The following is a 72,089-nucleotide window of genomic DNA, read 5'->3' on the forward strand; positions in this document are numbered from 1 at the left end:
TTCAGAACCACTGAGGTAGATAGTGGGTTAACCCCCTAATCTAAAAACAAAGGAGTTAGTGAGACCCAAAATGTATAAAGCATCCTGTGAAAATGAAAGGGAAGGAACTGTTTAAAAAGAAAAGGAAGGCAGAGGACATTGTTAATAGTGTATCAGAATTTAAGTTCCACATTATTCTTATCACTCTGTTTAGTTTGACTTTATTCTGTTTCAGTCTGTCTACTTGCGCTAGATTTGAGGGCACAGACAGCTATCCAAAAATAGAAGGTATGTATTATGGTAACTATCCTTAATTTCCTGTTAACTTAATCTGAAGCCCTATATTATTTACACTGTCTTACTATGACTGATCTTATTTAAATCTGATTTGTTAGATCACTGTTTTGTCTTGACTGATTTTATCCAAATCTGGTATGTTTGATAATATCAAGTATGAGAGTAGAGGCAACTACTCTGAAGACGACAAGATTCAATAGGATACCCATTCCAGATTGATTATTAACTGCTTTTGAAGTCCTATAATGTCTCTAATGTTTTATTTTTATTAATATTTCTATGTACTGCTATGTTCAATTATACTATGCCTGATGATATAGACAATTCTATTGAAAATAACAAGAGAGATCATAGTAACTACTGTAGATATCTAGTATTGTGGCTTTGTGTTTCTTTTTCATTTGGTATTTTTCTGGGAATTTGTTTTGTTTTGTCTTGTTTTGATTTGTTTTCCCCTCTAATACAGACAGGATAGGTGTACATGTAGAGACTCATGCGTGGGTAGAACTTCTAAACAGTTTATAAGAATTGATTATATAATGCACAGTGAAATGAGCAGATACTTTGAAGAAGGGGAGACATTAAGGTACCCAGTGCTAATTCTGTAGCATGATGACATAAAATCTAGCAATGTTATTTTTCTTTATTGAGAGTGATGTTGTTCTGGTTTTTTTTGTTTGTTTAATTTCAACATACGTGAAGGTCTTGACAGCTGTTTTGAAGAGAACAGGAGACATTACGGCAGCCATTGTTGACTTCCATATTGTCTTTAGGAAGACCTAAAATGCCTTCATCACCCTGTTGCAATCAGTTTAATACTATTTTTTTGGTATGAATTCACTGTGTGTGAACATATGGGCAACTGTTTGGAAGAGAACAGGAGACAATATGATAGACAGTGAGGATCTTTGGTGGTCTTGCTTTGAAATCTGTGTTTCTTAAATTGTTTTCTTGTGATCTGTTTTGTTTTGTTGTGTTGTGTTTAATTTTACCCTCTTTAAAGTAAAAAAAAATTTAAATGTACAAAAAACAAAACAAAACAGATCTAGACCCAAGGAAAACACCTTGTTAGTGCCAGAAAACTAAACAAGTTTGAGAAAGGAAGAACTTGGTAGTTTCTATGTGCTGAAGGTAGAATACTTTTTAAAATACACCATTCACCCAAAACAAGAATTATAAGTTCTCATAACCCCCAGAAATCCAATCAATATTTGCACAGACAAAAGAACAAAATCCTAAATCAATGACAGATATAAGTCTGAGTCTTTAGAAAGCCATTTCTTGTCTCCTTTTTATCCTTATCACTAAAATTTACAGTCTGTATGACCTTATTTTTTGGGAGTTTTTTTTATTTGTTTTGTTTATTTGTTGGTCTTTTGAGACAGAGTCTTGCTGTGTAGTTCAGGCTGGTCTTGAACTCATGACTATCCTCCTGCCTCGGTCTCTCAAGTGCTGGGATTACAGGAATATACCATCATGCCCAGCTCAGTCTAGGTGATCTTGGTGACATACCCACTATTGTACTTTGATTCCTAAGTGAGTCTCTTTGACTAATCCTTATCTGATCTGTCTCTGAGTGGTTTTTATGCCACTCTTCAAACATTAAGCTTTCTACATTCAGTCTCTGCTTCTACTTTATTTGGACCTTTATATTGTAAACAGCTAAATTAGATGGAAATCAATATGTAATCAAAGCAGGATTGGATTCTCCAGGAAATCATCTCTGAAGATGAGACACATAAACATATGATTGGAGGCAAATATGAATAGCCAGGTCTCAAGATGGAGATACAATAGCTAGACTTTCAAGACTTTCTAGAGATGAACAGCAACATAAAACTAGTGTGATTAGCACTGCTTGGTTCAGTGATCCCAGATAGGAATCAGATACACTAGTGAGTGACCAGAACATCCAGACCCATGCTCCATCCTTTTTCAAGAATGCCTTTGTTCTTTCCACATAGCCTTGCTATATGATGGTTTGACTCATTTTCCTATAGGTTATTATAGTTTGACCCACACTGTACTCATGTTCTGATTTGTCTACATAAACTACTCCTGACAAAGAATATTGGTGCTTATCCACTGAAGAACTCTACTGGAAACACAGGAGATATTCTTCTCCTTCCACATGTTGTGACCATAAACTCAGCAAATCTGATATCTAATAGGTTGGGAGTCACTTTCCCCATAAGACTTGGACTTTGATCTCTGTTTTCATTGCCTCTTCTACACTGTCTTGTATTTATCTTAACCTATTCTCTGATGCCTTTTTAGCCGGAGGAAAGACATAGGCACACAGATTACTTCCTTGTCTCCTGGGCTGTAATATTGCTGGGAAAAACACCTACTACATAGCTACATTCTGCTGTGTCGATCTTGCTCATAGAGCTAACAGGATTTGGCGAGACATCAAGCTCAGTTCCTTTATCTGTCTTTCTGTCTTCTTTAATGTTGTCTCTTAGTGACCTGAACCCAGCTGAGGTTGCCATAAAAAATATTACAGCATAAGTCACATGTATCTGAGAGAAACATTTTTGCTAATTTGTCCTGACATGCAAAAAAATTTAAATGAAATTTTCTATGTTTTATATTTATATGATAAAATACAAGATTTTTACATTTATTTTTCATTGCTACTTAAAGCCATTAAACAAAGAAATCCAAAGACATAAAAAATAGATACTTTTCTTTTCAAATACCAGAAACATGGATTAAAAATATACAACCAAAAATGTGTTTAACTTTAATCAGAATTTTTAATAGCTGACTTTGTAGAATATTTGTAACTGTCATTGTAAATGACATTGCTATCCTTGAGGAACAAATCCTGTTTACAAGAATATTTTGGTAAGCTATTTTTTGAGGTGCATGATGTCTAACACATCTTTTTTCATTTTCTGCTTGTCACAGGAGCCATCTCTAGGTCTTTGCTAAAATTTCTTTCAATTTGTGTTTGAGATTGATGAAGGTGTAAAGTTTTATGCACACTAATCAAGATTTCTGAATGTTTATTTGTTCTAATAATAACTGCATTATAAGGTTTCTAAATCACTCTCATTTTTCACATTCATCCGTATCATCCTCATCAGCAGCCTCCATTAAGAGTTCGGTCCTTCAACACTTCTTGGGTCATTAAATCAGTACATTTTTCCACTCATTTTCAATGGTAAATTTAACAAAGCTAACAAACAAAAAGCAACACTGACTTCGGATTTCATAATACCTTTCAGATATAACCATTATGAAGCACATATTACAATCAAACTGGTACATACATTATGTGACAGTATTTGAGAAAAGCATGTGTATGTCTCTGATCAGCTACAGCCTCCAAAGGGTTAAACAGGTCAGACAAATGTTCTCCATATTCCTCAGAGGCTGATGAAAAACTGAAAGTGTTCCAATAATAAAAGTCCCTGAAGTGTTTGGAGAACCTGCCTGGAGATCTCGACTGGAGGGCTGTGTTTTATAAACATGACAGCTCTTAGCAAACTTTCCTATCAGGACTTTGGAATAACTTTTTCAAAACAGAATTAGATTATAACTTTAGTACAACCAGCCATCACTTGCAGGCAGTCATGGTGCATGAAGCCATCGCTACTATATTTCTTTTGTGTTCAAAATGCTTCAAAACCAAAATTTTCTATATTCTCATTTCCTCTGTTAGGAGACCCAAGAGTTAATATATTCAAGAGTGAGCAGTTGTTATGATGAAGAAAGTAAGCTATGAGAGAGGTTTGGGGGAAAAGTTGCTCCTTTCTTTTATGTGGCGGAATGAAACCACTTGGCTAATTTATATCTGCAAATACAACTGTGAAGAGAGAACAATCACTTTAAATCACGTTGTGTCATCCAAATGTGAGCGAGGCATACTAAAAGAAAGCCCATCAATGTGAGAGCAGTGTAACTATCTTATGCAGGAAAGAATAAGTATTCCAGGTCCTTCAACACTTTTTATAATTTGTCCTGCCATGCAAAAAAATCCGTGGAAGGAGAGTGAGACACTGTGTTAGGGTGGGAATCAGACAGGAGTCTAAGGAGCCAGGCATGGTGGCAAATGCACTTCTAAACCCATCTACTCAGGAGGGCAAGGCAGGAGGAGAGTTCAAGGCCACCCTGGGCAACTTAGTGGGATCCTGACATACATACATACATACATACATACATGCATACATACGGTTGGGAATGTGGCTCAGTGATAGAGCGCTCCCCTGTACCAGGCCCTGGGTTCAATCCTCCGTACTGCAAAAATATAGAGAAAAGAGTTCAAGAGGAAAAAAAAGAACAAGAGAAGAAAAAAAGCTATCCAGGGCATTCACAGGGCTGTGGATGACACCACTCTTAGCCCGCATCTTCCTCAAGAATGGTGTAGCAGGAAGTCGAGGTTGGGAAATCAGAGCTTAATCTGCTTCTATTCCCGTTTTGACTCTTTCCCATGCGATTTCACAGGGTCAGCCTAAAAAAGCAAATCTGTCTGTAACCTTGAGCAGGATGGATGTGATACTTTTTACAAGAAAAGATGGGAAAGAGGAAATTCAGAAATGTAAACAACAGTTAAATAAAGCTAGAGGCCACTAGGGTCATCTACCCCACAACAGGCTCCTCTATTGATTGTAACCTGATAAATCCTCAGAAGGAATAAAAAGGAGCACAATATCTTGGTACAGACCCCAAAGAAAAACTGCCTCCACTGTGTAAGCAACTTCTAAAAATCTGTTTTGATACTTGGTGTTTCTGTTGCTTTTTCTTTCTCCTTTCTGTGCTTAGTGTCCTGAACATGTAAGTAAAACCTAGAGAAGTCACAACTTTGTTTCACTCAATTGCATGTCACTCACTTCTATGATATTTCAGGAAAAAGTATTTTTCTTGGGCCTGACAGTGGCTCACTGGTGCCTTAAATTGCGTGTGGCAAACAGTCAGAGTCCTAGAACCCGGGCCCTTTGCAGAAGCAGGTTAGCATTCGAATCCAGGTCAAGCAGGGGTGGTTGTCAGCTGCACACAGCCTGAGGTGCCTGCATCAGAAGGCTGATGGGAGAAAGAAGCCAGTCAAAGTGAGAAGACTATTCCAGGGAAGGGTAAGTCTGAGGGGCTGGGCTAAGGTTAAATCCAGGCACAGAATCCACGGGACAAAATTGAATGTCAGCCACCAGAAGAAATTTAAAGCAGAAGATGGACTAAAGGACCTCACTTAAGTCCTGACCATGTGACTACGTTCTGTGTTATCTTGGCTGTGCACTTAACCTATATAAACCTGTTCTGAGGACATCAAAGCAGCTTTCACCTCGGGCTTTGGGAGGTTACAGTGTGTTGGTGCATGGACAGACTGGACAGAGTATGAGCAGGAAGCAGAAACTTCTTACATTTCACTTTTTAGAATGATTACTATTGACAACATTGCTATTTATCTTTGACAAAAGGGAGGATAGTATTTCCTTTTGTGGAATGTTCTTACACTTCATGTGGCACTCTGAGTGAATACAAAATAAGCAGTCTGAGTTGAAGCCTAACTGCTTTCCATTCAATATATTCCAGCCAATGAAGGCAAAAAAAAGTCAAATAATTTTTTAGGCTCACAGGAATAGGCAACAGAGTTCTTAAAGTCTGAGTAGTTTGCTACGTCTTCATAGCTGAGCATGTTCAACATATCAAACAGTATCAAACAGTATTTTACTAAAGAAACACATACAACACAAGATATACAGATGTGTAAGAAACTGCAAAATTGACTTATGATGGTCACCCACAGGATTGGATGACGAAGAGCTCAGAAGGTGTCACTAAATGTTTCTGTGTAAAGTCTGGAGTTCACAGCACTGTTCCATGCAAGCCCATATCAAAAGGCCGGTAGATCTGTGATGGAAGGCTGAACAGTCTATGTCAGAAGGCTGAAGGATACAAACTAGAAGCTGCAGATTTTGCTCTGGAAGCCAGGAGATGATATCCAAACTGAAGTCAAAGACTGTAGCTTTTCCGAAGAACAGAAGCAAGTCCATCCTTACTTTCCCTTTATACCATCCAGGCAGTGAGCTGTCCTAGGACTGGTCCTCTACACCATAGGGTATAGAATTGCTGCTCCAACTTAGTTAAACTTCTAAACATCTCAAGTTAACAGAATCAACCAACCATTTCAGCATGTCTCACAATTTCTTAGATTCATCAGAAACATCTCCAAAATTGCAATGTCTCCTTTTATAGCTCCTGTCTGGGGTGTTCCTTCTCTAGCAAACTTCTACTAAATTTGAAGTTACAGTTCCAATATTATCTGTTAAGTTTGAAGCTGCTGTCTGTTCCTCTTAATCTGATGTCAAGAGAAGGATATCTTTATGCAAACATGTTCATACACACATACCCACGTGTATCACACACATATAGACAAATCATACACAGAGGTAAAGATTTATTTGCATTTTCCAAGTCATCTTGGTGTGCACACTGATTCTAAGTTGGTAATAAGTTACCACCTGAGACACACACTGGGGACTCACCCATGCAGCCAACTGTGTCACAGCAGCTCCACACTGGTAGTGATTAGAGAATATGTGTCCTGACATTATGGTGTTGAGCATCTGTTTCCCCTTACTTCAGGACTGGTTTCACTTAGAAACCAATAGAGTAGAAATATTAGATATATTTTAGCTTTCCTTTCTACTGTGTGTGTGATACAACACCAAAGCTCAAGAGTTTTTGTATGACATTCTTGCCAGTGGAAAGCCAAAAATGATGAAGTGGCATTGTGCACTTTTTAAGCCAAAAATATATCAGAGCTAATATTTTTCTAGAAAGGAAGGCTGGTGTCAGATAGGCAAAATTTTATGGAAATATGATCTCGGTGCAAGTGCCTAGTCTGAAACTATAGACAGGGTAACTGGTGGAAAAAGTTCAGCAGCCAGAAGTGACCAAGGTAAGATGTCTTTTGGAGTAGACAAAGAAGGTTAAATTGGTGCACCTATAAAATTAAATTACCTATTCCATGATTCCTTATAGAATTAATATTTTGGGACATGACACTTTTTAATGCAACCAGTGGGATGGTGAAAGATGAACTCCTATTTAACAAGTCCTTTATGAAATTTCAAATCCTTCAACGTGCTTGGAATTCTCAACAGTTTCTTCAGCAAACAACCTCATTAGGCACTTTGTGAACACCTGCAACTCTCACTGCTGGCTCTGAAGAGCTTCAGTGTTTTAAAAGAGGAAGTATCTTTATGCAGTAAGGTGTGGTCCACTGCTTTCAGTGGTCATGCTTGTCTATCGTGAGACATCAACTAATACTGTGGCCTATTTAATATGTTTTCTTATACAATGAAAGAAGAATGTAAACTTTTTTACCAATCTGTGGTCCAGAAATACATAGACAACTTGAAACTCAGGTCGACTCCTTAACAGTATTGCTCAGAAAACCTTAAAATTGAAATGTGTATTCTTAATCCTCTCTTTGCTGACATCAACAGCCTCCCCTTGCCCAGGCTGAAGTTTAGTGATGTGAAGCCAGTGGAAATTAAAGACCATAAATTGGAAAGAGTCTTGAAACACCTCTGTGCTTCCGCATCAGAAACCCATCCTGTCCTTCACAAATATGGACTGATACTGTTTGAGCTCAGCTTTTTCCAGGGTATGTTTCCATAAGAACAGAAAGTCTAAAGGAAAATGCATCATAGCCCTGTAAAATACTGTTTTGTAATTTCATCCTCTCATTTGAGCCAATGAGTAGTTCCTTGTCTTTGAAATTTGTTAATTTCATGTTGGGGCTTACACTTATGGCCTAACAGATGCTAAGTATACATTATACGACTGAACCACATCCTCGGCCCCCAATTTTATTTCCTAACAAGACTGAAGTTCATCCATAAGTTTTACTTACATACCCTGGATATTTTTCCTCTTTTTTTAAAGAATATTGGCTGAAACCAGTCTTTGCACACAAAACCTGATGAGAATCCATAATTCTTTGTAAAAAGTGTTCAAGTCAATATAGCAAAGGAAGCTGAATATTTTGCTTCATTTATGATCTTACATGGATGTCTTTGGGAAGAGAAGCTATAGCTTTCACAAATATATAAAGCTTGTACAATGTCAAAAATGTTCAGAACAATAGCATAAAGATATAACAGTCTTTGAGAGGGCCATCTTTGTAATCTACCTCCTTCCTATAGCACCAAGGAATGACAAAACTTAATACACAAGGATAGTGGTCATACTAGACATAGTTTTCTCATTCCCCAAAGGAGAATGATCACTAGTGAGGAAACTGACTGGATAAACTGAAATATTTTTGAATTTTAATTATAATAATTTTTACCAGTCAAGAGAAGGAAGAGAGTTTGTCTGTTAGGTGTTTTATCAACTGGAAAAAGGAGGCTGTGACTTGAAAGATGTAACATGAAAATTTATTCCCTTTGGTTGATATCATAAAACAATGGGGCAGAATATGTTGTTTATATGCATATCAGTTTTATGTTGAACTCATCAAAGTCTTTAACAATTAAAATGAATATATTAGGGTATTGACACTGTTCTAGTCTGGATTATTTCTCTTCAAAAATCATTCTGAGGTCTTAAACTCCAGAAGGCATCTTTATTCTTTTCAAGAGTAGTTAAGTCCAACTGGGATATTCATGGGAGGAACTGATATGGAGATACTGATATGACGATGAATCTTATAAAAGGAAGGCAGTTGGACAAAAGTGGGATCATGTGGAAAACCCAAAGAAAGGACACTCATATCTACAAGCCAGAGAGAAAGGCTGAAACAGACTGGTTCCTCACAGCCCTCAGAAGAAACCAATTTTGCACCACCTTGGCCTCAGACTTCCAGCCTCCAGAATGATATTTGAGAAAATAAATTTGTTTATCAACCCACCTAGTCTCTGATGCTTTGTCACAGAATCCTTACAAAACACATTCAAATCAATAGAATAGATCCCAAGGAACCCCCAGCCAAGGGAGTGAGTGATCCAGGCTAAGCCTGGCAGAAACCCTGAACTTCACACACAAGCAGAATGATGTATTAGTCCCTAGGACTCAAAAGAGATCAGCACTTGGAGGTTGTAAGTTTAGGTGCCTTAAATGTACGAGATAAATTGTACTAGATAAATTGACACCTCTGCCATAGGATTCAAGACTCATATGACTATCTGTTTATACATTTTTTGCATTCAGCAGTGAGGAAAAATACTTTTAAAAAGAGTGGAATCTCAACACTAGAGGTAAGGGATGAGAAAGGACTGTAAGAACAAATCAAAAGGAGCCATTATTTTACTGGGGCCACACATGCCTATAACTTTACGAAGCTGCTTCTTGGCCTGCCTTTCACACTGAAGTACTGAGCATTGAGAGTAGCTTTTCTGCCCTCATTCCCACACTGGGCAATGCCAGTGTTTCCTGGCCCCTCTACCTTTACACCCTGTCCTGGTTTCACACATTATCTACATGAACTCAGATTCCCAGTGTTCATCACACTTGGGCTTGCATCCCAGTTCTTCCTCTTGTTTCGCAGTGTGCATTTCTCTGAGAGTTGATCAGACTAAGGTCTCAGTTTCTTCAGATAATGGTGAATCACCACCATCAGTTACTGAGGAAATTCAATGAGAAATTGCCTGTAAATTCTTAGCATTGGCTTGGGCCAGGGCAAATACTCAATAAATGACGGTAAAGTTAAAGTAACAGTAATACACAAACAAGCATATGCTGTACGCTATGTAACAAGTGGTGATTTCAAAATACTAGGCACATCAACTTTTTAACTTTCACTATTGGTATGAAACTGAGGCAGAGAGGAGTTAGGTAACTTGCTCTAGACCCCACAGTCAGCAGATGATGTGTCTAGGACTGAAACTCAGGTAGCCTGGCTCTACAGACATTGTTCTTAAACTTTTAAACACAAAGTGAGTATGTACTGTTATTCATTGATCAGATACTGTTCGCAACTCTCTCTTCACCTGAATCACACAGCTTTTAAGACTCCTGCCAGAGAGTTTGATCCCCAGTACAAAAAAACAAAACAAAACAAAGAAACTAACAAAAAACCCTGCGAGGACACTGCTCTAGCACCTTAAATATGATGCTTTTAAAACAAAGGCCTCCTTGCCTTTGCTCCTTCCTTGGAAGTGCAGCCCTGGCAAGGAACCTGGTGTCAGATTAAGCTCCTTGCTTTGCTTTGACCCTATCAGAGCACAGCCACTTACAGATTCCTAATTCTGTCCTCACGCTTCCATCTCCTATGCACCTCCGCTCAGAGCTTCTTCCTCTCTGCCCAGTGTAATAGCAATGGGCTTCTACTGATCCTCCTGCCTCAGTTTATCTTTAATATATCTTCTCTGCAGGTTTAAAACCCAAATCTAACATTCCAGCTCTGTATAAATGATCGATTGCAGGTTCTTTAACATTACCCAGGAGACCATATCTGACACTTGTCCGTCTTTCCAGCCTTAACCTCTTCTTTCAAGCTTTGCTCCCTCTCACACTTCAGCAATTCCAGAAACCCCTTCCTTCTGTTTCTCCTTCTCCCTTTGCCTCTCTTTTCTCTCCGTTCTTCCCTTCTTTACTCTTTTCTTCTCTGTCCCACACATGTGTGTACATATGCACACACACATACAGCCTACATTTAAAAATCTTATTCAAAGCCGGGCATGGTGGCTCACACTTGTAATCCCAGCACTCGGGAGGCTGAGGCAGGAGGATCCTTGCGAGCTCGAGATCAGCCTGGGCTACAAAGCAAGCTCAAGGCCAGCCTGAACTGCATAGCAAGACCCTGTCTCAAAAAGACAAAAAAAAAAAAAAAATCTTATTCAGCATATTACTAAGAATACATAAAACAATACAAGGGAATTATGATCACTGAATTTCCTACCTTACCCAATTCTCTCACTGCTAAAATAGTCAGAAAGTAAAATTTTAGCTTCCAAATATAAAATCATTTTTAAATCAGTTTTGTAAGAAAAAAAAATTTTTAAACCTCTCTCAATGATAGAACTTCCAAAACAATCAAATCAGCAACATTAGTCATATAGTCAGTCTTTAGGATCATGATATGTGATGTTTTTATTTGAAAAGTAAGCTGATTTTTGATCATTTCTGTTTGCTGAAATCAAAAGGCTTTAGGGACACAGAAACATTACTGTTGAAGAAGCTCAGGGGGATTGACACTGGCAGGCTACTAGTGCTCCCTGCTGCTCCCAATGCATACTTTATTGTTTTGCATCAAATGTGGCCCAGGAAATTTTAAGATGATGCAAACTTACTATTAATTGAATTTCCTTGCTTCACTGTCAGTTTCTCTTTTAATTCACAAAAGCTGAACTAAGTTCAGCTTTTAGTTCATATATAACCTAAGTATCCCTTGATCACCTTTTCTCTATGATCTAGCAGTCAGAAGATCTCTAATTAGTGGGCAGTGCTGTTGTGGAGCCTGGAATTAGGAGGAATGAAAGCTAAATTCCTCTGCCCTCCTATGGTGTTATGCCACCTCATTGCCTCATGGGGGAAGTATGGTGTAACGGTCGAATGCACAGGCTTCAGACTCCAAACCACTCACCCAGATCTTTCAGGTTTCAGGCTGAATAGTACTAGCTCTGTGACCCAAGGACTTAATTACTTCATCTAAAACCTAGTTACTTCATCTCAAAAAAAATAATTAAATGAGAAGTTGCATGTACTGCGTATAATTAAAAGTTGAATAAGACACAGAAGATTTTCTTATTATCAAGGAATTACAGGGATTGAGACATCACTAATATTGGTCACTGAAGTTGACTCTTACCAGTTAGGAATTAAAGTCTTCTACAGGATATAAAAAGGATCTTGATTTTTGACTTCGGAATTCTTGAAACCATTCTGAGACTAAATATTACAGTTTTGATGAGTTTCCCTACTTTTGCACAATGATAAATACAGTACATTTATTCCAGAAAATGTTTTATTTCTCATCTTTAAAATTTGACCAAAAAAGTGAAATCATTTGTAATCATTTATACTCAGGATAGTACATAATTGCGTATTGATACAAGTCCATCCTTGTCCCTATATTTAGCATTAGTAAATGGAAAAGGAAATAATTTATTTCAAAACTTGCTTGCATCTACTACTTTGAAGTTTGTTCTTGGGTGTGCTACACTGGATTGATCAGAATGAGATCCAACATGGCAGACATGAGGAGATGCATTGAGTCAGAGATGATTAAGAAGACTGAAAACAGAAGTGTTCTGAAGTGGAGGAGGAGATTACACAGTGAAATTGAAACATTAGCAGGAAGCACGATATATGTAGATGAATCTAAATATCTGGATACTTGAAAAGAGGAAGCCCAGCTAACTATAGCTTGCCTACCCAGCTCCCACCATTCACTTCTCTGGGAAGGAGCCACCATGAGAGTGTCACGAATAGCCAGAGGGCATGATCTAGTGCACAACACCCAGACTCCTGGGAAAGACCTTGCATATGTTGGCCCTTACCAGTCATGGTCCCCCTCCAAATTTAAGGAAAGCTACATTCTTGTAGTGTCCTCTCCAGCACTCACCAACAATAAAACAAGCCATCCCCCACCCCACCCCAGACTCTGGCCAAAGAAAGGGTAAACAAATAAAGCTTTGCCCACTCTACTCAGAGGGTGTCCAGTTTATGCACCCACCCACCCCTGGAATCCACCCTGCGTGCCTGCCAGTGGAGTCTGAACGTGGCTGCCTGCAATCAGATTGCAATTGAGACAAGAGGGGAACGTTTAGACACACAGGCTGTGTGCTACAGAGCTCAGGAAAGAATTGTATATGTATGTATTCTGTTCCTGGAGTGCAGGATTCAGGTGCTCAATGAATTTGATTTTTCTTTGCTTTATTTTAGTTGTGTGTGTGTGTGTGTGTGTGTGTGTGTGTGCTGTGATTTTGTTTTTTAGTTTCTCACTCTCTTATTTTATTCAGTACTATTTTCTTGATCTTATTCTTCAACACTGTTTTCTTGATTTTTGCTTGTTTTGCCCACTTTTATTTATTTCAAATTTATTTCCCCTATATTCTGATTGCTTTCAGTCATTCTCATCTGTTGTGTTTACATCTAGATATTCCTCCAAAACCTCATGTGTGCCTAGCAGAAAAAAGAAAAAATATGTATGTAGTCTAAATTTTACTGATAGACTTTATTGTTTGCATTTTACTTTGAAATTTTTAACTACTCCTTAGTCAGATTGTTGTTGCCGTGAAAAAATACGTAACATAAATCAACTGTAAGGGGAAAAAATATTCTGTCTCTCAGTTTCAAAGGTTTTAGTCCATGATAATTTGACTCTGTTGTTTCTGGACTGTCATGGAGTAAATCATTGACTCATGAAGGACACTGCTCACCTTATGGTGTACAGGAGGCAGAGAGAAAGAGATAGAGACAAAAAGGGATCAGGGAGCAGATATAGCATCCAATGTCATAGCCACACAATCCGGTCTTTCCACTAGATTCCACATCCTAAATTTACATTACTTCTCAATGATGCCATCAAATGATTATCTTATCACTTAATCTGCTAGTCCACTAAAGAAGTTAGAGCCTCATGATTGCATCGTTTTGCCTAAGTCCTACATCTGAACCCACGAGACTTGGAGGAAGTGAATTTTAGATCATATCGTATATCAAATTGTAATTTCATCAAAATGTATCTTAATGATTGTGTTGAAACAATCCTTACAGTTTTACAAATGGAAAAATATGCATTTTATTTTGTTACTCTAAATTAGAGAATAACGATAAACTTTTGAGTTTTAGAATACTAATTTTGAACTCAAAATTTAGAATTCATGTGAAATTGAAGGCAATGTTTGCCAGTTTCAAAGGCTGTGATAGTCACTTCCTTATTGTTGTGACAGAATATCTGACACACACAACTTAAAGGTGTAGCAGTAGTTTATTTTGGCTCAGGTTGTCAGTCTTTAGTCTGCTGATTCCAAGGTAGGACAGCATGGCAGAGGGGAATAACAGGAAAAGTTGCTAAAGGTATGGGGTCCAGGAAGTAGAAAGAAAAGGGTGGGGCCAGGGAAGGCGGTACACCCTTCCAGGTCAAAGTCCCAGTGATCCCCTCCTGCAACCTGACCTACCTCCTAACAGCAAATTAGCTGTTTCTTCTCTACCGTCCAAAGAAGCTATTTTTACATGAGTGTCTTGGGGAACATCTATATATAAGGAATGGTCATAACAAAGGGATCTAATATTTACTAATGATTGTTGTACAAAAAGAACTTTCAAAAATAACCTTTAAGTGAGCTGTTCCTATCAGATAGTTTTAAAAACATGTTTTAAAACTAATTGTTGTTCATTTTAGCTAACATGTAGAATCACTACAGAACTCACAGAGAAATAAAATATTACAAATAATATACAAAACACTAACACAATAATGTTTTTTATGACTTGAATCCATCAACAAATATTTAGAAATATCATTCACATCATGTATCCAAAGAAACAGAGTGGTAGAGAATTCCAAAGATCTAAAGTAACTCCAAACTAAATGAAAGGTTTTTGGCGCAGACAGGACACTCAGCATCGGCCAGATTGATTTCAGGTGAGCACTCCCCGGGGAACTCTTGGCACTGGGCAGCCCCAGTCAACTGTTCTCCCTGTTCACGTGGATCTGTGCATTTTCATGTCCTTAGGACAGCCCAGGGCAGGGTTCTTTCTGGGCTAACCTGTGTCCACACTCTAAAATTTCTCACCCTCTTTGGGTTCAGATAGCCCAAAGCAGAGATTTTTGGACTGCCCACACTGAAAGGCCCTCATTTCCCTTAAAGCCTCGCGCTTTCACGGGCAAAACTGTTACTGACCCCACGTGGGCTCCACTCGTATATCTCTCAGTGACAACTAGAATATATGAGTTTTTGGAACCTTAGCCGCCGTGTGGTGCCACAAACAAGTGACGGCTTGTTCTGGACCATGGCTTATTTCTTGCCTGAATCAGTCATGGGAAATGTATTTTCTAACTCCCAAAAGATGCCTTTACCATGCCTAATTTCCAATTTACATACTCTAAAAATTAAAAGTACCGTAAAAACTAAACAATTAACTTTTTACTGCCAGGAGGTCTGGCCAACCTACCTGCTTATTGGCAATCGTTGGCCCAAGGAAGGAACATTTGACCCCTGCATTCTCAGGAATTTGTATGATTTGTGTCAGGCCAGCACAAGTTATTAGAACTCCCTTATATTCAGGCCTTTCTTATCCTGAAAACACACCCATCTCTCATTAAATCTTGTGCTCCCGCTCAGATACTTTTAACTAACTCTACTGCACCACAAACTTTTCTGTCCTGCCCTCTGATGTTTTTCCCGGCCACCGCCTCCCTACCCCCAAAATTGTTCCTCACCGTTATCTCCGGCTGTGCAATCATCTTCCTCTCCCTCTCCCAGGACCCCTAATTCTCCCAGCAGCTCTAATCTCTCTGTTAGTGCTTCCTCACAGTCTCTGACTCCTTATTCTCTTGAGAATTCTCTATCCCCTACAGCATTCTCACTGCCCGCCCACCATACTAGGTCTCGGTCACTATGTCCTTCCAGCAGGCCACGTGATTGTTCCAGCATGCACCAGGAACAGTCACCATGTTGCAACCCTCTGCCATGTGGCATGGCACCACCATGTTCAGGAGGGTCACATGGCAACAGGGCGCCACCATGTTTGGGGCCACGTGACAGGGCGCCGCCATGTTTGGGCCCACGTGACAGGGCGCCGCCATGTTCCCAGGACCCTCACTGTCAACGGGCACCCTCTTGTGGCTCCTCTTGTGAAATGCAACAGCTGCCCTGTTGCAGTGCACATGACACTTCATTGTGCTGCCAACAGCAATCCTCTTGCTGCAAGGCACACAGTGAGATGCCATCTGCCTGTGTTTCCCAGGGTGACCGGCAGCCACTCTGTAGCCGCTCTTCAGATAATTCCTCACACGCATCTACCAGACGGATGGCTGCCCAATGGCCCTCTGCTCTGGAATCTTCTCCTCAGGCTCTGCTACCATTTTGGGAGCAAGCCTGCCCCGAGGGACTTGTTAATATACATGTACCTTTTTCCTTTTCTAATCTATCCCAGATTGCCCATAAATTAGGTAGCTTCTCTGTTGACCCACAGAATTATATCAGCCAATTTGACTTTATTACTAATTGTTATGATCTGCATTTTAAGGATGTTTATGTGATTTTAAATACCACCCTTAGTTCACAAGAGCAAAATCAGCTGTGGCAAGCAGCTCGAGAAGAAGCTGATCACAGACATATGGTAAACACCGCTGATAATGACCCTGGGCCTATAGCTGTGCCAGAGCAGGGCAAACATACTAACTATAACAAACTTTTAAAACAGGTCCAGGAGGCTAATAAAAACCCAGCTGTGTTCCTAAATTGGCTTTCTAGTCCTCGAGCCTCAGGAGCAGGTCCAGCTTTGCGTGCTGCGTCATGCCGCCTCCCAGCCCCTCCCCCATGCGCCCTCCCAGCCCCTCCCTCCCCCGTGCGCCATAGTCACCGCCGCCTTACACATTTCTGGGGGCAGTCCCAGCCCACCCCTGCATACTACATCCCGACGCTCACCCCACCCCCACTCTCAGTGGCTCAGCAGCACCTCACCGGCTCAGCAGCTCAGCAGCTCAGCAGCTCTGCTCAGGCATGCTTTTTTTACAATTCAGCTCCACTCAAAAGATGCTAATTTTTTATTACAATTCTCAAACCATTTAATCAAGGTTACTGGCCACCTGATAATTTTACCAGCCTTGTTTATCAATCAAAGCCCTGACTAATCTCCTGTTTTAATGACTAAAATTAAGAGATATTTATCAATTCTTTTTGCTGTGGACCACCAGTAATGTTATATGTTAAACTTATTGCCTGTATTATGCTGTGTTGTCACCGATCTCCTGTTTAACAACTAAGGTTATAAATTCCTTTTTGCTGGAAACCAGTAGCTCTGTTCCAAGCCAAGAGTTTTGTTAAAATTTTATTTGTCTTGGTTCATACTACTGCAAATAACAGGTTTAAAAAAGTAAATGTGTTCAAAATTTGACAATATTAGATCAGTTTTGGTAAAAGTATTCATAAGATTGGTAAACCTTTACTGCAAAATGTTTCCATTAAGATTTTACTCCAAAAGGGGGAGGGCAAACTAAAGCCTTTTTTATTCATTCTATGCAACAAGCCTTTTTAATAATTCTATGGCCCATCCTGGCGTTCTTTGAGACCTTACTCCAGGGCTGCTGGACTGTCCTAGCCACCAGAGTGTGGGTAAGCCATCCTAACTTCTAGCCTTCACTAAATTCATCGAAACATCATGAGGTTAACACAAAATATTTTGGGCATCTACAATTACAAAGATGCTCAAAATGGGGACCATTAGCTTCCAAACATTAGGACAGCAAACTGCTGAAGTGTGTATACATTTTGGGGGGCAGACTCCTCTCCTCTCTCTCTCTCTGGAAAATATGTCTGTATATATCTATCTCTATATATCTTTATATATATATATATATATATATATATATATATATATCTGTGTATATACTTCTGTATATAATATATATGTCTCTATATAATAACTGTATATATCTGTATATTATATATGTATACAATATATATATATATATATATATATATATATATATATATCTGTATAAAATGTATGTGTATATATATATATGGGTTTGGGGACAGAAAAACAAGGGCAAGTATAAAGACTGAAAAACATCATAAGTTCACAATCCCCAATCATGAAGTATTACGTTCTTCCATGTCACTGTATATATACTTTCAATGGTCCATCTTTTGGAAATCCCTTGTCTCGTAGCACACAAAATCTTTATGGTAATTCACATATCTATTTCAGGAAACTTGACACTCCCAACTTTTTCTGAATGTCAGTACATGCTAAAGTTATCATAGCATTAAAGCACATTATGTTGTAATTTTCCACATTTCATTTGTCTCCTTCATAAAAATTCACTGATGGCAAGAGGCACACCACTTCACTTGAATCTGTGACTCTGAGTACCAAGCCAGGTAGAAAATGAGCTCTCAACACTCTACATCAGTGGTGGCGAACCTATGGCACACATGCCACCGTGGGCAGGTAGAGCCCTCCATCAGTGCATAAGCCAAGTCTCCCCAGGATGTGAATGGCCATGTGAATGGATTCTTAGATAAATAAAGCATTTTAGGTGCATGAGATTAAACTCAACAATCAAGAGTGAAAGAAAATTAGAGTACTTTGTAACAGGAATTTTAAAAATACATTAAATCAGGTACAAAAATAGGAATAATTATTTGTTGTTTCCTTTTACATAAAACATGTTTTCAAGATGAAATAGCCAAAACTTCTAGTTTTGTGACCCAGACTAATATAATTGAGACATTGTGTTTTAAAAGACAGAATTTTTCCCTGAACATTTTAACTTTTAAATACATTACAAACTATTAATAAAGACATTCATTTTCAGTAATTTTGTTTTATTCAAATCTTCACTCTTCTCAAAAGAAAGCTGTATCTTCCAAGTACCACAGGCTTTACAGTGTCTTTGATAGAATAGTATGTATTTTGCTTTAAAAATTCAAAGGATTTTGATTATAGAATTTTTATGATATTGAATTTGGTACTTTTCAGTTGCCATGAGCCTATAGTAAATATTTCCAGTGCTGTGAAAAGATAGAGAGAAGGAAGAGGCACCAACTGAGATCCTTTGGAAGAATATGTGAAGACGGTGGAGCAGATGATGTGATGTCGGAGATGCTGTCTTGATTTTGAGACGTGTCGTCTGTGATGGGAGGCTCATCATCATCATCCAGGGATGGAAAATTTAAAACAGCATCTATACAAATATTATTGGCAGTACACACATTAACAGAACGGACATTATGTACATCAAGTCTGTCCTTACAAGCCACATTGGTATAACAGGAGCAATGAAAATTTTTGGAAAATTCCTGCAGGTCTTCAAGTGATGGTTTTCCATGTACTACAAACTTCCCATTTTGCTGAAGTTCAATGTCAAAATTTGTTGCGTTTAGGTGAAGATAGGTGTTTGTGTTCCAGTCTTTCCTTGTGCAAATTCCTTGATTCTTACAAAGCACTTGGCCACACATTTTGGCTGCTAGGGTGACATTGATTAAGTAAGGCAGGAGTGTACCCTTCATGTAATTTTCTAGTCCTATACAAGAAACCTGTAAAATCATAAAATGTTCAAAATATGAATGCATAAATGTTAAATAACATTGAAATAAGCAATTTTTATGGAAGAACAAAACAAGAGACACACCAAGAGATAGGAAATATGTAATCTTTTTTACCTTAAGCAAAATTATTCTGGTTTTTCTGACACTGTTTCACATCTCATTTCATGCCACTGAATAATATATCAGTTGAGGCTCACCAAATCCTACCCTGATCTTCCTCTGTTACTTGTATATCAATCAAGGGAATAGAATGGTTCAGCTATTCGAATATGGACTTTACGGTTTATTTGCCCAGATTAGTTTCCTAGTTTCATTGATGATGAGCTACGTGAACTTGGGAAACACTCAAATCTTCTCAATCTTAGTTTTCTGAGTCACCTTAGCAAATCAGTTAAGTTGGTTATGCTTCAGTTTCATCACTTGTACAATAAGGATAATTTTAGAGCCTACCTCATAGGTAGAAAAGAATGAAAGGATACAATATTTTCATTGTATACAAAAATTTTTTAATACACAGCCTAGCACTCCCATCATTGTTAATTTTGAAGACAGGACCAGGAGCTAAAGAATGTGGGGGCCTCCTGAAGATAAAAATGAACTTTAACCAACAACCAGTGAGATAATTGAGAGCTTATTATTGCAAATGTAAGAAACTGAAGCTGCCAACAAACCAAATGAGCAAGTGAAGACCTTCTCTTAGGAAGGAATGCAGCCTTCTGACAACCTTAAATTTAGCCCATTGAGACCTATGTTGGACTTTTTATATACAGAATTATACATATATACACACACACACAGTCACTAAGTTTATTTTTGCTTTTATGGAAGCAATAGAAAACTAAAACACAATCTTCCTTTTAACTTTCAATGACTTTACATTGAACATGATAAAATTCAACTTCTCTTGACTTGCATATACCAGTCTGACACTGCATAATGTCTTGGACAATCCACTCATATTCACTCTCCTTAGACATAGTTATTTCACTGGCAAACCTGGTTCATTTTAACCCACACTGCTCTATCATCTGCTGGGAATGCTCTTTCCTCCAATTTTTAACACGGTAAACTATCTTGTCATTCAGATGGTGCTTTAACTAGACAGTGCCCTCTCAGATATAGTATTTTTCTTATAAATGCACATCTCTATATTAATTCCCTGTATAGTAAATATCACATCAAATATTTCCCTTATTTATGTATTTTTCTGAGCACTCATAAGTTCTGAAAATGCACTGACTTGGTCTGTACTCTTCAATGCTATATTCCTAACTAAGATGAAAATATATGCCAAGTTCATATGGCATTATACTTGCTTCCTCAAATCGACAGTTGTAACAGTTTTGTTTGGCATTAGGCAAAACAAAAACAAGGTAAAAAGATGAGAATGATTTAAGAATCATTAACCTACATAACATATAGTCTATAGAGAGATCTAAAAATTTCTATCTGGTTGATAAGGCCTGGTCTATACCATTATATATCATGATTTAACTACCTTTGCCATGGCCAATTTGATACTATCATTATGACACCATTGAATGAAAAATCCAGAACTGAGTACATCAACAATATACAGTATGGCAGTTTGGTGCTGGGTTGCAACCACTGCATATTTGTAAATATATAACAAATATAAATAACCTTGAAACATATATAACAAAATGAAATGGTTTTAAACATCATATATATATATATGTATATAAAGAGAGAGATGATTAAATTTTTAATAGCTATGTTTAACAACTGGCTCACAAAATTCTCAAATATTTAACAATCAAGTCTCACACGCTAGGTTCAGTAGAACTGGCTCCACCATATTACTATATCTAATGAAAAAGCATGAAAGGAAATGGCTCACTTAACGCCTGCTCCATTAACTACAGAAAAACTTACAGTTACCAATTTTTCAAGTTCTCAGTGAACCAGGGGAAAATGAAAATGATTCATGGGTCTATTGGTTACACATGACATAAATAAAAAGGGGAAATCTTGAAAGTATTAATATTCAAAACAACCATAATTTTAGAAAAGCAGAAAATACATCACATGGTCTGTAAGTGAAAATATCAACGCACTGACATTAAACAGAGGAAAGGCTATCCCTAAATGATTTGAGAACTGTCATGTCTCCAAAGGTGTAACGTGTTCAGAAGCAAAGCTTTCAGAGAGTGATTAATTCGTGGGCTTGCTCTGCTCTGCAATGTATTAACCCACTGATGAGTTCATGGCTGAATGTGTTGTTAGGTGGTTGTGAGGCCTGGTTGGAAGTGGGGGTTGGTGACTCCCAGTGTCCCTTTGGGGAATTTCTCTCTCTCTCTCTCTCTCTCTCTCTCTCTCTCTCTCTCTCTTTCTCTCTCTGCCTCTCTCTCTCCTGCTGCCTTAAGGTACACATCTTGCCTCTGCCCTTCTATCATAATGTTTCTGTCTTGGTGCCAGCTAACAATGGACTGATACCTCTGAAACTTCGAGTCAAGATGGACCCTTCTTACTTAACAACCAAGAAGAGCTTAATGTAAGAAGCGTAACAAAAATGTAAATCTCAGGTTAAAATGATATTAAAAAACAAGTTGACTCTTAGATGATATGTCACATTAGCCTACTCATTGTAGAAAGCCTGATTCACTCTTTAGCAGAATGAGGTAGAATTTTCAGGCCTTTTTTTAAAGGAAGGAGCATAGAATATTTATGAATGCTCCCATTATAGAATTAATAGAAACCTTGAGAAAGTAGTTTATGTATTTGGGAAACTATTTAATAAAAATTGAGAACATACTTATGAGAATTATAATTTTAAGTTTTCTTACATACAAACAATCTTGCCAAAAGTTATATAATTTTCCCTGAACTTGTATTTCTTTCTTTCTGTTATTTCTTTTTTGTATTGGTATCAAGCCAGAGACAATATGATTATATAAAATTGGCAGAAGGTATGTAATTACATAGAAAGAATTTCACAAGTCTGTTTTAAGCACTTTTAAATTAAGAATCTTGCTATACTTTGTAAAAGGCAAGAGACAGACATGATCCTCTTCAAAAGATCTCTCCCAGTGATAAGGATTAAGGGCTGTTTTTTACAAGCCCTAAGACAGGTGCCCCTAGGCCACGACATTTTCTATAACATACTCGTCACTAATATTTCCACAACCATCAGAGAAAATAAAGTTGAGCTCTGATCTAGCAATGTCTTTACAGAGCTCTCACTCTCTCGTTGATTCAAGAGAACTGAAGATGTGAGGGGAAACACCTCATATGGAAAATTAAATAGTGAAAATAGAGGCATTTATTTTATGACATGAAAAGTCTTTTCAGAAAACCTGATATTTTTTGCTACTTGTATGTTATGTGGCATAGAGAATTTTAATTAATCTCACTGAATTTCTGACTTCTCCCTAAAAATAAGTTCAATATTTTCTGCTTTACATCCCAACCAAACGAATCCAAAGGTATTTTCATTCAGCCAATGTTAATTCAACACCTACTGCTGTGTACCAAGCATAGTACTGATTTTCTTATTTAACACCAAAATAATCCTGGAAAGCATTAAAACATAAATACTTTCATCTATTTTCTACAGTTGAACTTACCAAACTTCGTGTTAAACTAAGACTTCCCCATATTATTATTCCAGAGACACCTAGAGGAACAATTTCGCCAACTGAATGCACAAGATCATCCTGGTAAATGTGATAGAAAGTTAGTACAGAGGAATAAAGTGAAAATTTTATAAAAAGGACAATAACACTTAAGCTAAGCATTTTGATCCAACAATAATGTTTCTCCACTATTTCTATTTCTAAAGCATGTCTTTCCATACTATAAAAATACAGAAACTGTAATTTATTTTATTCTTTTAAAAAGGTCACAAAAGAAAAGAAACAGAGCTAATGCATTACAGATGTTACCTAGATTATCATGGTTGCTAAAAGATCACATGGTTACATTAGAGATTAAAAACATTCTTATTTTGACTTTATATAATGACACAGAACTACTTGTGTGCACTTCCCCAAATGACATTAAAAACTAAATTTTACTCCTTTCAAAATGATATTAAATTCCACAAAACATTATTTCTAGACATTTCACAGCTGTCATACTTTGATTTACTCACCAGTTCAAGGAATGTAGTAGTTTGATCGGTAAAAACGAGGCGGATATACACATAAATCGGAAGTGGGTTTTTGTCATCCATGAGTTTCGAAACCCTAATGGACTCGTGTACACGATTACGAACATAAAGTGCACCATTTTGAGATGATCTTACTCGACTGGTCAAATAAACAGATGGGTAAAGGGCAGTGCTGTCGTTCCACAACCATTGGAGATCGTTATTTCTTTGCAGTTCTATAGGAGGGCAATGCCCATCATAATTGGGTTTAGTGAAATGAGTGTTGTAGCAATCAGGAAAAAGATAATAACCCCATAAGCTACTTGGCCTAAGTGATTTTCCCAGTTTTAAAGTTTCTAGCATGAAAGCCTTCCCTGTCCTTTCAAAGTCTCTTTTGGCTACGGCAACAGCATATGAGTGATTATACTGTGGATGCTGGCTCTTAACCAACTCAATAGATTTATTCCTGTAAATATCCTTAGGTCTCCAGTTTCTTGTCCAGGTGGGCCTCCACTCTTCCCAGTCAATGACAGCCAAGCCCACGCTGTCTGTGGGCATGTAAAATAAAATGTCTTGCCTTGATTTTCTCAAATGCTGTTGTAAATTCATCAACTGGGGGAGTCCTCCATGCACAATCGCACCTGTGTGAGGATCTATGTAAGGATAGTAGCCAAGTCTATCAACATAATATAGTGTAATACTTTGCCCTGTGATATTTTTCCGGGGAGTTCCTACTATAGAGAAAAAGCTCATATCTAGTGGTTGATTGGTTCCTCCTATACAAAATTCAGTTGGGGCATTCCAGACCCAGAGCAAAGGCACATTTGGGATGAGTGGTGGTGCCCTTTTATCAGCCAGGCAACATGGAATTAGAAGGAAAATAAACACTGTCTGCAATACTCCACTGCACTCAACAAAACTCCCAAAAAAGCTGTGTTTAAAAGTGAATGCTCCCATTAGAAAGAGTAACAGCTGTGAAAAATACTTTTTCTTCTTATACACTGTTTTTTCCAATATTTGTTGCACAATATGAGCCCAAAAGAAGCGTAGTACAGTGAGGTCACTTTGGTGGATAAAGAGGTAAACAACTCTGTTACATTAAAATATTCTTCTTGTTTTGTATTTCAGGAATGTTTTGAATGTTGCACCATCTGTAACTGGAAAGAAAAAAATAAGACTCTTACAATGCATTACTGTACCCAAGGTGGAATGCGTGCCCAAGTTCTCAACTTTATGTTCAGGAAATTTAACTCAATTTTAGAAGATAGAATTACTATTGTTTTTAAATCAATAATGTATTTTCTCATGTGTATAATACAGATTATCTCATAGTTAACATTTGTCTCACCTTTCCAAATCATTAGCGATCTTTCTTTGAGCTGAATGTTATTTTTTTTTTTTTTTTTTTTTTTTTTGCCTTTCAAGATGTGCAGAAAGGGACACCAAACAATGCCTTGGTAAAAGCTTACCAAATAAAAATAAATTCAGGTTGAACTTATTGTTTGCTGGTAATTAAAACACCATTTTATGGCAATCCACCAAATACTAAAAATAACGTCGTAGAATTGTTAAATTTTGTTTTCATAATTAATTATCTTTCTTTCTTCTCTCTCTCACCCACCCACCCACTCACCCAGACACACACACACACACATGCAACACAAGACAGTAAAAGAAAAGTCACTTTTGTCACAGTTATGAATAAGTCAAAAGTTTGGTTGAAACTATTGAGTCAACCAAAAGCTGCTACCAAATGACCAGTCCAAGGGCCATTTGAAACACTATTCAATCGAGCTCTTACAGTAATATAGTTCCATATTTAAATTTAATAAAAACATTTTACTACTTTTATCTCCTACAAAAGAATTGGTTCTAGCCTAAGCCTGACTTTTTTAGTGTTTGATATCTGAGCCTGTACTGTTATTCTGATTGACACAACATGAAGCATTAAAGCAAATTTAACGAAACACTAAAATGTTTGGATCAAGGAAAAGAAATTAAAGTAACTTATTATTGTTCTTAAAAATTATCTACAGGAAGTCATAATTAAATTTTTAAGAAGTATCTTTTAAAAAATTAAAGGGAAACTAAAGCCTTTCTTTTTAAATAGATTATAGTAGGATACAACTGTGAGAAGGTATAAGAGAATCATCTCATTCTTCTCAGCTGTGCTCCCTGTACCATAGCAAACTATCCATTCAGTCCCCCTTGCTGGAGAATACTCTTTTAAAAACAGCATCATAAAAATAAAATGAATTTTAAGAACTATTTGTAATCTCAGGTTTTAAAGTCATTGGATTTTTTTCCTTCATGTTTAGAACAAGATAAAGTAACTAAAGATTTTCATGGTTTAAATTTTTATAAATATCCTTATTTAGGACCTAAAACATCTTTATTCAAATCAGTATGAGAGGGGAAAAATTTCTTTCAAATATTATCTACCAACACCACTGATTACATGAAAGAAGGACAAGAAGGAAATGTAGTAAAGGATTAACTTTCCCTAGATCTCAGGGAAATATGCTAAGCTTATTGAAATTAACATTCTAATCTAAATTATATATAACCTTGTAAGAAAATTCAGCCTTTTAAGGCCAGATTAGTCTATTTATAAGGCCTCTGCTCCCTCTCTTCCCCAATGGATATTATTATCTTTGAAAATTGAACGTGAGACATTTTTAGGTAAATGGAAGCACCTTCAGAGAAATAAGTCAGAGACACACATTTAAGTATAACATTGTTTCTCTTACGTGAGAAATGGAAAGGATTAATAAGGCCCCAAATGGATGATAGATATTGGCAAGTAGGAAGCAAATGTTCAAATGGGAAGAGGAACAGGGGAAGGAATGAGGCAGAAGGAAAGGAAAAGAAAAGAAAAGAAAGAATAGAAGGAAAATTGGAAACAAAGCTTTTGTAAATAAAAATGGGAAGAAAGATTGAAGGCAGGGAAGGAGAATAGAACACACAAAAATAAGAGTATTGTGCATATTATTATGTACAAGTACAAATTCCCTGTGAGGAGTGTGATTAATTTTTAAAAGAAAGTTTTGAAAGAAAGAAAATCAACTAGATGAAATTCTCTCTCTCTCTCCCTTCTCTTTCTGGCTCTGTTCCTGTCTTTCTGTCTCCGTCTCTGTCCCTCTCTCTGTCTCTCTCCCTCTCCCTCTCTTCTTTCTTCTTCCTTTCCACTTTTTCTCTTCTCCCTCCTCTGTTCTCTTCTTGTCTTGTCCCTTCCCTTCCCTCCCCTTCCCTTCCCTTCCCTCCCCTCCCCTTCCCTTCCCTTCCCTTCCCTCCCCTTCCCTCCCATCTTCTCTCCTCCCCTCCTCTCCTCTTCTCTTTCTCTCTCTCTCATACTAGAGACTGAACCCAAGATTTTGCCACTGGGCTACAGCCCTAATCCCTATCCCCCACCCCTTTGTTTTATTCTGAGACAGGGTCTTACTAGATTGCCAAGTTGCCAAGTTGCCCAGGCTGGGCTCAAACTTACGATCTTTCTGTCTTAGCCTGCAAGAGTAATATGATCATGGGTAAGGACCACCATGCTTGGCAACACCTCTTTAAATCTCTGGAGAAAGTCAGTGCACAGAAATAGGGCAAACCTATATATTTGCATGTTTTTAAAGAGTCTGTTAGAGAAGTTCATGTATTTGAGAAATTTTGACTAATTTAAGTCCAGATACCATCTGATCCTAGGATCCCTAATCTGAAAATAAAAATGCAAAATGCGTCAAAATGTAAAACATTTTGCATCCACTTGTAGCCAAGCCATGAAATTTTGTTCCATGTATAAAATTATTATAAAGTGTTGTATAAAATTTGCCTCAGGCTATTTTTACCAAGTGTACATAAAGTATAAATTTCACGTTTGTTGGTGACATTTCATAAATAATTATATATATGCAAGTATTGCAAAACTTCACAAAAAAAATCTAAAATCTGAGAGCCTTCTGCCTCCCTACATTTCAGATAAGGGATACTCAACCTATACTCCTAAACTCAACATTCAATCTATATCTATTAAAGTCACCTCCTAAATGTCCTTCCCCATGGCATAGATAATTGTTTCTTAAAGCACTCCATCTAGGTCCTATTGTCCTCAGCTCCCAAAATAGTACTTAGCCAGATGTCTGCTTTCCAAGTCAAGTCACTTTACCTGTCTTTAGTACCTTTAAGGCAAGAAACAGGCTAGTCTCAGTGTCTTCTTAAAGCACTGACAAGTCAATTGCATCCCTTTAAATTGTTTTTCTTTTTTCTTTCACAATAAATATAGAAGTTTCAGAGCTGAGTACAATTAAAATTCCATTTAGATTGAACTCTTACACCTGTTATAATAGAATTTGATCACTGAGACACATGATAGTTAAATCCTTTGAACCAGAAAGAGGAGCATTTAGACAAGGTTGTCTAGAAAATTTGTTCTTAAATTATCATGTTTTATAAATAATTTGACCATAAATAGATATCAACACTAAATTTAACAAGAAAAGTTAATATCATTGGAAGTGGCATTTCATTATTTTTCTTTCTCCTTTTCTTTTACTCTTTGGTTCCTTCTACCTTTGACAATTTTCTGAGTGTTGACTCAAGTATGTTTTGACCAGGTGGAGATCCTTAAAGCTAAAGAAATCACTAATCTTTAATCTGTGTGTAATTTGATCTTCTAATCCCAGAAAATCAAGTGCTTGTACCAGATAAGATGAGCAAGGGGGGTAAATTAACACAATTATGCTACTACTAGGCATAATCAAATGCCAGGGGAAAAAAACTACTCCCAAAACTAAGGAGCTAGCCTTTTAAAAGGTGATGGATTACAGAACCTCTAATCCTTTTTCACAAAGGCATGTGTAGTTTTCCCTGTTAGGCTATGCAGTAGAAAGAAAACTAGACAATTTACTTATGAAGTTAAAATGGAAAAGTTTTGCTCTAGAGTTGGGTAGGTTATAAATTGCTCCAATGCATTTATTTGTGCAGTAATTAACTTGTTGTGTGAGAAAAAAATTTTCCCCCCAGTCAGTCAGAGAAAGACTTACTCTTTTTCAGTGTTACAGCATGGGATGCAGGGAAAAATTCACAAGTGAGCTTGGTGTGTACGTGTATTTGGCACTGCATCCTAGCAAATCCAAGCACCAATGGCAGAGATTAGCAAGGATAGTAAATGAGCATAAGAATGCTGTGTGTTTTTATTAGCTTTTGAAATAAATTCGAGTCCAGTGGTAAAATGTCTCTAATATAATTGTTTTGATTATTAAGAATTTTCTCAAGTTAATGACAAATCAGTATACTGTAATCAGATAAAGAATGAAACTTAAGGCATTGTTTTCAAGAAACTACAGCATATACTATAAAAATAAAAGCAATTACTCCTTAGGGGCTGGGGATTTAGCTCAGCGGCATAAGCGCCTGCCTTGCAAGCAGGCAGTCGTGGGTTCGATGCCTGGTACCGATAAAAACGAAAAAGATAAAAAAAATAAAATAAAATAAAAGCAATTACTCCTTAAAAATTAATGTTAGTTAACATTTTCAAAATGATAAAGTCATGATCTACATAAATAAAATATTTCTCAATCCTATCTTTTCCCTAAGCTGAAAAAGGAGAGAGAAAAGAAAAAGAAAAACAAAGAACTGTCAAATGAATAAGAAAATTCCTCAAGAACAGCTTGTAAAGTTAAATTTTACTTAATTGCTATGGAGGGACATAGAATGTAATTCTAAATTTGTTCAATTTATACCTTAAGTTGCTCTTGTGTGCTGATATAAATAGAAAATTACATAAAGAGCTAGAAAAATCACAATCTGATTAAACATAATTTTTCAAGGTTTAATTTTAAGCAAAATATATTGATGCATTGTAAAAATATTCATACACTGGTTTTAAAACTGCTTGATAGGTCAATGTCAAGGGTGTTTTATTAAAGAAACCAGTCTTATTCTTGGAAGTAATTCTTTTTGAAAGAATGTGAACGATATTTCCAAAGTCTTTAGATCTCAAAGATGATAAAAATATATAATTCACCTTTAATTGTAGGGTTAGGTCATTGTTCAAGTTTCAGAACTACTCACTGTTATTCAATAGAAAGAACAGCATTTTCAAAAGAGGACATTAAAGCAAAACCTAAACCTCACTCACCAGAAGCCACCAGTCAAAACGGAAACAAGAACAGAGTTGGACAATAAAGTGGTAAAAAGATTTGATTCATAAAAACCATTACAACAGGGGAAATAAAACCTCAGTAAAGAATCGTAGCAATCTCTTTTTTTTTTTTTTAATTTTGAGACAGGGTCTCATTAAGTTGCTAGGTTGCCCAGGCGAGGCTCAAACTTCCAACTCTCCAGCCTCAGCCTCACATAATGCTGTCATGCCTGGGTCCCATCTACGATTTCTTAAATCTTTTGCGCTCTGTGATATAGAATATCATAGACTGAGTAACCTAGAAACACCAAAATTTATTTTCTACAGCTCTAGAGATTGGATGTTCCAGATCAAAGTGGAGGCTGATTTAAGGTCTGATTAAGGTTGTCTTCCTCAAAGACTAGACAGCAGCTTCATGTAATGAAAGGGGCAAACAAGCTCCCTGCAGCTCTGGCTTCATCTACCAAATGATGCTAATCTCATTCATAATGTTCTGACCTCATGACTCAGTCACTTGCACAAAGGCCCCACCTCTTCATGTTATTACACTGAATATTTAAATTTAGACATAGGTATTTTGGTGGGACATGAGCATTTGGATCATTGCTTTAAACATGAACAAGATTTAGATTTGAAAAATTGACTAGTACCATCCTTAGCAAGCAATACTTTTGAATTACCTACGGTCTTGAAATGTTAAGTGAACAATTTCAGAAGTAATTCACATATTCTACATGACTTTATTATACTATATTGCTAAAACTTCCCTGTTAACTTACTACTGCTTTTAATCGCTTATTATGCCTATTTCATAATTAAACTTTATCACAGATACATATGTATAGGAATGAACGTAGTACATACTGGATTTGGTACTACCCAGGGTTTCAGACATTTGGGATATTTTGGAACATATACCTCAGAGATAAGGGGGAACTATGGTATTTATATTTAAATTTCTCTTTTATCCATACTATTATAGTTTTGCCTCAATAGAGATCACAGATATTGGGCTGAAGGGAAAGTAGACGAGCAGTCACCCCTTGAGGGTGGGAGGTGGTCCCCTGGCCCACACTGAGGCCACCTCTGACCAAAACCTAACTGTTTCGGCCAAAGCGTACCCAACATAGTGGAGCATTCCGAAAATATACTTCAGCTGTCCTATGTGCTTTTGGCACAATGAAGGGTAATTATAAATGGGATGGTCTAAGAAAATGATGATAGCTCTACACCTAGTAATTTTTTTTTTCAAATTGAAGGTCATAACTTATAAGTGACACAGTAGCTACAAATCAGGTTGATATAATGAACATCTTTTTAAAATAAGTAAAATAGACTGTAACAGAGTATGGAACAATTAGTATGGGACACACAAGAGTACCATGGCATGTAATAAAGATATTATTTTATGGATATTTTTGTCAGTTTTTTGTGTGTCAGGGAAGCAAAGAAACAAGGTACTGTATCTGGTTTTCCCACTCTTCTCCCATACTACCAACCAAAGCAGAAAATTTCTGTAAATTAAAAGGTGGAAGAATATCTTTCTACCTATAAACAAGCAATTAATTCTCAGTACGCACCTGTTGGATGTCCTCAAATCCAATCTAACTCCAAACCGATCTACTTAGAGATAACAGTTGGGGGCTTAGCTCTCAAGACTATCCCTTCTCTTTCAGATCGTGGACACAGGCCACAGATTGAGTTACCTGTGTTTTCAACTGATTATCTATCATTTAGGGCTTCCAAAAACTTCCTCTTTGGTTTTCATTAATTTGCTTGAGCAGGTCATAGAACTCAAGAAAACACATTTACCAGTTCATCATAATGGACAGTACAATACAGTGAGTTCAGATGCAAAGCAGGCTGGGTAAGGTATGAAGAAGGGATGTAGAGCTTCTATACTTTCTCCAGATGATGCCTTCCAGGAACCTCCAGATGTTCAGTCACCTGGACACTCCCTGGACTCTGTCCTTTGGGTTTTTTTTTTAAGAGATTTCATTACATAGCCATGATTGAAGCATGGTCAATTTTGTCAACATGTGATTGACATGTTGACAAATAAGGCATGATCTAATGCCAATGAGAAGGAAAAAACACTCACCTAGAAAGAAGTATCCACTTCAGCAATTCTTTTTTATCTCTCTTCTCAGGACATTTCTCCAAAGAGGAGAGTCTTATAACCCACCATCTGACAAGGAAACAGGACATCTCTGCAAACAGGAAGGTCTTAGGACCTAATATCTGATAAGGATCATACAACCACCTCAAGGAAAGACTATGACCCTAAAAAGAAAAATTTTAGTTTGCATGGCTTATCTTGGAATGGGAATGATAGCCAGGAACTGTCAATGAAAACGAAAATTTGCATTTTGTAGTATGATAGTTATATATTTGTATGTACACATACTAACAAAGTAAAATGCACATATTTAATATAGAATGGAACAAATATGTTTGACACACTAAAATTTTGGAGTATGACATGTCTGAGTTTTGAATCCCAGAAGTAACTACTTCCTAAGTAACTGGCTTTAGGAAAGGTATTCTATCTCTATAGCCTGTGGGGAAGAACACAAATTTTGTCTTAAAGGCACATTATTGTACATGTATGACATCCAGGTTTATGCTTTTAATATAATGGATCCTTGATTTACAAATTCAGTTTTATCTTGAGAGCTAGTTGTTAAGTGAAGCCTGATGCTCCACTACACAGCCTTCAAATTCTTTCTCCTGTATGTCGACAGATCTCAGTGTGATGAGAGATACCGGCCCAAGACTTTTCAGATAACTCCATCCAGGAAAGGATGTTGTAATGCTCCTTCTAAAACTGTTTAAAGGTTAAATCTGTTTCTGAGGTTATCTGCAAGAACAAACAGCTGGCATTTGGGTCATAATTCAATATTGCAAGTTAAAACTGAAGTTCTAGTCATAACTCAAATTGCTTATATATCAAGCAGGTCACAACTTGAGGGTCTCCTGTACTTCTATTGATGAATTATTAATTTTAATATTATGAGCTTGTTTATATTAAACATTGAGTATTTAACAGAAAAAATCAAAAACATAAAGTATTGAATTTTAATATTATTCTTTATTAAAAAGCACCAAAATATTCAACATCAACTGACATTTGGTATGCCAAGTCTAAAAAAAAACAACAGAAATAAATTCCTACATATAGCATGAAAATATCAATAGATGCTACAAAAAATGATTTTTACTTCAAGACACCTAAGGTAGTCTACACACATGAAAACAGCATGTTCCATATACACCTATCGCTTACACTGACAGTACGTGTTTTGTTTTCCTGACCTTTTTGTAGGATATACTTCACATCTCAGTGGTCTTGCTGCTTTGTCAGAAGATTCTTACTCTATTATAGAATGCGTAGTTAACAAGAACATAAAACATCCATAAAATAAAGTACTAAATTCCTAATATGTGCATATTCTAAATATACACATTTAGAATGCACACCAACATTTTCACATCATCTGTGTGTTTGCTTACAAAACCTAAAAGATAACATCAGAAATAAATTTCCATAAGAACTATAATGAAAATACCAATAGAACTCTACAACAAAATAATTTTTGTTTCAATTGTTACACGCAAGGCAACCTTCACATATGACCAACTGCATGTTCCATGCACACATCTCACTCACACTGACAGCACATGTGTTTAGCTTTCCTGTTCTATGTGGTATGCCACTTTTATCACCTCTCTCATCTTTGTGTTTTGTCAGGAGCTTCCTACATTATACAACGTGAGAAGAAAAATATGGTATCAGTAAAATGTCAAATATGTAATGAATGCTTAGAATAAACATCAATATTTTCATATCAGTTGTTTCATACATAGGTGTGATAATTGAAGTAAAGATTCTTGTTTGTATCATCTATTGGCATTTTCATTGTGGTTCATACAGGAATTTATTTCTGTTGTTCTTTTTTGTTTTTAACCTAAAAGATAACATCAGAAATAAAAGTCTATATGAACTTCAATGTAAATACAAATGAAAGTCTTCCACAGCAATCACCTTTCCTTCAACTATCACACCAAGGTAGTCTTCACAGGTGACAACTGCATGTTCCATCCACACGTACAACTTACACTGATAGCACATGTGTTTTGTTCTCCTGTCCTTTCTTGTAGAGCACAGTTGACAAGTTTTTTATTTTCTTGTTGTCATAGTAGGTCTTTGGGATGCAGCACCTGCCTGCTCACCCATCAGTTCACCACTGTAATCCTCAATTGTGTGTGTAGAACCCTGGCCAGAAAAATTTCTTTTTTCTCTTCTATAGATGATCATTTATCAGTTCTAGTATAAATCCTCTAAGAAAATCTCTGTGATGTTTTGCACTTGTTATTTTCTTTGTAACCTATCAAACTATGCCACCCATGTTTAGGACTGAGTAAAACACAACCATTGACCAGTGCTTTGTGTTTCAAGTGACATCATAGCTGCTGTATAACTCATCAATAACATCTACTCTTCTTTTGGTGTTGTAAAAAGTTACTACCTCAGCCTTCTGTTTTGTTGAGGTTTCCCTATCAATATTTCCATCACAGTGCAATGCTGACATCAGCAGTACCAGTTTGTTTTTCTTCGCCGTACATGAGACCACTATTATTTCTTTCTGAAATCCAGAGATTGTACTATACAATTCTCTGTTTTGAAATTTCAACCTTTCATTTGCAATTTCTGCTTTGTTCCTGTGTACAGTTCCTGCACTAGTCAACTTGCAAATGCAACATCAATTGAAAACTGGTAAGCTAATTGTTGGATGTCATATTCTGATTAGCTTGTGAGTTGGGAGCAACAAGTCTGTTCCAAACATCATTCAATTTATTACTACATGAATAAGGACCTGGTGATTGAGTTCCAGGGTAAGCTTCTAAATTGAAAGCATAATAAGGCTCTGCATATACAAGGGCATAAATGATTATGCCATTTTCTGAAGGTTTTTTGAGAGTATTCAGCCTGAAGCTACAGTGACCATAAAATGTGCAAGATGTTCATCAATAGTCCTATATTCAGACAGTGTGCAAATTGTCTGACAATAAACCACAAATCTCTCCAACAGTGAGTGGATAGCAACCAGATTATCAGTTCTTTTTCTTTTTGGGTGGGTGCTTTTGTCATTGAACAATTTTGCAGGAAACAAAATTTCCTTCAATGTCACCATTATTCTGTATTCCTTCAGTCCAAACTCATCACTTTTCCATAAATCTTCTACATTCCAGCAATGAGGATGAGAAAGCCCCACTAAGTGCAGCAGACCTATAAATGCTTTAAGGTTTAATAACCTGAGGTTTAATAATGCATACATTTTTAAAGTACGGCTATCAGTACATACGGAACATTTTATTTGTATTTTAGCATTTGTGTATTTCACAACATCCTATAGCATCTCATCTGTTAGAGTTTCCAACACTGAATTGCAGTGCTGGCATTTCATCTGATAGGTTTCACCCTTGCTAAGACCTTCAGTATATTTTTGTACTTAGTTCTAACATTGCCATTCCATTTGGTTGCATGACTATTTTGGACCACTTGGAGTAGTTCAGTATGTACTCACATCACTGTTTTCTTCATCATCTAAATCAAGGTCTGCATTCCCTGTATCTGTATGAATTGATTCTTGCTCCATTTCACTGTCACAGGAACTCTTGCTCATGTGGTCAGCCTCAAAGACATTATCATCTTCATCTTCCATGCATGAGTGATCTGATGATTCATTTTTGTCTTCCTTCAAAACTTGCTAATCTGGTTTTCATATGCCACTATACTGAATTGGGAGGCCACTTCTACCAGAAAAATCAAAATAACCTCATATTCCATTATGGTAAAGTATATGTTTACATAACAGAAGAATGATGTGGATTTATATTAGGCCCATAATGCCAAGTAAATGTAGGCAAAACCTGTTATACAAATAATAAATGTAAATAATTTATTATTTGTATAACCTGTTAGACAAATAATAAATGTGTAAAAAGTCCCAAACTTGACACTTTTGCATAGCTACACACACCTTGCATTTCAACAGACCAAGCGGGTAAACACAGGTATTACATCTTGTGTCCCCCCCAAGTGCAGCTACTGAGACACACAGCCAGTTACTCTTATGCTCCAGTAAAAAGGTACAGTAGAAAAATATGGAATTTGTTGTTGTTCTACATAATTTAGTCTCTTCAACATGCAGAAGAGAATCTTTCTGTGTGAGAATTACTTAAGTGATATCCGTAAATGTTCTGACTGCTAGAATAAGTGGTTTACTTTTCTAGATTAGGAACATCAGACAAATCTTAATAATCTTATTTTCATAACAATGTAAGATTGTCCAAACTATTTAATTTCACTGTAATTTAAGATCTTTTTGTTTAACTATAAAATGTGGATAGTAAAGCAATTAATGTACAGGTCTGTTGTGAAAACATAATGGTAAAGCAGCACAATACTTTTGAAAGAGTTCAGAGAAAGCACCCTAAAATATACCATTTTTGTATATTAGTTATTTTGAACTAAAGATGATGGAGAAACAGAAGATACAGAAAGTGTTCTCTGACTCTCCACCAAAACACAATACTCTTCATGTAGAGGGTACTTTCTCTGTACTATGAAAAGAAGAATACTCTTATGACTGAAGACTAACAGCTAATGCTGAAAAAAGTTAGTATAAATATCCTTATTAAAATAGTCCTTATCTTCGTTATGTCTTTAATCATGTTCTAACAAAACCCTTCTAAAGGCTTAATTCTTTTCCCATTGTCATATTATTTCTCTTCATTATTTTGTTTAAAAATGCATATAAGCTCTTGATGTTTATTGCTTCTTTAGTCTTTGTGTTACATGTAAAACTATTAAACAAAGTTTGTTTGCTTTTCTCCTGTTAATCTACCAAATTATAGGCCCAAGCTACAGAATTTCAAAGAACAGAGAAAGATTAATTTTCTTTTCCTTTACGTTTGGCAGTAAGAATAGGATATCAATTTTGGGGTCACCCTGTTTACTCCAGGAAGTGCAGTGACAAATGACAGAGAGAGCAAAAGATAGGGACTCTTAACCATATCAGCCTCATCCGTGTGTTGGATGATGGAGTGAATGTAAGCTGTTAATAGAGTGCATACTTGGTTGAAGGGAAATAGTCACACTTTCACCACTCTAAGTGCACCTTTGGAGTCTCTCATGCTGACAATGCTTACCTGGAAACCTGTAGACTTAACATCTGCCAACAGTTCTACTGTTAATGGGAACACAGGTGAAACCTTATTACAGGCTCCTTACCTTACTACTAAATTTGCTATTTATTTATTAATCAGTCCATACAAGGAGACTGATAATGTCCTCTAAGAACAACAAAAGCCAAAGTAAAAACTGAAGAGATTGCTAAATATGAAGTTGAAAACAGGAAATTTTTTCATTCTTTCTCCAGTTTATATTATTTATGTATTTATTAATGTTTTGAAACAGTTTCACTATGTAGGCTAGGCTGGTCTTGAACTCACTATATAACATGGGCTGCCTCAGCCTCCCAAGTGAGTGTTGGAAATATAGATGTGTACCACCCACGCCTGGCACTCCAATCAATTTATAAACTTGCTTTTATTCTTTACAGATATTACTGACAATCAGGAAATCTGGAAAAAGTACATACATAAATGTGTCAGGCAATCATTTATACATTGTGCTTTTTATCTTTTGGTTTGCATTTACCTCTCATCAGATAAGACATATATTTAAGTATGGGGACTTTAAGAAACTAAAAGTTCTGCACTAACATCTGCAAAATTTCTGCTAAATTATTTACCGGTTTCTATAGGTAATCTACACATCTGAGGGAATATCCTAAGGTACACACTGCTCTTACAATGGCCCACAAGGACTTTATAGCCTTGGCTATTATCTATACATTTAGTGTGTAGACTATATGCTATCCTTTTAGACATATTAACACCAGGACAAGGACAAAGAAATTAGTAACTGAGATTATGGTTCATTTTAGCATTCTTTTATACACAAACTAAAACGAGTTACTTTTCAGCATAAATAGCCCACTTTCTCAGAAAAATTCTGTATTACTTTTAAAAACTTTGTGGCGTATAACATCTTTAATCATCATGACAAGTAGAATATAAATATCTAAATATAAAAAAATTAGAAAAATTTGTCAAGAAACGACTTAAATGGCTACAGATTTTACTTTTGACCCTTATATAATTTAAACTCCAATAAAGAGAAATAAATTAAAACCTTTTGAAATAGTTTTTGTGCTCCTGTATCAACTAGCACCTCTAAAACTTCCATCCTTGGAAAAGTGGATATTGTGGTGGGTTAGGTTACAAAAATGTGATCCTGTGCCTTGTTATGTGTCATAACTAGGTTGAGGGACATCATTGAATACAAGAGGTGTGGCCTCCACTGACTGACAACTTGCCATCAGTTTCAACCAAACAGTAAACATACATCAAGATTTTTAGGATAAAGTATATGCTATTACCTTGTTGGAAGAGACTTTACGATGTACTACTAATCATGTACGCAGTCATCAAAATTAAGAAACAAAAATCCTCCTGGATTCGTGTGAGCTACATCAAGCCACAGATTCTTAAGAGAACTGGAAAATCAATGTACAAGCAACCTCACAGTAAAGACTCAGAGCCAATCCCAAGATTCTAGAAGCATATAACATCACAAAGCTTTTGCTAAGATCACAGATCATCAAGCTTTGTGTCTATGTTTCAAAAGAAATCCTTGTCCTCCCCACCCCCATCTATTGAAAAGCTGCATAGAAATCACTTTGCCAATATCCTACTCTGCCTCTGTTCTTTCATAGTAGAACTCTTTTAAATTTGTCTTTCTCTCATCACTGTTAGTTTTCTTAACAAGGTAGACACAAATTTGACATTCCTGTACACTAGTTTTCCCTGGCATGATAACCAATCCGATTCCTAGATATGTCAATATCAGCTTGTATGCCAAAGCCTAAACTATTTTTCATTCCTGCCAATGTGAGTACATGGAAGACTCATTGTGGAAGATGAGTGACTGAAATGCTGCAGTATCCATGACCAAAAATAAAATATTTCCCTACATTTCTTTCTGGTGCGATCCCTGGGTAGGCAAAAGGCTCTATGAATGTTGAGGACTGTTTCTTGCTCAGAAAAGACACTAGAAGGAAGTTTTTCCTTTGTATTGAATTCAGTCATGATACTGGATCCTTCCTTTTAACAAACTATGACAATACTAGAGTTAAAGCCTGTGATTTGATTCCTCAAGTAGTAACTCAAACCCTTCACAGAGATCATAAATGATCAGAAATCATAAATTCCAGCACTGTCTTTTACGGTAAAAACTTTTATCCACTCTTCACATATTTTGGCTGGTTCACAGACCATGTGAGCAAGATATGGAGTGCTTCGACTGTTCCTCTTATTAGAGTATCTAATTTAAAAGTTTTTACACCAGGAGATGAAAAGGTGAGAGTAAGTTGGGTTTACAGGTTTACACTTACAGGTTTCATGGCAGACTTCAGACCTCCAATATCAAAATTATCACAACATGAGCTTTTTTTTTTTTTGCAGACTGACAGGAACACATAGATATTGAAGGGTGCAAATGCCAACATGACCAGACACAAAATGTGAGGCATGTTGGACCTAAGGAATTGGAGATTTCTCTCTTACTTTGAACAACATTGGTTTCTATTGGTTTTCATATCTGATGAGGCTACAAGATATGTGAAGAATGTCTATTTAAATGGCCAAGGCAGTGGAAACTCAGATACCTAGCTCCTTTGGTCACTACTAGATTGTCTATCCTATATACTTACCAAATTATCTTCTCAGGCTCCTTCATTCATAAAATCATGCCACATGAACATACCAGATAAGACTGCATAGAGAAGATACTTGAGGGTTGTTTCTCCAATTCTTTTCAGCGTTGAGGACCTTTTTCAAAATCTTGGAAACTATGACTTGAACAAAGTGATCCTAAGAGTTCAATATCACTGTGAAAATGTTGGCAGCACTCCAATTATAAGTCATTATGTTCACCTCTATTCTACTTTAAAATTATCCCTTCCAGGATACACAACTTCCCAGTAAAGAGGAGCTTATTCAGTCACTGATGAAAAGCACTGGTTCTATGGGTATCAGATAGAAAGAAGTGTCTAATTTATACCTCTGACCAGAAATGGTTACTACTGTCACTCAGACAAATGAAATGCTACCATTTCATTGGACTGAAATAATCCATAAAGTTGGGAGATAATAGAATATGGGGAAATACGCTTAGATTTATTCCTTTATGAGAATTTATTCTCCTGCTAGCATTCATTCTTCTCTCCTTTTGCAGATAGCTTACAACTAAGTTAATGACTTGATTACTCTCTCCATAGCCATCTAATCAGGTTTGAGAAACTTATGGTAAAATTCTGTCGGGGAAAATGAAGGAGATTCACAAGATGCCACAATAAAATGGGCCACTTTGGCATTTGTGTTTATTTTGAGTTTAAGATGATTGAGATACAGCAGATCCATAAAGAAGTCTCTCATTTTCCATAAGGCCGAACATTTTTCATGTACAGGAAGCCTCCTTGTAAGAGGACAACATTCGTATTAGTGGATCCTGGAAGTTGACACTGAAACAGATCCACAGAATCACAGTTATTATGGTCTACTGGTTTCTCCTTGTTTCTCTTAGTTATTTCCCATACAAATTACTGCCCCTGGAAGCTTAAACTTTGGTTTCTTTCAGTTGTCACTTTTCCATAGTTTATTACTTTTCATTTAAAAAGTGTATAAGTTCAGGTACTAATTGCCATTCGGAGTCTTTAGTTTTCCTCTGAAGGCATTTATGTACATGTAAAAATACTAAATATAATTTACATGTTTTTCTCTTGTCGGTCTGCTGTCACTTCTATTCATAGGCCCCAGCCATGAAACTAAAGAGAGTAGAAGGAAGTTATTTTTCCCCCCATATGTCCCCCTATACTGGGGACATAGTAATTTGTTCCTGTTATTAATATTACCCTTTGCCCCATCCTCTTCTGTAAGATAGTAACATGCATGAAAAGTCCAAGATTGTTTATTAGCACATAGACCTACTAGCGTTAAAGCTTTCTTCACAAATCTTTGTAAAAAATTAATCTAAGAATGTGACCCAATAAGGAATTAATGGTGGAAATGAACTATTCAGTAAATCCTTACTGCAGTGGAGCCAAATCTGCTGATGGTGACGTGTCTTAGTAATGGTGAGCACTGCCACACACTGTCCTCTGGTGCGGAAGGTTTCATGACGAGACTTCATGAATCATGACTCCATCCATGAATCAGCCTGACCCAAGTCTATGTGCATTCCATTAATTTGGCTGCCTCTTTGCAAAGTATTGTTGAGTTGTACAGGCTGACCCTAAATGGGGATTCTCCAGCTTAAGATTCCTGAATATCTGGAATTACAGGCATGTACCTCTATGTCAGTTACTTGCATATGAGAGAGAGACAGAGAGAGAGAGAGAGAGAGAGAGAGAGAGAGAGAGAGAGAGAGAAAGAAAGAAATAAACACCTTAAGAAAACACCCTGCTCAAGCTCAGACTTCAAACTGCTTTGCCTAAGAGCAACAGAAGTATTTTCATGGCATGTGAAATGTGACTTATCTGAAAAGTTCTTCTTTTTTAAAAATTGTTTTAGTGGAATAATTGAAATTTAAATAGCTGTAAAACATATTATTGATATGGAATCTATACAGTTATGCAATCCTTAGTGGTTGTATATTAGACCCAAATGGCCAGTATGTTTCTATTTCACAAAAGAGAAGAGTTATTAAATCAAATAAGCAATAGTTAGGACTGTTTCTCAGTAATAACTCAAACTAACTTTGGATATTAGCATGTTTTTTAAATCTATATGAGCCCAAAACACTATTGGTTTTACCTGTTAAAATAAACAACATCTCTAGTTATATAACATACGTATTCAGATATTAACAAAAAGAAAAACAACTATAAATCCAAACTTTCAAGCCATTTATAAAGATGTATTAATATTTAGAGTTCTCTCTGCACCAAGTATAGAGTATAACAGGAGTTCCTTATGATTCTCACCTGACACAAGAAAAATGGGAGCAACAGGAGACTAGGAATCCAGCTAGCTAGGGACAGCATAGGAGTGCCTGAGACCCACCAATGGGGAGAAGCCATAGGAAAGGAAGGAACTATGAGAAGATCTGGAAAGTCAGCTGTGAAAATATCTAGGAATATTATTAGGGCTGGGGGCGGTTCTGCTTCCTAATTTTTAGACACTTTAGACTTACAGTGTTGTTGGGGAATCTGAACAAGATCCTTGTAAAACCTATTCTTTGGCTTAAGAAAAAAGAAAACAAATATTCCAGAATAGCAAGGTAACTTTAGATAGTTAAAGGGAAATTTCAAAAGCCACACACTTGTTAGCCTAATTACATGTCAGCAAGTGGCCCAACGTTGCAACTAATTAGTACTTCGAGTATTTTATAAATGTTTATGTTTGGCAGAAAAAATGTTGTTGTTATTCAGTAGCATATGGCTTGGTATTGACTTTTAATTATTAAAATGCAGTAACTACAGTTTCAAAAATCTAAGCTATAAGCAACATTTACTGATGCTAATAAACTATTTTAATGAAATTTATGGTCTATAATTTGAAACATGAAATGAAGGCAACAATTTTTTCAACTTCAATGAAACAGCATTAACAAGAAAGAATTTTGGGGCTGGGAGTTTAGCTCAGTGGTGTAAGTGCCTACTTGGCAAGCATGAGGTTGTGAGTTTGAGCCCCTGTACTAAAAAAGAAAACAAAAAAAGCATTTTCTACCAAATCTCAAAAATCAGTCAATTACTATTTGATTATGACATCTAAAGATTTCCGGTAAATATTTATTTATGATATTTAAACATTGCACCAAAACTCTGGAGTAACAATGACCATCTTCATTTTCCAAATGAAGAAATAAGCCTTAAAAAATTCAATAACTTGCCTACAAACCTATGGCTGAAAAATGTATCTATCCTAGTAGATGAGTCACTGTCATTATAGAAATAAAGATATGAAACTAACAGGATATTCTCTACAGAAAGGAGATGAAATTGTCTCCTGTACCATGTAGATGTTGGAAATCTTTCTGCCTATGTAATTAACCATCTCACTTTGTTGTCAGAACCAACTTCTCTTGAGAAACAGAATTAAAACTCACATTCTAAATATCGCTTAAGTTGTGTATTTAGTTATACTGTACTCCAATACAATGATCTTTCTTTTGAGATATAAGCCTGTTTTGGTTGTAACAAAGCAGTTGTACCACTTCTTAATCTTCACTGAACAATGTTTTTGTTAATTTACCACAAAATGGTTACAGGTGTTAGCCTGGTCATTAACCTATATTTCGTGTTTTGACTTAATTTGCTTAGTTTTGATAAAGACAATAGAAGTTCTATGTTCATATTTGCTGACCTCACATCACAGGGCTCAAACTTTAGAATAAGTCTTTGAACTAAGAGACCAATACTTTAATCAGTAGTAAATCTGATACCAGAGCCTTTTATCTCCTGGTCAGTCTATAAATCCTATTTAACTTGACCAACACTAGATAACTCATGGCAAACTTATTAAATACTTTGGGTTTTTTCCCCAAATAAATATAATGAAGAATTTTTAATGGCCTGGAATGCTTTGTGATATAAAACACAGTGAGGAAACAGGATAAATGGCATTAGCATGAGTTTACCCTCATGCCTGAATCTAAGAGCTGAGTAGAGTCACTAATTTTTAAATTTTTTCTTTTTCTCTAACCTCTCCCATGTATTAACACATTTAATTCTAGCGATACCTCATGGAGTAGTCACAAATATTATCACCATTCTACAGTTACCACTCAAATTCTTTTCGCCTAGGGCCATGAAAATTTGTCTGATTCCTTTGATTCTGATTTCAGAATCAGATCCACTCTATTGGTGAAACTCTGGAGGACATAGTCCTGTAGTACAGATAAGGAAAAGAAATCAATTGGATAAAACCAGCTAGGTTCTCCGTTCAAGAGATTTGCTCATTAAAATGCTGATTTGTGTGATATGTGAGATGTTTCTGGCTAGCTTCAAGGCTTTAGAATAAAGTTTAAAAATCAGAGGAAGTAAAAACTTTAGGAAGTGCCAAGGTGGGGACCAAGGTGCAGGAGAAGCAACCAGAGATTTGGCTAGAACTACAGAGTCCAAGAACCCTCAGTAGTGTTGATGTCTGTCGCCAAGTATGATTCTGGCAGCACCAGGCCACAATTTAGGGTGTCCCAGAAGGGACAGCGGTGGTTTCTCATCTCGATTCCGTCCCATCTCTGTAGTGAAAAAGTCAGGGAATCCCCCTTATTTTTGCCATCTGTTCACTTACATTGCTTCGTCAAATGCTTCCCTTCCTTACGCAGACACACTGCTGTGGATGTCCCATAATTCCTTCCGCTGTTGTGCTCTAGGGCTTGCTGGCAGTTGCTACACCCAATGCCTGCCCCAAGTTCAATCCGTTCCAGTGTCTTCTGATTTCCTCAGTGGTCTGGCTTTGACATGTCTGCTTCCAGTGTCCTCCCCTGTGTATCTTATGAATGCTTTTGGTTATAATCTCTACAACACGAGTCAGGCTTCCTGAAATATAGGCCAGGTCTAGAACTACTAGTTTGAAATTCATTAAATTCTACTTCATAATTTTGTTCTTTTCTGGCCCACTACCACAGGTAGAAGTATTTGTCTCTTACTCTAGTTCTTTAATCTATTTCAACAGATTTTTATATTATAGTAGCTTCACTTACATATTTATAATTATTACATATTTATAATTATTTTAAATATATTTATTTTATATAGTATGTAGTCAAGTTGGGAACTCAAAATCTAAAATATTTCAGATTTAACATTTTTTATTTTGAATTATGTGAATACACACAATGAGATATCATGAGGCTTAGGACCAAAGCCTAAACTGAAATTCATTTACGTTTAATATATTCCTTGCACATAGCCTGAAGGCAATATCAGACAACGGTTTCAGTGTGACTATAGTTTGACTATTACTTATCACATGAGTCCTCATGTAAAATTTTTATAATATTGTGTCACTGGTGGGAAATTAATTTGGAGGCATTTCAAATTTCAAATTTTTGGATTAAGTATGCTTGATTTGTAATAGTAATAATGCTAGTGTATTTAGTAAATTCCTCAGTTGCCTAAATGAGACATTTCTGAGAGGTACAGAGATGTTCCGGAACATGGTTCTACAATATTTGGCTTACCTGAAACATGCTGAATGAAGAAGAATCGCCTTGAGCCACCAGTTAACATATGTAAGTAATGAAACTTCTTCTTTAATACAGTATAACACAAAAAGAGGGCAACAAAATCTAGGACAATATTTGACCTTGTTTTGTGACACTAATGCCTTAATGTCTGGTTGGATGGAAGTGGTTGTAATTCTTAAAAAGTTCTTAAGGTGCTGATCAGAAAATTTTTACCTAACTTTTCTCTTCTTGTACTTCATCAATGAAAATAGTTGTTCACAGGTATACATATGAACAGATAGTGAGGACGTGAATCAGACATGATTATGAAGCAAGGAATATTTTTGCTGAGAAGGTAGATCTCAAAAATCTAGTAAAGAGACATAATCAAAAATTTTAGTTGATTGCTGCTCTTTATATTCCAAAACTTAAGATACAACCAGTCATTTTTCCAGTGTTAGTGATCTTGTACATTTAACTTTAAGAATATCATGAGAAAAAATTTATTCAATACATTTTTCCATATTAAAACTGCCAAAACACTAGTTTAATTTAGTAAATTATTTTGTGATATAATGCAGCCCAAGTTTAGTGATTAAAAGAAAGCACACATGTCTGCTTTACAACAATACATGTCTAGCTTCACAAACACACACTTGTGTAGATAGGCTGAGGTGGTAGATTGGGTAATTGATGTGTTTTGCACAAGCACATGTGACATTTGATGGGGAGATTAACATTGCATTGACCTCACTCCCCTGAAAATTGTTCTATTTCTGCCTTAATCAGCACTCCAGCACCACACAACATAGTCATGAAAAGTATCACTGAAAAGTAAATTCACATACTAATGTTAAAAGGTTATAATCCTGTGGGTCCTCATTTCTAGGGTTACAGGTAGGGTAGCCTTGAGTCCAAGGGCTGGATATGCCTATTCTAAAGTGATTGGCATATCAAAATCACACCAGAGATAGCAACTACTTAACTTATTTAATGAACATTAACAGAGCATTAACTACAAGCCAATTACTATTCTAAGCATGAAGGATTTTATAGTTAAACCACCAAGAACAGCCTCTGCTATCGTGGAGCTTGCCTTTGAGTGAGAGAAAAAAGAAGAGTAAATAAGCAACTTCAGAGAGATAACTGACATTATAGAACTTAAAACACAGAGAAAGACAGAACAGTTAAAGTTGAAAGATAAGGTATGTCCATTTTAAATTTAAATAGAGTGTTCACTGTTAAATTGAGATATTGTGTCCAGTCAGGACTGCCTCCAAAAATTTAGAGTACTTATTTCCCCACTCTAAAGCTAACGCTGAGTCGTAAGAGTTTGTAAAGCTTTCACCAAGCTGTCCCAAGAAAGAAAGAAAGAAAGAAAGAAAGAAAGAAAGAAAGAAAGAAAGAAAGAAAGAAAGAAAGAAAAAGAAGAGAAGGATCTTTGATCCATTTAGACTTTAGTTTTGTGCATGGTGATAGGCGTGGATCTAGTTTCAGTCTTCGGCACATGGAGAGCCAATTTTTTCCAGAACTACTTATTAAAGAGGCTATCCTTCTTCCAGTGAACATGTTTAGCCCCTTTGTCAAATATCAGGTGGCTGAGTGTTTGCTACAGTGCTTGCATCTTCTAATCTGTTCCATTTATCAGGTCTATATCATTGCCAGTACCATGCTTTGTAGTATAGTTTCAAAGTCAGGAATTGAGATGCCTCCTGGTTTGCCTTTGTTGGTCAGAATTGCCTTTGCTATTCTATGTTTCTTCTGTTTCCAAATAAATTTTAGGAGTGTTTTTCTCTAGGTCTGTGAGGTATGTTAATGGTATTTCGATTGGGATTGTGTTAAATCTGCATAACAGCTTTGGAAGTATGGCCATTTTCACAATGTTGATTCTTCTTAGCCAAGAGCAAGGAATATCTTTCCATTTTCTAATATCCGCTTCAATCTCTTTTTTTAGCATAGCATAATTTTCAGCATATATGTTTTCTACATTCTTAGGTTGATTCCTAAGTATTTCATTTTTTCAGATGCTATTGTAAAGGGCAATATTGCCATAATTTCTCTCTTGGTGACTTTTTTCTTTGTGTACAGGAATGCTATTGGTTTTTGAGCACTGACTTTGTATCCAGCTGCGCTGCTGAATTTGTTTATTACTTCTACTAGTCTTCTAATGAAGTTGTTTGGAACGTCTATATAAAATACCATGTCATCTGAAAATGGTGATAATTTAACTCCTTCCTTTCCTATCTTTAGTTTTTTTTTTTTTCTCTCTCTTGTCTGATTGCTCTGACTAGTGTTTCCAGAACTACATTGAATAGGAGTGGTGATAGTGGGCATCCTTGTCTTGTTACAGATTTTAAAGTGAAAGCTCTCAGTTTTTGCCCATTTAGTAGAATGTTGGCTGTTGATTTGTCATAGATGGCCTTTATAAGATTGAGGTAGACAGTGTATATTCGGAGTTTCTGAAGGGCTTTTATCATGAACATGTGTTGGATTTTATTGAAAGCTTTTTCTGCATCTATCGAGATGATCTTGTGGTTTTGTTTTTTTGTTTTTTGTTTTTGGCTCTGTTGATGTGGTGTATTACATTTATTGATTTGTGTATGTTAAACCATCCATGCATTCCTGGGATGAATCCCATTTGGTCATGATGTATAATATTCTTGATGATTTGCTGCATTCTATTTGCCAGTATTTTACTGAGAATCTTTGCATTGATGTTCATTAGTGATATTGGCCTATAGTTCTCCTTTTTGATGGAGTATTTCTCTGGTTTTGGTATGAGAGTAATACTTGCCTCCAGGAATGATTTAGGGAGAATTGCTTCCTTTTCAATTTCAATGAAGAGTTTAAGGAGTATTGGCATCAAATCTTCTCTAAATTTCTTGGAGAATTCAGCCGTGAATCCATCAGGACCTTAGCTTTTCCTTTTTTGGTAAGTTTTAAACTATGTTTTCAATTTCAATAGATGATATTGGGTTATTCAAAATTGCTACATCTTCTTGGTTGAGCTTGGGTAGTTCATATGTTTCTAGAAATCTGTTCATTCAGACCTAAATAAAAAACAGAAACACTAAATCTACTGGAAGACAAGATAGGTAGAAGCCTTGGAGACATAGGTGTAGGCAGAGAATTCATGAACAGAATGCAAACTTCACGAGAAACACTTCAAAGAGTCAACACCTGGGATCTCATATTATTGAAAATTTCTGCATTTCAAAAGAAATCGCCAACAGAGTGAAAAAGAAACACATAGAATGGGAAAGAATTATAGCCAGCAACCCCTCAAACAAAGGGCTTATATCCTTAACATCAAGCCACCCAAATTCAAAAATCCTTTCCAAAAATGTGCATCTGAGATGAACACACAGTTTTCAGATGAAGATATACAAAAGGCAAATAAATACATAATCAGTCATTTGAGAAATACAAACTACAACAGCATTGAGATTTCATCTCACCCCAGAAAGAATGGCTGCCACCAAGAAATCAACTGATAATAAATGTTGGCGGGGCTGTGGGGAAAATGGAACACTGTTCCACTGTTGTTGGGGTTGTAGACTGGTGCAATCAATCACTATGGAAATCAGCATGGAGAATTCTCAGAAGACTAGGACTGGAAGTCTCATTCAACCCAGCTATTTTCCTCCTGAGTATTTTCCCAGAAAAACTGAAAAAGTCATCACAGTGATATATGTGCACCCATGTTCATAGCAGCACAATTAGTGATAGTCTTGGAAACAAGCAAGATGCCATCAACCGCAGAGTGGATGAAAAAGATGTGGTATTTGTATACAATGGAATATTACTCAGGTATTAAAAGGATGATCTTGAGGCCTTAATAGGCAAATGGAGACAAATTGAGGCTGTCCTCATTAGTGAAATAAACAAGAATCATATTTACAAATATCACATTGTGTCTCTAGTGTAAAAAGTAATAGGAAATGTAGGAGTAATAAAACTCAAAATATATAATTGCTATTATAAAAAAGAGAGGAAAGGAAAGTTCTCTAAAGGTTACAATTGCATGTATGTTTAAGTGCATAGGATTGATAACCATATTATTATAAGTTTTTATTGGATAGTTGAACAGAACAGTTTGCAGCCTCGCTGTTTGACTGTCCACTTGTATGCTTTAATTTTGTAACTTGAACAACTATGAGGACAATATGTAATTATCAACTAGTTATTTCTTAACTGTTTATTTTTTTGTAATTAGGTATCATTTCTACCCTTTTTCTGTTTTTGTTTTTTATCTTTAAATAAATAAAGAGAAAGAAAAAAGGAAGGAAGGAAGGAAGAGAGAAAAAGAAAGAAAGAAAGAGAGAGAGAGAGAGAGAAAGAAAGAAAGAAAGAAAGAAAGAGAGAAAGAAAGAAAGAAAGAAAGAAAGAAAGAAAGAAAGAAAGAAAGAAAGAAAGGAGTTGAGGCTTGAGCTCAGCAGCACAAATGCCTGCCTAGTACATGCAAGGTCATCAGTTTGATAACTGGTACCAAAGAATAAAAATAATAAGGGAGTTTACCAGTCTAAGAAATGTAAAAGGGTAGTATCTTATCATTTTAATCATAATTTTTCTATCTTAAGAGAAATCAAGCTGTTTATATTTTATTTGATGTTATTTTCTGTTTATACTTTCCTCCCATTTAAGTGTGGATAATTATCAATTGATTTGCTTGAGAACTCTTTACATATTGGGAAAAATTTGCATTTTGTCAATGTACCAAATACATTTTTCCAGTTTGTATTCTGACCTGCCTGTAGTATTCTTAATCATTTTTATTACTATATGGTTGTAGTACATAATGTTCATATTCCTCGTAGGGAAATATATTAAAAAATATGTCTTACTTTCTTTCTTCATCCCCTTTCCCTTCCTTCTCTGTCCCTCCATCTCTTGATTTCCTTGCTTTTTTGGGAAAGATCTATCGCCTTACTTCCAGTTATTCTTTAATTTGCTCTTCAGTTATATTCTAGTATTTTAATTTTAGAGAAACCACATCACCTTGTTTGTCTTATTTACTTCATTTAACATAATGGACTCATATGTTTTCCTGCTAATGATTCAAATTGATCTTTCATTATGGCAGAGTAATACTCCATTGCGTGACTTATTTCTATACAAAAGCCAAGCCACTCGCTGTATAAAACATACATATTTATGTAGATATATATGGTCAAATACATAAATATATGGAAAGGGGGGACAGAAAAGAGAGAGAGAAATGGGAGAGAGGGAGAGAGAGAGAAAAAGAGAGAGAGAGAGAGAGACAGAGACAGAGAGAGAGAGAGAGTCTAAATATTTGTATGGTAAATGGGATTCTGATCAATTTTTCCAGTAGCAGACCATGGGATGAAATAAGAAATTCAATTTTAGCCTGTGGGCTGCAAAACCACGGAGACAGTATACGAAAGAGGGCGAAGAATAGAAAGCCACAGAGTTTGGAGAAATGGATACATGACAAATGGTAAGAGGGACTTTACAGGAGCCTGTGAGCACTGATGACATCCCCTGACAGTGGTGTGGCAAGAGTCCAATAAGGAAAGAATATACAACTCACATCTGGAATTTAACGTCAGTGTGGAAATCTCTTTTTCACCTGTGATTAATTGCCAAATTAGGTAATAGAAACATGTAGTCTATCCTAAACCAGTCACGAATGATCAGTCATGTATCATGTTTCTTTCCTTCCTTTTCTTCTTTCTGGATGAAAGTGTCCAAGTGTTGAAAAAGTTGATTTTCATGAGTAGAAGTCTAAGTGTATCAGTGTAGTAGTAGACTGTGGAGGCCTACGAGAAGAAGCAGGGAATTGAAAATGAAACACTCAGTAATGGTTAAGGAACTCAGGATTATTTGCTGCACTGTAATTAATAAGGCACATCTTAGCTCCATTCCTGATGAATCTGGAATATCCCCTGATAATGGCTTTCATTAACATCTTAAAATATTTTTGAAGGACATATATGGTCCACTAAAGAAATATCTTGCTAATATTCTTGTGAAGTAGAATATTTTATTTTGTAAAGGAAGTTTTAAGCTAAAAAATCAGATTACTATATGTTTTCTGAAATTTGAGGAGACCGATTGCACAGGCTGCAGGTTTCTAGAACTTTCTATAAAGGTTATATGGGGTTTATCCATTTTGTTCCAAAAGCAACTAAGAAAAGTCATTTTCCATGGCAGTACAAGCTTCTACCAGAAGCATAAACAGGTTATACCCAAAGTATCCAAAGACTAATTTTCATTTAATATGAAAAGTTGTTTCTACAAATGACTTTCTGGACTGAAGTTTGCATATGCTAATGTATCTTTTGCTAGACCCTCTCCCAGAGTTGATTTCAGAAAAGGCAAAGGTTACTTCTAACCTTTGTCACAGTTAAAGGCTGATCTCTGAAGTCTGAAAACTGCTAGTCAAACACAAGCTCTATGACTGACCTATTTGCTCACATCAAGTGGCAATTACCATCAAATGTCCTCTTTTGCACACATTCCTTTTGCACACTTAAACATCCATACCACACCTATACTGTATTACTTTCTGAGACATCAAAATTTGTTAAGCAGAAACACCACAGAGCAAATCTTACTAATGCTTCAGTGCTTAAAAATGCACTTTAATTCAACAAACATCTAGAGAACACTGGCTCTCTCTCTACTGTATTCTCTCCAAATACAGACAATAAATTAGACATGGACCTTGCCATGAAAGACTAAAACTGATAAATGTAAATTTTAAATAAAAGATATGCACATATCTGGGCAAGAAGATACTGGAAGAAGCATGGAATAAAATATTATGCCTCTATTATAGTCATGAAAATACATAGTTTCTCATTCAAATAGGCTTTACTTTCTAGAAATCTGTTTCAAGAAGTGAAAGTAATTTTTATTAAATATATACCATTAACGTCTCCCAGCCCCAATAAATAGGGTTTATCCAACAGCAATATGTATTTATTTCAAGAATAAATTTTGGCAGCTGAAACAGAAGTTGGATGCTGGACACCGAATTTAAAACAAAAAATGAACACTATTTTACCAAATTCGAGATTCAGTGGCATTTTAAGAAGATCCGATGAGATGGCAACCCAACATAATAAATAAATGAAGGATGGAGGAGCAAAGATGGTGGATAAATAACTGGCTACAGAGGCTCCCTGAGGTAGTCAACTTAGAATTCAACATAATACAGAGTGGGGAGCCCCAAACAGAGGGAGATGAATTCTCTCATCCCAAGAAGAAATTAAGGTGAGAAGAACCAACCAAACATACGGTCCCAGTGCTATTACTGGGAAAGTTAAAGCTTCAGTGTTCCCACCCCAGCGGGCAACTTGCTGATGATCCGAGATCTTGCCAAGACTTGCCGAGGTCCTGTTCGTGACTGGCCGAGCTGTTCGAGGTCCTACCACTTCGACTCACTGGAGGCACAGTTACATTGAGTTTGGGGGTTGGTGAGCCAAATGGAAAACGGAGTTGACAGGGTGACTGCATCAATCTGTGGTGAGTGACAAGAGTGGAGCCATTCCACAGAAAGGGGGGCTCTGGCAGATAACATTCTGGGACTACACAGGACTAGCAAGTACAAGGGGCAGCAGTGACTTCAGTCAGTTGTTCCCTTCATGAACAGGATTGGTGGAGTGAGCTAGGCCTGGGTCATGTGACCTGGCTGAGACCCAATAGGTTATCCAAAATCAAGTCCCTACAGTGGTGAAACACACTAATCACACTAACACAGTGAAGCCTCAGAAGTTTGACTGACCCAGAGGGGAGGCAGCACAAAGTAATACAGTTCAGGTCACAGCAGCTTGACTGACCCAAAGAGGAGGCAGCATAAAGTAATACAGTGCAGGACATGGCAGCTTGACTGACCTGGAGGGGAGGGACCATTATACGCTGTCCCTGTCTGCAACTCACTAGCAGGTGGCAGTGGGAAGGATCATCTAGCCAGTGTGCTTCAGAAGAATTGTAACCAACAGAGAAAGAAACTGGGGCCTCCTGGAAGAAGCAAAAAAGATGGGAAGAGGAAGAACAACAAAAAGTTCCCAGGTCCCAACCCTGAGAACATTGACCCAGGACAGGTAAATACAAAGGAGAATGAGAACAGCAAACATGCAATATCAGACACAGTGCCAGTGGACATAAATAAAGAGATATATTTGGGACCTCATAGACAAGTTCAAAAGTGAAATATTTAGCCAAGTAAATCAAGATATAAGAAGATTAATAAAAATGATACTAAGTACCCCTCAAGCAGACACAGATGGAAGAAGGGAGGAACTCAAACAAAAGAGAGAATCAGTTGATGAAGAATATCTTTAAAAATATAGAATACATGAAGCAGATTCAAAGAGATCACCAGGAAATTAAAAACTCTATGGAAAGATGGCAAATCAGCTTGAAAGAAACTAAGGATAAATTATTCAAACTGGAGGACAGTTTTGCAATATGGGATTATGAAAGGGAAAACATTTAAAAATAACAAGGAAACAAGCAGTAACAATACAAAGGCTAGAAGACAGCAAGAGGATCTACAATTTGAGAATAAAGAATGTGAATGAAGAAGCAGAGGTAGAAACAAAGGAACTACAAAGGTTATTCGCAGAAATAATTAAAGAAAACTTCCCAAATATGGGAAAAAGAAATGATATTCTGATATATGAGGCATACAGAACTCCAGCCATCTACAACCAATACAGAGCTACACCCAGGCATATAACAATCAAGATCCCAGAATTTCAATATAAGAACAGAATATTAAAAGCTGGTAGAGACAAGAAACAGATAACCCATAAAGGAAGGTGCATCAGAATAATGGCAGAATTCTTGACACAAACCATGAAGTCAAGAGCCTAGAGCAAAATATTCCAAGCCTTGAAACAAAATAACCTCCATCCCAGATTAATATAGCCTACTAAACTGTCTCTAGAAATTAATGGAGAAACAAGATGCTTCCAAGAAAAAGAGGAACTTGGGAAATTCACAACCACTGATCCAACTCTACAGAGAATACTGCAGGGCATTCTAGAGAGAGGGAAAAGTAGTAAGATTCCAGGAACAGTAGCAGACAGGCCTCATTGAATGGAGCAGAAAACAGAATGAAGATAAGCAGACAACTGATGGCAAAAAATGAGTATAACAGAAATGAGGCAGAGAAGATTTTATTCAAAACTTACATGATTGATAGTGTCAAGTCTGAGAGTATAGGCAACTACACTGAAGATGACAAGACTCTATGATACACATACTGGTTTGATAACTGCCAGTTTTTGAAATTCTATACTATATAAAAAATTGTTTTATTAATAGGGTTGTGTACTGATATATTCAATTATACTATGTCTGATGATATAGCCAATTCTATTGGAGATAACAAGAGACAACACAGGAACCATGGTAGAACTCTTTGTACAATGGTCTTACATGTTTATTTCATTTCATGTGTTTATAGGAATATGTTTTTTTTTTGTCTTGCTTTGTTTTGTTTCTCCCTCTAATATAGAAAGGGTAGAAATATAGTTAAGACTCATGCATGTGTAGAATCTATAAACAGTTTATGAGAACTGATCTTATGACACATGATGAAATGAACAAATACTTTAAAGAAAAAGAGACACTAAAATAACCAGTGCTGATCCTGGAGTGTCATAATGTGAAACCAAGCAATAGTATTATTCTTTGTTCAGAGTGATATTAGCCTGCTTGGGTTTATTCAATCTCAACATAATTGAAGAGATGGATAACTGCATGTATGTTTAAGTGTAGAGTATTGACAACCATATTTCTAAGTTTTTGTTGGATAGTTGAGCAGAACTGGTTGCAGTCTCACTGTTTGAATCCCAGTTTATATGCTCCACTTTAGTATCTTGAATAACTATTTGCAAGAAGACAATCTGTAATCAACTAGTGATTTCTTACTGTTTATTTTTTTCCTTGAAAAAGGAAAAAATGTTTTATCTCTGCCTGTTTTCTGTTTTGTTTAGTCTTCCTTTAAATTAAATTTTAAAAAAAGACACTACAGTACCCAGTGCTGATCATGGAATGTCATGATGTGAAATCCAGAAATACTATTATTCTTTGTTTAAAATTATTTTAACCTGCTTTAGTTTGTTTAATCTAAACATAAATGAAGATAAGGATAACTGCATGTATGTTTAAGTGTATAGGATTGACAACCATGTTACTGAGTTTTTGTTGGACATTTGAATAGAACTGTTTGCAGTCTAGCTGTTTGAATTCCCTCTTTACAATTTCCATTTTTGTATCTTGAATAGCTATTTGTAAAACTACAACATGTAAACATTCACTAGTGATTTTTTACGGTTTAATTTTTTTCTCTAAACATATGTATTATTTCTACCTATTTTCTGTTTTGTTTAGTCTTTCTTTAAATAAAATTATAAAAAATAAGTAAATAAATGAAATTGAATTTTTAAAATATTATATAACTCATGCAAAAATCTGATTATGAAGCATAATATTGTTAGGGAAATGTTCTAACTTTTGAGTTGTCGTACAGTAGTATTCAATAATTTCCATGTGTAACTGTCATGAGGCGGTCCTGCTACCCTTTTTATGGCAATATCAAATATACAGAAAAACTAAAATGACCTATTTTATAACATGTGATAAGCCAATCTTAATAATATGGAAAACCATTATAAATATTCAGGTACAAGCAACTGCATGATGCACCATGAATTTTCCCTTCAATTTCCTATAAATCAGTTTCTAAAATTAAATTGTTCTTTTCTGTTTAATCACATTCTCATCTCTACTTACATAGAATTTTCCTCATACTATTTTTATGAATTTCTTCATAATCTACCTTGAATTACCACTGTCTTTTTACTTGATTCCTTTAGAGAAGATATTTTTTTTTTAATTACTGGGGATTCAACCTGAGATCTTGGCACTAAACTACATCCCTAGCCCTATTTTCATTTTATATTTTGAGACATGATCTCACTAACGTGCCCTAATTGGGGTTACAATTGAGATCTTTCTGCTTCAACTTCCTGGACTGCCTGGTTGGTGTCCCTACCATGTCCAGCTAAAATGAAGCCTTAATCTTCATAATCTTCATGGCCCTGAGTATATTCTATATATAAGAGATGCCTTAGCAATCTCTCTTGAATTAAATGATTTACCTTTTATTCACTGCACAAATATTTATCAGAACACTGGGTAAGGTAGTTGAAACTCTTCACAGTTCTCTTGAGATAATCAATATGAATGACTCTCTTCCACTTTCGGAATTTCTGGCTTATTTGGATACATACAAAAATAACTATAGAAGAAGAAAAATTTTATTTTAAAAATATATAAAATAAAAATAAACAATAAGTGGAATCAATTTATAAATTAGAGAGATAGTATACAAGCCAGACAGTAAAGAAAAGTTTCATAATGGCAGAATGTATGAAAAAGTGATATTTTTATATAATGGAATATTACTCAGCTATAAAAAGGATGATCTCAGGGCTTTTATAGGTAAATGGAAGCAACTGAAGACTATCCTCATAAGTGAAATAAATCAGGCTCACAGTTGTAAATACTGTAGTCTCTCTAATATAAAAAATAATAAAAAACTGAAGGAGTAATAAGATCCAAAGTGTATAATAGATATTATAATAACGAATGGGAAAGAAAGTACTCTAAAGTATAACAATTGTATGTATGTTTAAGTGCGCAAGACAGATAACCATACTGCTAAGTTTTTGTTAGTTCATCAAACAGAATACTTTGTACTGTCTTTGATTGTCCATTTTTATGCTTTGGTTTTGCAACTTGAACAACTACTTCTAAGATAACAATATGTAATTTATCAACTAGTGATTTCTTACTGTTATTTTTTTTTGAAATTCTGTATTGTTTCTAGCCTTTTTCTGTTTTGCTTTTTTTCTCTAAATAAAATATAAAAAGAAGGAAGAAAAGTTTCATGACAAGAGAGTTCCCAAATATGATTTCAATGGACAAGAATAGAGCATAGAGAGGTAAAAGTCACACAAAATATTTTACTAGACTCCAAAAAAGTACAACATTTGAATAATGAAGACAAGGTAGAAAAATAGATTGGAATAAAATTGTGAGGTTTTTATTTCAATTTTTGAAAATCTATTACAGTAAAATACACATTGCATTAATCTCCCTCAAAATATCCCCCCTCACTTCAAACATGCATTTCACACCTCTGCACTTCCTAAAGCAGTTCTGAAAGACTTCTTTCATGAGTGTCTTTACAAGGTGTGTTCAAAAACAGGGAAAATGGCATCCGTGGAAAAGACAGCCTGTGGAAACATTACGGGTTCCTTTACCCACTCTATTCACCGGAGCAGGCATTTCTGTGATTTCTGGCTCTCCTGCAAAATCAAAACAGTAAGACAGAGTTTTTATTTCCTCTAGAATGTAAGTAACATAATGAACTTGCTGAAATTAAACTTTAGTGACATTAATTTATTATTGGTATGTGTAATGTTTTTGTATAATCAAAACCCAGTGTCTTTTTGATATTTATGTAAAAGGAATTGATTTCTTAACTTCATTTTCAAGTAGTTCACTGAAAGTTTATAAAACACAGTTCATCTTTATGGGGGGGGCATACTACGACACCAGGCAGATGACATGATCTTAAGCATGGAAAATGCTCTGGGTTTCAAGATACTGTAATAATGAATAAAGCAAGATTTCAAGACAGAAGATTCATATATAAAAAAGTCACTTTCAGTGGTGCGTGCCTGTAACCCATGCATTCTGGGAGGACGTAACATGAGAACTGCAAGTTTGAGACAAGCCTGGGCACTTAGCCACTTAGTGAAATCCAGTTTCAATAAATAAATAAATAAAAGTTGGGGCTGTAGCTCAGTATTCAGCCCCCAGGACACCCCCACTGCACAGATCGTGTCTTCTGCCAACACATAGATGCCTTGTTCCTTTTCTATGTGGATGAGTTTCATTGATTTTTCTTGGTTAATTACCCTGATTAACTTCTCCAGTATAATGCCCACTAGAAGCAGAAATGTCCATCATCTTCTTTTCTTCCAGATTTTAGGGGAAAACATCAAAAACCTAGTTTTTCATTCAGTATTATGTGAAAACTGTGACTTTTTAATACCCTTTGTGAAACTGGGGAAATTCTATTGTTTTTGTAGTTTGTACAGTTTTTTTTTTATCATGAAAGAGTCTTGCATTCTGTAGAATAGACTTCTGCTTTTATTGAAAACTTCATATAGTTCTTTTCCCCTTTGTTCAATTGATATAGTGTACTCTATAGATTTTTTTGGATAATAAACCAATTTTGTACTCTTGGAATAAAGCCTATTTGCTTATCTTGTATATTTCTTTTTTATATGTTGGTGGATGTGGCTTGTTAATTTTTTTTGAAATTTGTTTCACTCGTATTCATAAAGTATGCTGCTTTTTTCTTGCAATGCCTGCTTTGGTTTTGGTGTTAACATAATACTGACCTTATAGAATGTTAAGAAGTGATCATTTTTGGGTGGGGAAGATTTTCTTTAAAATTGGTATTAATTCTTAAAATGTTTGGTAGAATTCACCAGGAAAGATTTCCTTTATGGTTACTACTGTTTTGGTTTTTGTTTATACAATTCAACCTCTTTACTATAATTTGAGATTGTCTATATATTAGATCAACTTCAGGTATTTATTTCTAAGAAGTACACATTTTATGTAAGCCATCTTATTTATTGAAGTGCAAATATTGATATTGTTCCTTTATATTTCCATAACATGAGTACTATTTTTTGTTCTAATAGCTTGAGCCTTCATTTTTCTTCTTCAGTCTAAAGATTTCTCAATTTTCTTATCTTTTGCTTTCATTGTTTTTTTCTATTGACATTCCTATTCTCTATTTCACTAATTTCTACTCTAAACATTACTGTAGTCCTTATTTTTCCTTCTCTGAATTTAGAGTACTCTCCTTTTTCTCATGATCTTTTGATTCAAGAGTAATTATTTGAAATCTTTTTACATATAGGTACTTACGGCTATAAATTTCTCTATCAGCACTACATTAGCTTTATCTCATTTATGTCACTTCCATTCATATCGAGTATTTTCCAGTTTCCCTTGTGAGGAGTTTTTCATTCATTGATTACTTAAGGATGATTTTTATTTAAATATATGTTTTCAATTTCTTTTCCTTTACTTCTAATCTCTATTGTGGTTGAAGACAATTCTTTGAATATTCTTTACTTCCAACTCTATTGAGGTTTACTTTATGGCCATCTATATAGTCTCTTCTGAAGTGTTCTACATATATTTCCAAGGACGTACTGTATATTTTCCTGTGTTTTGGTGCAGTGTTTTTAGATATCTATGAAATCAATAGGGTTTATAATGTTGTTCAAGTCTTCTATTTCCTGTAAATTGTTATACCCATTATTGAACATGTATATTATGTTATTTTTGTTTTATTTTTTTTTCTTCTGCAGTACTGGACATTAACTTATACATGTCAGACAATTGCCATACAACTGAGCTATATCCTCAACACTCACCTTTATTTTCCAAATAGTTATTAAAATTTTAACATATGCATTCCCCAAAACTTGGGTCACCAAACTGTGGTGGTACGAGGTGGCAGAAACGTTAGGAAGAAAGCCAAGAAGAACGTCATCAAGGGCTTGCCTTTGAAATAAATATTGGAACCCTATTTTGCTGTCTCTATCTCTGTCTGTCTCTTTGTTCCACTTATCTCTGACTCTCTGTCTCTCTCTTCTTCTCTTTCTTCCATGGAACCATATACTGAATCATCTTCCTCTGACACATACTCTACACCATGATATTCTGTGCACCACAGGCCCGAGGTAACAGGCCAACTGATCATGAACTGAAACTTCAGAAAGCATGGAGTCTTTCCTCCATACAAACTTGTATTCTTTGATATTTTGTGAAGTGATGGAAGGTGCTAGTTTTACAAGAATGTAAGCTACATTATTAACTTTTTTTCTTTGTGCACTTTAAGTTATTTCATGGTCTTCTGGGCTCCATTGTTTCTTATGAAACATTAGCTGTCAGTAATATTGGGATCCCTTTGTAAATGGCAAGCTATTTTTCTCTCTGGTGGCCTTTAAGGTCCTCTATGTCTTTTTTACTGTGATATGTGTTTTTTAGTTCTTTTTACATTTATTCACATTGGAGTTTGCACAACTCTTTGGCTATGTATATATATCTCCTTGGATATGTATACATTATATATATATAATATATATATATTATATATATATTATATATATATATTAATAACAGGTTCTTTGTTCAACATTCTCAGCCATTATTGATGACAACAGGTTTATATTTCTTTCTTTCTTTACTTCTGATATTCCCATTACATATATTTTGCTCACTGGTGCTCCAAAATTTATTTAAGGATCTTTTCACTTTTATTCATAGTTTTTTTCCTCTCAGATCTTTAGATTGCAGATCTCTATTGATTATCATCAACTTTTCTATTTTTTGTGATAATTTCTGTCAATTGTCTGAAGACTTCTGGCAGTTTTTTTGTTTCTTTGATCACATTTTGAACTCAAGAGTTTTCATTTAATTTTTTCAAAATATTTTCAGGGCTGGGGATTTAGCTCAGCAGTATAAGCACCTGCTTTGCAAGCAGGGGGTCATGAGTTCGATCCCTGGTACCAAAAAAAAGAAAAAAAATATTTTTATACTTTTATTGATATTATCTATTTGCTAAAGCATTAGGTCACTATATTTTTATTTTGATGGCATTATTTTAGTTCTTTGTATGTAATTATGATGGCTACTTTGATTTATGAATCTGCTCATCTTATAGGATCAGATATGATAAGAGTTTATTTTTTTCTTCACTTTTTCTAATGTATGGAATCTTGGTCCTGTTTCTTTACACGTCTCATAAACTTTCATTGGAACATTTTAGACAATACATTTTATCAACTTTTGTCCCCCACCCCAGAAGTTTTATTATTATTTATTTATTTAGTGGAAAGCTGGGTTATTTTAGAAAGGATATTTATTTCTACCAGTATGGTGAAGCCTCCGATGATGCTCTACAGAATCACAACTTTTACTATGCCCTCCCTCTGTTTGATTTTCTCTGACCACATTCAGTTGATAAACCTTAAAGACAGTTGGTTGTGCTGTTCTTTTCAACAGTGCCATGAAAAATAAATTTCTCCATAGATTGATCTAATCAAACTCAACATACTTTGTATGCATAGTTCCTTATGCCAGTATCTGAAATTTATTCTGACTACTTTAAGACGTATCATTCTCAGATCCTTTCCGGAAATCTAGCCTATGTCTTCAATAATCTATCAGTCTTCTGCCAGTCCCCTCATTACATCTTTACTGCTTTTGAGAGCATCTTTGGGCTTTCAATTCTCCATATCACATTACAAATTAAGTCAGTTCCCTTGAAAAGATTGAGGTTCTCGTTTTGGTAGGCTATTTCCTGTCTGTGACCAATTCCAGGGCCATGACCAGGGGCTAAGGCCAATGATGTTCTTCTTTTTGACAGACAGATGTTGCTTTAGGACCTAAGCATTCAGTGGAGATGGGAATTAGAATCAGATCTTCATGGATTTTCTTTTCCAGGCATATTTTATGAACCAAGATGAGGATGATAAAGTTCCTAAAGCCTTGTGGTGCTGCTACCAATTTAGTATTGCATTCCATGAGTGTGGAATCAGAAGAAAGGATTCCCAATATATTGATTTTTATTTTCTAGAACTCAGCCTCAGCCACAAATGCCTGGGAATAAGATGAGAAATGCTGACATCATTTTCTTTGAGGACGAAAATCTCTCCAGTTATCATTTTAGGAGAGGAAGTTCTGCATCCTAGGTTGTTACAGTCAAGAATTGAATGTGTGTCTTTCTGACAGTCTCTTCCTAAGCTATCACAGGTTTCAGTAAATTTTCTTAAGGCATCTTGGTAAATTTTCTAAAATAAATATTCTTATGGTTTATAAAGAATAACCCCCAAACCTCTCATGTACTAAAAGGTAAAACTTTTGGAAGGTGACTGGTTCATAAGGTTGCTTCCGCTGAATGTGCTATTATGGTGGAAGGGAGGAGGATCTAGTTGGAAGAAATAGGTCACTAGAGTAGAACTAGGAAGGATATGTATCCCTCCCTGGTCTTCCCTTCTTTCTCCACTTCCTGGCCACCATGATGTGAGCAGCTTCCCCCTGTCAATTTTCTTTCCCCTATGATATTTGTCTTTTGGGGGCTGACAATGGACTAAATCCTCTTTTTAAAAAAAGACCATGAAGCAAAGTAAACCTTTTTCTTTACATTATGCCTGTCAGACAATCTGTCCCAGCAAAAGTGACTAATAAATAGTCCTTCATTTTCTGTCAACATCTAAGATGATCACCACACACTTTAAAGTGACTCTTTTCTGTGTGATATTCTTAACTTCACTGTGTCTATGGAGCTCCTCATACTGTCATATCAAGTCACTACAACACACACAGAGTGGAGAAACAGTGATGTTTAGGAAGCCTTCCCAAAACAAGTTAATGAGAACCAGGAAACTAGCTTACAGTGCCCTCTAAAATTATTCCTATAATTCAAGGTACTTATATACTAGTAACACTGGAAAAAAAGTTTTTAAAACTCAAAACTATTCTTGAGAACCATGGTCCATGAGAAAATATCAAAACCTAAACCACTTCTCTTATTCTAAATGTGTCTTTTAATTTTTTTTCTAACTTCTTTTCTTAGAAGTAAAATACTATATTCACTCAAACTTTCAATGTCCTTTAAAACCAAAAAACCACTGTAAGGAACAAATCATCTTTTTGACTCCAGAAATAAATTTCCAAAATAAACTAATGCTTTGATCTTGAATATGGAAAGCAATAAAGTCAGAAATTTTGGTCCATTTATTTCAACTTTTTAAAAACAAATGAGTCTATCTATTCTATATAAATTATCTATTTTATATAAATTATCTATTCTATTAAAATTATTCTATTTAAATTAATATCTCACTGGATGAAAAAGAATAGACTTAAAATGCTGGCTAACATACTTTATTTAGAAAAAAATTAATAGAAAAAGAAATCACCAGCTGATATCATGCCATTAGATAATGTTTTATTCTTAAAAACATACATTATCCTAATCAGCACTGCTTTTTATATAAAATGACCAAAAAATGCTTGGTGATATAGCCAATTAAATTATACAGTGTCTTGGTTACTTTTCACTCATTGCTGAGACAAAATACCTGACACCCAAAATGAAGGAAAGAAAGGTTGATTTAGCTTACAGTTTGTGGAGGTCTCATTCCATACTCAGCTGTCTCCAAGGCAGCGTGGCATGGCTAAGGAGCATCCATCATGGCATCCCCAAGTGACAAAAACAAAAAGAGCAAAAAGTGGAAAGCACACCTCTTTCTCTCCCTTATATTGCAAACCGGCATCTGCCCAGGGATGGTGCAGCATTCACACTGCCAGTTCCAGAGCTAAACAACAAACCAGTCACAAACACCAGACTCATCCACCAACACCACTGCATGAGGCTTTGAAGGATGCCCAGACACAAACTATAACATACAGTTTGTCTAAACTCTATGCACAATTCAATCATAAATGCTACATTTACAAATCACTTTGGAAAGTACACATGCACATTCAAAGTTATTTTAAGTAAATCAAAAAATTGATAATGCAGTCAATGTTAGATTCAAATGGCCTTCCAGGAAAAGGCAAAAAGAGCAATTGAAAAAAATCATATGATTCTCTTAGTGACAGTTTTCCATCACAGAGCATTTCTCAATTTAGTAATTTCCCCTACCCACTCTACATCTTACTCATGCCCTTGTAAGCATATGAACACATGTATACATAGTCATAAAATCTAAGCACAAGGCTCAATTAATTCTATAAAGCTGTGTAAAGATAAACTTGGAAATAACATTGAGTTCTAAACTATGCATAGCAAGTATATTGTTTATATAATTAATGTGAAAGATTTCTCTGTTTTCTTCAATTCTTTTCATACTCAAGAGAAGAAAAGAATTCTGATCTTTTCTACTGTTGCACACCAGAAAAGTAAGTAACAAGTGACATTAGAAAAATGGCAGAGAAAGAAGTCTTAGCCTCCAATCCTACCATGTAAATTTCAGGTGGTCTATACAGAGGCCAAAACATCTTTTTGAAAATGTCAATATATCTATGCGGTACAGAAAATTGAGTGAAAACCATAGAACTAAATAAAAATCAAATTAGAAATATAGGAAAAACTATCTTGCTTTGATTACACTGACACACACGTACACACTGAGTTAGTGCACAGGCAGAGAGTGTTCTTCTAGCATCACAGTCAAATAAAAGGGTATGGAGGACAATAAGGGTCAGTCATTGAGTTTTTGTCAATTTCCAAACACTTCCTTAAACTCCACTCCAATCTCATTCTTGGCTAACACTGGGATAATGGAACAATTAGGCCACCAAACTCAGATAGAAACAAACAAAACAAAACAAATGGAGAAGTACACAGTGTCATACACAAAGAGCTTGCTGGTACAACTTTGGTTCTACCAACTATGATACCCGCTGGTATACCAACCAATTGCACAATTCTTTCACAATGCTGAATCAGTAACTATATGAAACATGGTGGGAATTTCAAGCTACCTTAGTTCCTAAATAGATAGTCTCTATTCCGAGGCATGGAACAAGGCCTAATGAACGCACTGATGCAAGGAAATTCCACTCTCCATGCATTTCAGTGACATATAAAAGCTAGATCTCCCTGACTCAAGAGGTAATGTCTTAACTCAGCCAATAAACCACTCTAACTCACCCAAAGAGGGAGAAAATCTTTAGTCCTGCATTTATAAGTAAATAACTTCTACTTCCCCATTTTAAGTGGTGACACCAGACAAATTAAGGCCTATTCTTCAGTCATGAGAAGCTACAGATTCCAAATAGAATTTCCTATCCAGAAAAGATCTCTGTGACCAACGTTACTTAAGACCAGAATCCAAAGAGCCCAGCCAAAAAAGGTTTACTGATGAGAATAAAGGCTCAGCCAATCAGAAAACCCACAGTAAACACTGCCTCCCCCAGAGCATTGCCAACTAGCCCTTATAAAATATTCACGAAACTAAATAATGAAGGTCTATGCCTGACAAAATACATATATAAAAGGTAGCTAACTCCTCAAAAATTCAAAAATTCAGTCAAGTGTGAAGTGCACAAGGATTATGAAGAATCATCGAATCATAATACAGTCTAAAGACACAAGGATTATGAAGAATCATCGAATCATAATACAGTCTAAAGAATTTCTTAAACTTCAAAAATAGAGATCTATGAAATTACTGACAAAAATTCACAAACTCTTTGTAAGAAATTCAGTTATATACAAGATACACAAATAGAAAGTTAAATAAAAATTGAAAATAATACTTAAAGCAGCAAGGTTTTACAAAGAAATTGAAGTAATAAAGGAAAATAACTAGAACTCTTAGAGATGAAGAATTAAAAGACAAAAACCAAAATGTTCAATAGAAAGCATCCTACACACAAACTGAAGAATCAGTGAGTGAGCTTGAAAGCGCAACATTTGAAATTCTCCTGTGAAAGAAGCAAAAAGACAAAAACACTTTTAAAAATGCCAATTTTTAACATAAGAATTTTAAAAGAAGAAGACAGAGAAGAGGGTCAGAAAACAAAGACTGAAAACTTTTCTGGAAGTAGATGCCTACAACAAGATATAGGAGATACAGAGGTCTTCAATTGAATTCAACCTAAAGAAGATTTTACCAGGACACAATAATCAAACTATCAAAACTCAAAAATGAAGACAAAATTTTGAGAGCAGCATGGGATAAGAAATGCATCACAGGAAAGGAAAGTCAATACAACTTTCAGTCAATAACTCAGCAAAAAACATATAGCACAGGAGAGAGTGGAATGACATATTAATCAAAGTGTTAAAGAAAAAAATCTTGAAATGGAGAGTGCTTTACCCAGAAATGTTTTTGCTTTATTCAGTGTTCTGTTTTGATTGGTTTTATTCTGTTTTGTTTGGTTTGACTATGCTATATCTGATGGAATGGACAACTATTGTGAAGATAACAAGATATACTATGGTAGCTATTGTTTTCCTAGTATCCTGCTGTATACAATTTCACTGCTTGTTTTGATTCGCTTTATTCTGTTTTGCTTTGTTTGGGTTGTATTATCATTAAAATTAAAAAGTATGTAATTAAAAACTTTAGGAAGGGACAAAGGAGGATATTATATAATGAAAAAAAGGCAAACTTATCAAGAGAACATTATAATTGTAAAGGTAAACGTCAGACTACCTAAATATATGAAACGAATATTAGAGGATCTAAAGGGAAATGTAGATTGCATTGAAATAGGACTGCAGGGCACTTTGATGCAACACACTCAATAATGAACAGATCATCCAAATTCCTCCCCCCAAAAGATAATAATGAAAAAAAACTGGACTTGAAAAACAGAAGTGTTTCTACAACATTCTATACAGTAGAAACAGATTACAAGGATGATTGAAATATATAATGTTGTTTAAATTTTAAAAAGGTATTATGATACCACACATCACCATTAATCTTTCTCACTTCAAACATACTTATCCCATTGTCCTTGCCATTTTCTGAAACAGTTCTGTATAGTTTTGTGAGTGTCTTTACAAGGTATGATAACTATATGGTCAACGCTGCTAAGTGTCATCAAATAAAAATGTAGGCTTATACAAATGTTGCAGTGTGTCCTCAACCACTTTACTTAGTGGATCTGGTAGTAAGGAGCTCCTCAATCTCCACCAAAGTCAAGACGGCCATGAAAGGTAAAAAGTATGAATCAATTCAGGACACTGAGGCCTCAAAAAAAGCACCAAAGATACAATAAAGGACCTTCAGAACTGCTTGAGAAAATGGCAGTAAGGATAGAATAAGTGAGTTTGAAACCATGGGTGAGATCTTCAGTAAATCCATACCCAGAACCATACTAATCCCATCAGAAGACTTATCTAGTTAACCACACGCATCCATAATCCAGTATCATTCTCATGATGCAGGCACCCTCCAAGTCTCACCTGTCTCACCCTCGTAACACACAAGGCTCCGAGGGAATATGTAGATAAAAGTTGTAGCAATATGGAACAGTTTACTCCTAACATGTTGTTTCATAATTGTTTTACATACCTTTCATTACTTTGTCCTCTGTTATTAGTTATCATTGTGGTTTGATATTTTCTTTAGTGATAAAATTTGAGTCTTTTCAGTTCTCATTCTGTATTTACTTTTGCTTGTTTCATTCTAATAGTTATTGTCCTTCTATTTCTCCATGCAGAACTCCTAAAATATTTCCTCTAAGTCTAATCCAGTAATGATGAGTTCAATCAGTTTCTGCTTGTTTGAAAACACTTTGTCTTTGATTTCTGAGTGATAGCTTTGCTTGGTACTATATTCTTTACTAGCAATTTGTCTCTTTACTCCAAATGTGTCATATTCTCCCTGATATGCAAATTTCCTGCTGAAAAATTTGTGGTTAATGTGGATTCCCTTAGATATGACTTATTTTCTATTACTACATTTTAGACTTCTTTGCCTTCAAACTTTGATATCTTGATTATTAAGTCCCTTGAAGAGGACTTCTTTGCATTGATTTTAATGAAGGTTTTTGAGCTTTATGATCCAGATCTCTCTTCTCTCTCTCTCTCTCTCTCTCTCTCTCTCTCTCTCCCTTCCTCCCTTTTCTGGAGGAATTTATAAGTTATTATTTGATTAATTACACTTTCTTCACATTTGACAAAAATCTCTTCTCTCATAATCCATTTTTTTCATTTAGAGCTTGTCTTTTTGTCTCATAGGTTTTTTTATTCCAAACATTTTTTTCTTCATCCCTTACAGTCATCTAAGTTAGACAGAAATTAATATACAATGAGAGAGGGACTGAACTCTCTCAAAGGTGTCATCACAAAAATGAAATCATCAGAATTCTAATCAGAGACACATCAGGGAGGGCTATGCCTCAAGATAAAGATGCAGTGCCCATGCGTCCCTAAGGGATAAACAGTGATTTGAAATTATATAGCAATTAGCACCAGCTGATCCAATGAGTCCAGAGAGGCATCAGTTAGTTGCCAGGTGAGTTACAGGAGCATCTGCACCCATCCCTTCACAAAAATTCCTTTGTTCTTTCCATGTACACTTGCTATGTCATACACTTCTCTATTGAATTAATATTAACTATTTGTTATTCTATAGGTTCATGGCAGCTTGACCCATGTTGTACCCATTTTGTACTTTGCTGTATAAATTATCTTTGGCAAAGGGCCTCAGTGGCCAATCCTTTCAGGGCCCCTCCTGAAAATCCAGGAGTTATTCACTCCTTATTTCCAAGGAGTGGTTTCCTCTGATTCATGACTTCTTTTCTCAACATCTGCAAAAGCACAAACCTGGGATGTACAGTATCACCTCCAACAGCACTATATCTTCGAGTTCAATTTTTTCTTCTGCTTCATATAGTTTGTTTGTGGCTCTCGATTTTGTTTTTTATTTCATTTTATTTCATTATTAATGTTTTCTGCTGAAAGATTTCCTATTTCAAGTCCTTCCACTTTGATATTTCCACTATGGAGTAAACTCTCTGAAACTATGCACTAAACCCTGTGAAACCATGAGCTAAGTAAACATCTCCTGTTTTAAACTGTAGGTGTCAGGCTTACCAATAGCAAAGCTTACCAATGCAGTTATCACTACAGTTTATTCATCCATAATCTTCAGCTATGACTGCATTTCTATCATAGGCCTAGATTATTAATGTTTGTGATTACAGTGGCATGATACAGTTTTGCTTGGGGTGGTGACACCATGTGTTGGGCTATTTCTTGAGCAGGACACAGCTATATGGTGGAGTGATGAACCAGTCAGCAATGTTGTATGCTAACTAGAATTTGAGGCCATGTCTTGTATGACTATTATGCATTGGACTCCAATACATTTAGGCTCAGCATTAATAGTAACTAGGAAAATGCAAACCCAAACTAATAAATACAAATGAATATATATATATATATTCCTATACATTCATGTATACAAATATTTGTGTCAGTACTTTTAATAATATTCAAACAATGAAAACAAGCCAATAAAAAAGTTAATTGTACATAAGCACCTGCCTTGTAAGTAGTCAGTCGTGAATTTGATCCCCGGTACCAATTAAAAAAAAAAAAAAAAAGTTAATTGTAGCTCATGGGGAAAATGAATGAAATTTGAAAATATTACACTAAATGAATGAATCCAATCATTTTAAATTCTATTTGTATGAAATATCAAGAACAAATCTGTGGAAACAGAAAGTAGCTTAGTATTTCTACAGGAAATTTGTATTTCCTGTATTTCCTTAGTATTTCCTTAGTATTTCCACAGGAGTTGGAGAAAAGGGATAGTGATCACAAAATCATTAAAAGAATTTTTAGGGGCTAAATAAAATCTACAACTAACTGTTGTGAGATGTACAACTCTATGAAGACACTAAAAACCATAAATTGTAAGCTTTATGAATTGTATATGAGAATTATAGCTCAATTAAGCTGTTATAATTTAAATGAAATGCCTTTAGAAAGAAAATAACCTGAATTTTGACACTGTTCTCAGAAACTAAGATCAATAAAATGTGAACCCATAATCAAAGAATGCAATCTCGTAAATAAATAAGACACCAAGACTAAAGCTAAGAAAATTGAAAAAAGTTTGAATTTACTAATATTTTAGGAATTATAGACATTAAATCTAGAATGTTAAATGTTTCTGGAAAATATTAGAAATGAAACTCTAAAAGCAAATAAGCAAAAGACTATTAAATGATAAGCAACTTTGAAAATACTGTTTTAAATATGAAAACATATACCCAGTAACCTTAGCAATTATTTTGAAAATAACAATATGCAACATAGCATTATTAAATTCTTATCATCTTGCTTTGAAATCCCATATTGCTACTGTGTATGTTGCTGTTATTGCCATTTTGTTTTTGTTGTTTTTCAGATTGTTTGTTTCTTGATTTTTCTGTTTTATTCTCTAAAATAAAACAAAGTGACAATATAATTATTCAAATTAAAAGTTAATTTAATTACATAGCAGAGTAGATACAGATGAAGAGACACCTGAAAAAAATTCAAATTTGGTCTAGAAAAATAAGTGGATATGAAAGAGATATTAAAATAGAATTTAAAATAGATAGTGGTAAAGAATTTTCCAGAATTCTTGAGGCATCACTGCCTGTTAGAATGATGTACACACTAAGCAGAACAGAAATGTCTACACAGACACCAAGTCAAAAAATCAAATCCATAGAGGTCCAAAAACTAAACATAACATGCTAAAATGGGGTAGAAAGAAAAAAAGAAATGATTATCTACTGAGGAAAGAAGACCAGACATAGCATTTTAAAGTAAGATAGAAGAAAAAACTTACTAATAAGAACAATTAGACAAAAAATAGTGTTCTCAGAAAACTGTAATTAAGGAGTTACAAAGTACTAAAAGAAAAATAACTGTCATACCATACTTTTATACCCATCACAGCTATCTATAAGAACAGTAAAATTCAGAAGTTACTACACTAAAAATATGGAGAGTATACTTTGATTAATGGAACACTAAAAAGAATCTTTAATGGGAAGAAAAGTAATCTTAGAAAGACATTTTGATACAGAAAAAGATAAATGAAATTAAAAGTTAATATGTTAGTACATCTACACAAACTTTATACAATAAAAGATTATGATGTCTGATTTAGGAGGTTAAAAATAAAAGAATTAAAAAATGGGACAGAGGGGCTGGGGATTTAGCTCAGCGGCATAAACACCTGCCTTGCAAGCAGGTGGTCGTGAGTTCGATCCCTGGTACCGATAAAAATGAAAAAGACAAAAAAAAAAAATGGGACAGAAATACAATCTAACTGGAAGAGGGAAGAAACAATGAAGGCAAAAAAATAAAGAAATGGGAACACGAGGGAGGGAGAGAAGACAGGTAACATACTTGTTACAATGCTTGTGACTCTTAAGAGATGGTCTAATTGTTTGCACCGCTACTGCTCAGGATGTGAGTCACAACTCCAATTACTGCTGTTTCCAATACTTTTCTTTTCTTTTTATTTATTTTAGTGTATTTCCCCCTAGGAATTTGTGCTATAATTAATCAGAAATCTTCAAAACACACATCAGCATGAGACTTCTGATTCCATTAGAGATGGTCAACCAGGAACATTTTTTGTTTGTTCGTTCAGTTGTTTGGGTTTTTTTTGGAGGGGGTCTTTTGATATTGTGTCTTTTCATGAGTTTTATTGATTTGTTTTCTTTTACTTCTTTCTTATCAGAGTGTATTGGTCACACAGATTAATGAGTTTCATCCTGACAAATTCACATGCCACATGACACTTCTTGATTATTTTCACAAGCCTATCACTTCTCTTGCCATACTCTCCCTCGAATTTCATTTTTTGGGTGTGGTTCAATGCATATAATACATCTGATCTTAACTCTTCATATGATTTTTATGTGTATCTCTCATTAGGAAGAACTGAATTATTATTCTCGGTTTTATTAAGCAAATATTTTCAAACAGCCTCCAGTATGGCCAGTCTGACCTTGGGCTTAGAGTCGAAGAGTGGATAAGACAGTGTTCAACCTTTAGGAAGCTTCTGTCATTAGCGGGTAAAGAATGAAAATAAAAATTCACAGTTCAGTTCAGGGAGTAGATGTGGCAGAGAGTGGTCATTGCTCCATCTTATTTTGTTCCTTTTTTAATAGTAAAGGGAACGGAGTACATTTCTCAATTTGATTTGATTCACTGATTTTCTTAAGATTATCCTAACTTCTCTTTTAAAAAACAGCAAGATATTCAATCAGACTCTAATTGTTTGTTGTTCTCTTTATAAAAAGGAGATAACAATACTATTATTGCAATAGCAGGGTGTGACACCTTGTTAAAGGGTAAGTATAAGCAATACAACAGGTAATTCATTTATCATCTTTTTTTTTCTCTATTTCATCTGTTGAGGGACCTTAGGTTATTTTCACATAATGTTTCAGTGAACAAAGGCGATTCTGATT

At 35.6% G+C, this 72,089-nt stretch overlaps 1 protein-coding gene across 1 annotated transcript; it reads right to left on the reverse strand.

Annotated features, from left to right (window-relative positions):
• Positions 1–18,714: 18,714 nt before the first annotated feature.
• On the reverse strand, positions 18,715–38,358 carry Spam1 (sperm adhesion molecule 1). Its single transcript, NM_001173021.2, is given in 4 exon segments — positions 18,715–19,442; positions 23,042–23,131; positions 23,569–24,722; positions 38,206–38,358. Coding segments are annotated over 3 exon segments (1,590 nt in total). The 5' UTR covers positions 24,523–24,722; positions 38,206–38,358; the 3' UTR covers positions 18,715–18,896.
• Positions 38,359–72,089: the final 33,731 nt, after the last annotated feature.

This window comes from Cavia porcellus, unplaced genomic scaffold (genome assembly GCF_034190915.1).
Source record: "Cavia porcellus strain 051 isolate PalLab524CR breed Dunkin Hartley unplaced genomic scaffold, mCavPor4.1 scaffold_2, whole genome shotgun sequence".
Lineage (NCBI taxonomy): Eukaryota > Metazoa > Chordata > Mammalia > Rodentia > Caviidae > Cavia > Cavia porcellus.